At 40.4% G+C, this 72,089-nt stretch overlaps 2 protein-coding genes across 2 annotated transcripts; both read left to right on the top strand.

The window, feature by feature from the left end:
• Positions 1-20,546: 20,546 nt before the first annotated feature.
• Positions 20,547-24,615, top strand: LOC149797952 (uncharacterized). The gene has a single exon (XM_089960507.1). The coding sequence runs from the start codon at positions 20,680-20,682 to the stop codon at positions 21,676-21,678; it is 999 nt and encodes a 332-aa protein (XP_089816633.1). The 5' UTR covers positions 20,547-20,679; the 3' UTR covers positions 21,679-24,615.
• Positions 24,616-28,500: 3,885 nt separating this feature from the next.
• Positions 28,501-33,331, top strand: LOC149797951 (uncharacterized). Its single transcript, XM_089963021.1, has 2 exons — positions 28,501-28,838; positions 31,093-33,331. The coding sequence occupies exons 1-2, from the start codon at positions 28,653-28,655 to the stop codon at positions 32,194-32,196; spliced, it is 1,290 nt and encodes a 429-aa protein (XP_089819147.1). The 5' UTR covers positions 28,501-28,652; the 3' UTR covers positions 32,197-33,331.
• The last annotated feature ends 38,758 nt before the right edge of the window (positions 33,332-72,089 follow it).

Genomic DNA, 72,089 nt, shown 5'->3' with positions numbered 1-72,089 from the left:
CTTCGTCGATCATAAGTCTTTTAGGCTGGCCTAAAATTCCACCTAAATATCAAGGGCTGCCAGAACCAAAACGATATGATTTTTTCCACTAACGAAACTTTTTATACTAAAGTATCCAGAATTTCGAAGAAATTATCCGTGGAAAGTATCCTCTTATTTCGATTATGAAAAAGAGTTTCCTGTCATAATATAATTATATACCCAGGATGATAAAATGAATCCGATCGTCGACGAATAATTTATCAAATAATTTTCCGATCCCATTAATTTGGCAGAGTCTTGTTTTACCGTACTTGCAGCCACAACCTTAACGCGTTGTGTAGTTCTTATGTATTATTCGTGCTCGTCTGGTTTTAATGTATTTCCATGAATTGTCCTCCCGGGGAATGCACCAACATACTCCATAATCGAGATAGACTTAGATAGTGTCATAGAGTGTGGCACATTTTCTATCCAAGTTACACTCTGCTTATATTTTAGAGAGTTGTTGTGCTTGCTATATGCCCGATGCACACCTAACGTGTCCGAAGCATTTGGTTGTGGTTTAAGTGGACGGTAGACGCGCACACCGTTTAATTGTTTTTTCAGGCAATATTGTCCGTCTCTCTTTATAACACTGACCAGTTTCTCGTTTAGTGTAACAAAGTAATTTGTGGGAGAACTACCTTTCACCCACGTGCCAGTCATTCCAAAACTCTCTCCTCTTACCTCGTTTAGTGTAACAAAGCAATTTGTGGGAGAACTACCTTTCACCCACTTGCCAGTCATTCCAAAACTCTCTCCTCTGAGTCTTACCAGTCTTCGTTCTCTTCTCGTTTAGTGTAGTGTCATCTATAAAGAACACGTTTTCCTTTATGCCAGGTGGTACACGTGGTAATGCACTGTGATATTAATTTAGTTTTAAAATTCTCAATGTTTATGTTATGTCCATAAACTTCTCATTCTTCACAAACCCACGGTGAGGCCCAGCAACAGTAACCTTACCAAAATTCGCAACTATTGATGTTGATTCATTGCTAGTTACAGAAACATTGTCCCAACTGAACTTGTTTGTCTTTATTGATTATAGTGCGAGGTCACTGATATCATCGTTGTCAGCTAGGCTGGTTCGAACAAATTACGTATGTGGAAACATTATTCTTGATTGACAGGTGCGAATGTGGCATTTAATGAAAGCACACTTTACTAGTTTTAGGTGGTTATGCAGTTGAAATGTTTCAGCCATTAGTCCTGCAATAGAAATCAGTTGACTATTTTTTTAAACAAAATTTTGAAAAAACGAACACTTAAACGGGTCTCTTAAATGAAGACAGAAATAAAATGATAAATATATTAAGTTCCATAGTTATGCAACTCTGTGTTATTATTTGATAACATAGATTATACCGATCACAAGTGCCAACATATATATTTTGTTTTGTCATACATATTGTATTCCCCAGCAGATCATACGTGTGTATATAGAGCAAAAGGATTGGACATAAGTTTTTCAACTTAAAGTTTTACTGCATTATGAATATAACCAACACACATGTCTGAGGTCTCAAAAAAGTCAAGATAGTTGACATACATACATAGAATTAAATGAGAGGATGAAATAATGATAAAGTCAGAGGGATAGAGATTCATGTGGTCTGGAATGTAAAATTGTAAATAACAATGGTGATGGAACAAAAAGTAAATACGTTTCTGAATCTTTCTCTGTTATTAATAAATGTCTGCATATAAATCCTATAAAACTAGTTTCATTAATTTAATCCATTCCAGTAATTTCTCTTACATTACAGTATTTTCGTCTCCATTACTGTCCGTTATTGACCATTACAGTGTTTATGGAAAACACATCAGAGGGGGTGACACAAAAAATACTGTCTATTAAAAATTTGGAATTTTTGTGCAGGAAGGAAGTCCATGAGGGTGACACCACGAGTTACCGTACTGGGTGACACCAGCCCTAGTGACACAACTGGGTATGAGTGTTTTTTTTTTCTTCTTCTTTCTTTCTTTTTTCGGTAAGGGTGTGGAGGTGGGCTAAAAACAAACTGGAGCGTGTGCGAATACTAACCACCATTATATACATCCATGTTAAGGCTACAATAAACAAGGAAATACATTAGTAAAGATAATTACCGCCAGTCGAGTGGTTCGTTTCATTTGATTTCTATATTGTATAGTACTAATATTAGTACCCTTACTCGTACCACGTGAACAGGGTACTAACATGAGCATATACGTGTTAATGGAGCAAGCCGGGTGTGAATCTTTTAGCCTAATAATAACACTAAACATATTCTTTGCATATAATCCAATAAACTGAGTAGTCCTCTGATTTAATACCGGAAGTATCGAAAATCATTATAGAAATAGTTGTAAAATCTCGTTTACCTTTTTTAGCCTATATTTTCGTTTAGATCGTCCGCCATATTATTTCAAATAATGATTACTTCCGTTCTCAGCCTCGTTTGTTTGTGTGCCATATAAGGACATTGACGCCTTATTTGGAAATGTAAACAAATAGTAGTAAAAATTTGACGCCGTTTGGGTCAGAAATTCTGCGCATTAAAAGTAAATACGGTTTATCGGCAGCTTTGAAATTAACCAAGAAGCGATTATTCGCACTTGATTGATAATAATATAGCGTAGAATATCCAAAAATATGGTCTGGCAAGCCTTACGTAGAAAAGGGGTCACGGCGAGAGTCTCGCGTTATCTGTCATGGCGGACAGTATAAGGTTAGAGTAATCATGCCAATTTATTTTATCGTGTAAGGGTTTAATAAATTCAAAATAAGCCAAACTTCTTTCACAACATGATTATGCTTATGTAGTTGATTTCTACACTTTTTCTGATGATGATATTTTTTGCTCCATTACATGATATGGGATCAGTTCGTAGCCTCAACCACAACAAAATCAAGTTGAGGCTACGGCATCGTAGCTATATATTGTACTGAAAACAGTCTAACGTTGATTTGGCCTAATGGGCGAAATTCGACGACGGTCAATATGGTACTGGGGGAAAACAATAAAATGAGAAATGTGTGATACAAAGGTTTTGTCAAATTTAGGATGCACGCCAGGATCAATACTGAGAAATAACTCACGGAACGTGATGTGTGTGATTTTGATTTTAAACGTAGCTTTAACAATTTTTCAGTTATATCGCTACGATGTCTGCAATGTGGCAGTTTATAGTGATGTCTAGCACTGGGGCATCATGCCGCAGAGCAGCAGAGGGGCTGTACAGACCGAAACTTTTTGCACAATAAACCCCTCCAGGAAACTATTCCTCGATAGAGGGCTTATTTCGACGAAATAAACCCTTCTATTCAGAATACAGGACAAAAAAAAATGTCCCCCGAAAACTCGAAGAGTTTCCAGGGACAAACTCGTTGAGTTTGCACTGACAACTTGGGTTACTTCAATAAATCTGAAACAGTTTCCGTGGCGGGGTCGTTATTGAAAAATCCATGGGTCGGGTCCATCCCCTCTGCTGCTCTGGGAAATGAGTTTCCAAGGAAAAACATTTTTATGTTAGCGGAATTAAATCATTGACAAATAAATAATGGCAAATATTGGAGAAGCACATACGACTAGATTAGCTCGAGAACGTCTCGAAGCAATTCAGAAATTTCTTCCTGTCCGTGATAGTGTCAGACAAAAATTACAACTAAGACAGCAAGCACGGGAAGGCTTTGCAGAGACTACGGAGGAATTATTTAAACCCGTGACCAAAGCTACTGAAAAATCCGCAGCTGTTACCAAAGAGGCTTTAATAGAGCAAAGGAAAATTTTACAGGATATTTCAGCTGGACTTAAACCCCCGCCTCCACCCGATGAAGTTGTTGTGTCAGTACCTGCTGGTAAGCGAGTAACAGGGAGAATTACTGACCCCGCCAAAAGATTTACGCCGGATTATATTGAACTTCTTAAAAATGTACCAGAAGAGAAATTACCTGAGACAATACTGTTAGGATTGATTAGAAGAGATGTGTCTTTAAACCCAGAACACGGTTCTATGACAGATGATAATTTTATCAAATATTCGTATCGTATACGTGAAAATAAAAAACAAATCAGCAGGGACGATACAAAATACGATAGACTTGTAGATGCTATACGTAAACTTGAAATTCCACCATCGCAACCTCAAGAAGAAAAATCACCGTTGCAACACACAGAACGACAACAATATCCTTCACGGCGAAGAGCAATAGATCCTGACCTAACTCCGTTAAGTGAATACGAGGCTGCATCTGAAGGAAGTCCGCGGGGCCAAAAATTCAAACAAACTAGGTCGCCGATAATTAGCTTAACAACATCTTCTGAAAGTTTGCCTCAAGACATTTTATCCCCAAGAATTGTACCATCAACAGGGGAGGGTTTAGGATCCGGTTTTATTGCCTGCCCTAATAATATCATCGATGATGTATCACGGTTGGAAGTTCTCATCGGAGGAAGACGTGCCGGAAACAATTCTCCGGAAATTATAAATGAAGCCGCAGATATCTGTCAGAGACTATTTCAGCGTGGCATCATGGATATCAGCATCTACCGGGGGCTCATTGATGAACTCGCAGACGGTTACCACAGCGACTAATAATTAAATTTGCTAGCAAATTCAGTTAGATAAACAATAATTAAATAAAATGATACTACACGATTCTTTTCGCAGACCAAGAAGTGTCAGAGTAGTAAACTCACGATTACCAGTATACGAGGTTGTTTACGGAGATGGAGTCGGTGATGTTGTTAGGGATTTAGTCACAAGAATCGCTCCGAAAGCTGGACCGTTAGCAAAACAATTCGCGATGAAAGCCGCTGATGTTGTCAAGGATAAAGCCATTGGCACTGTTGGTAGTCTTGCCGGGAAAGCATTTCAATCAATCAAGGATCGACTAGCACAGCTGATACGAAAAAAAAACCCAGTCGAGAGGTTGGTGCCAGTAAAACTACCATCCACTGAAGCTATGCCGGCAAATGTTAGTAGCGTAGTAAATAAGGCCGTAAATCAGAAATTAGCTGAGATCGCAACAGCAGGAATTACCTCCAAAGCGTTGCAAGATAGTGTAACTGCTAATTTGATAGCTGGTAGTGGTTTCCGGTGACGATAACATTTTAATTAGATCATCACAAATAATAATAATGTTTGCACGAAAATCCAATGACGCGTTTGATATGTCCAAACCAGTACTTAAAGATGATTCTGTACGTGATTTTCAATATTATTCTTATGAAGCACGTGATCCTAACCAACGCGGAAGAATTGAACTACAGGTCCAGGATACAAGTAGATACTTCTTGCCCGCTGAGGCCTTCATCGAAGTTGAAGGTAGGCTTTTAAAGAATGATAACACTAACTACGGAATCGGCGACCGAGTTGGATTTGTTAACAACGGCATCATGGCGTTATTTAAATCCGCTATTTACATGATAGATGGAAAAGAAATTGAAACAATTCATGATAACGTCGACGTTGCCACAACAATTCTCGGGTTGGCGAGATACTCGGATGATTACACCAGATCAGCCGGACCATCAATGATGTTTGCAAAGGATATAACCGACAGCCCCGAGAACAGGAATGTAACAATGAATAATGCCGGTGACGCAGTTGCATCGATGAACGAAAATTTTAATTTGGGTTTTGCAACACGTAGATCGATGTTAAGTGGAGATGAAGAGTTCTCAGGTGTGATTCCATTGTCTCACATCTCTGGATTCTGCAGAGATGTCCACAAGGTCATATTCGGTGCCAAACACACAGTTGTACTTGTGCGAAAACCTGATGATAATGACGCTATCTGGCGAGATGCTGCTGTTGCCCCTGGTCAGGTAATACTAACTAAACTGTGGTTGTGGATGCCAGTGTTGTCTCCGTCAATCACCGAAGAACAACGACTGTTGTCTTTCATGGACACGGGCGGTAAATCACTGCTATCCTGGAAAACAACAACCACAGACGTTATTCAGGGTGATAATGGTGGGTTGTTTACATGGCATATATCATCGCAACAAGGAGTATCAGCACCACGACATATTTTCATTGCATTTCAATACCGTGCTAGAACAGATAGCCAGGAAAGAAATCCAATGGTATTTGATACACTTGGAGTTTCTGAAGTTTCGTTGAGAATAAATGGGCATCAGGAGCCATCTGAGGATATATTAATAGATTTCGAACATCATCGTGTCGCACGCGCGTATCATCGTCTGATGTCATTTATGGGGCGCGACCTTAATGTAGACACTGGCCTGCAAATATCACAGCGAGACTTTATGAGTTTATATCCGATTTATTACTTTTCGCTGGAACATCTTGATCTGGTTAAACAATCTGTTGTCGACCTACATTTCCGAGCTCGTGTAGGTGTTCCTGCTGGTGGTTACAGAGCGATTGCTGTCATACTCTCCGATAAAGCAATGCTGCTTGAAGGTGTTGGCGGACGAATGAGGGTCATCGACGCTCCAATCGAGAATATGTAACGCAATTAAAATCAAACTTAGGATATAATGTCATACAGTCATGTTAATGTCACCTTGACTTCCGGTCAAACGAAGAAATTGCAATCAAAGAACGCAAGCACGTGCGGGACATCAATAACACTAAAACGAGATCAGATTACTGGTGGTCCAAACAAATTGTCGTTGACTAATACTCAGCTTAAACATTTTAATAAGGCACTAACAGCAAAAACCGGTGTCCGACTTGATTTCTCTGCTGCAGCTATCAAGGACATGACTAAAACCGGTGGAATATTTCCTCTTCTCGCAGCAATACCGGCGTTGATTGCCGCGGCAGCACCAGCCGTAGCAAAAGCCGCAGCACTCGGTGCAGTTGGAACTGCAGCTGGAATGGCACTAAAAAAGGCAACGGGAAAAGGATACAAGAAAAAAAAGGGACGCGGTCTAAGACTACCAGGAACTCCACCATCATGGTATCCAAAAAAATTCTAACGCCGTTGAGCAATTTTGATTTACTCGATGCTGTTAAAAAATTGCGTGTAAAACATTTCAGAGGCGTATTTATGCGAGATCAATTACCGCAACGACCGAATAATCCAGAAACTGGCATTATCAATCTCGACAACAAAGATGGTCCAGGAACTCACTGGGTTGCTTACGCGATCGATCCACGTGGAATTATCTATTTTGATTCGTACGGTTTAGCACCGCCAGTTGAGTTTCTCAAGTATGTCAGCAGATTTTCTAATGTTCCAGTGTGGCAGTCGACGTTACCAACACAAACATTAATTGATCCGCCCATTTGTGGGAGGGAGGTTTTAAATGTTCTTGATGCAATCTCAAGAAATCCAGCAACTCCTCCTCATAAAGTAGTGTATGAATATACCGCATCGAGAAATGCTAGCATTTGAAAAACAGCAATAAGAATAATGGTGGATATTTACGGAAGACCTTTCACACGAGGAGGTAAACCAAGCACAGATGCTGACCTCTCAAAATATGCGACCAAAGATGAAGTCGATAATCTTTTGAATATAGCTGGAGTTGACCCAGATGAAGTTGCTATTTTCCAAGACAGGCAAGGAAAACTAAGAACGAGCAACATTAAGTGGAATGATATAATTCGCAGAGTTCTTGGAGCTACCAAGGATAACTTCGTTGCATTTAGTGATGGCGGCCGGATCAAGGACTCGAATATATCAATCGCAAGCATCAAAGACAGTATTGATAAAGGTGTTGATAAATGTGTGAAAAAAGCCGGTGACACGATGACAGGCGAACTCAGCATGAGCGGCAACAAAATAACCGCGTTAGCGAATCCCGAATCCGACCAGGATGCGTCAAACAAACAATACGTGGACATCGTCAACGGTAAACTAAATACGCTGCGTGCAGAGCATGATGTTCACGTGGGCGCGTTTACAAGATTTCGAAGAAACTTCGTAAAAACTGATGAGGTCGTGGATAAGTTCTTTGGGACTCCTCCAGTCGTCGATGTAAAACTCGCTGATGTAAAGACCGACATTAACACGATCAAACAAACACAGCAGGATATCGTATCGGGTATTCCTGATATCGTTAACAAAACCAGTTTGATTAAAGTTCCCACTGGAGTTACTCCGGGGCATATCACCAACATCGTATTCACGGTATCATCGGGATTCGCAACATGGTCACGACAAAATAACACTATCAAATATACAGCAACAGCCACCGGTGTTTACAGGTTGTCTGTGTTTTCAGCCGCTAAATTTGAAATCTTCACAACATATCCTTGGAGACATTCCACCGATAAGTATTCCGGGGTTTGCACTGTAATACTAAACAGCGGAACCGAGGAAACATTTATGCTTGAAGCCGAGGACGATAGTTTAACAGCAACATCTTACTGGTTTTGTTTGGAATTCGTCGCTGCAACGCCTCAATTGGTTACCGCGTAATTGAATAATGTCAACGACGCCAGATGCTCAACAATATCGATACAATCAAGTCCGTGAGTGGCAATCTGAGTTAAAAACTGTCATCGAAGTAACTAGTCAAAAAGTAAAAAAATACAAGCGCCGCATAACAGTGCTGGATATTATGGTTTATTCAGTATCTGCCGTTGTTGCATCTGCCGGAGCAATACTATCAGCGGTCACTCCGGTAACTGCAGCAGTCGCCGCCACGATCTGTGTTTCCGCGGCCACAACAACAGCTGGAGTTTTCGGCATCATAGCAAAAAAAATATCATCATGTGCTAACACAAAATTACACGATTACACGACAAAATTAAATACAGCCACGACCGCATATCAGAAATTATCATCGCTGATATCATCATCGTTAGACGTGCAAAGTAGCGACGCTACGATATCAGATTCTGAATTCAAACTAATGTCAGATGCGTACAATGACTATTTGAAAACTAAACAAATAAATAATGTCAATAGAACTGCTTCAACAAATAGTCACAAACACAACACCGGTAAGGACCACAATGATCTCAGTGTCCTCGACGACACCAGAATTCGGTATTAATTTTCGAACTCCAATTCCAGTGAGTGAAATCGCGTTAGCAAAGCTCAGTGTGTATCACAGCTGGCCCAATGTTAGGTCGGCATCATTTGGTGGTCTGCAGCCAAATAATTCATTCGTGTTCGGGAAAAGCAAAGCCGACTCCGGCGAACAGGGTGAACTTGACTGGAATACAATTACACTTCCCACTGGGAGTTATCAGATCGAAGAAATCAATAATGAGATACAACGCCAAATAAAACGAATCACCGGCAAGGAAGCCAAAATATCTATAACAGCTCATGAACCAACGCTGTCTGCGGTCATTGAAATCTCAACGCCAGGATACGCCGTGGATATTTATAACAGCTCAATCCGAACATTATTAGGATGGCCAAAGGCCCCCGAGGTTAAACCTCGTCCACCAAAACCTGAAAAATCGGATTTTATGACCTATAAAGAAGCACTACACGACCTCGAGTACAATTATTATTTACTCCTTGCAGATCAATTACTAGCAAGAAAAAGTACTTTAATGCCCGATACTTGGAGTATAGAAGCTCCACGTGTTAAGGGGGGGCAGGAGCTCCGTGTTTACCGTCTAGATGATATAGAATCTGAATTATTTATTCCGATCAATCTAGTACATAAACAACAGCTACAACTCCTGCGAGTATATTTCCAAGATTATATTTCTGATTTAACAAGTCCGCGTGATAATATTATCACAACCATAGAAAAACTAAACAAACTCGCATCGGCCATGGAAACTATAAATCTAAGAATAATTCAGGCTTTACTGGATCTTAAAGACTATATCGATGATAATTATAGACAGATAGCCAGAGCAGATTTTGCAATTAAATATGGTATTCAAGTGAATGATATTTCAGATTTTAAATTTCCTGGATATAACGTGCCCGAGCTGAGAAAATCAGTCTCTGATCTCATCGATCAATCTTTCGAAGATATTCTTGCCGCGTACGAACGAATAAAACCACAACCTGTTATTCTCAAGCACGACAACAGTACAGCATCCGATGGCAGACACATCTCACCCGGGATCGTAAATATCACAGATGTTATTGCGGTCAATCTTGTATGTGACGTCATCGATGGCAGTTACAGCGCATCAGATACTACGACGGCACAACAGGGGTTTATCCTGTATACGTTCACACCAAGAGACCCCCCTGGTTTTCTGATTGTGCAAGAACCAATCAATCCGGTCTATCTACGGTGTCATAACCCGTGGTTGTCAACGATAAATTTCAAACTCACCGACCAGAGGGGGAATTTGTTGGACCTGCGTGACGAGACTGTTAGTATAAACTTACTGGTGAAGTCCTAAGTCAAGGGATCCATAATATTTATAATAGTTTTTTTTTCTGCACTGATCCATTTTCGTCATTTTATCGTGCAAATACCCTATCAAAACCAGCATAAGTTATCGTTGAAAGTGCTAGCACGCATTTAAAAAAAAACGGTTGTGTATAATGTATCAACCCGAGTACATTCATGCACGAGTTCATATTCATGATAAGCAAATTCTTTACGAGGCAATAAAAACCGCATTTCAAATACAGACATTCCCAGAACAGTATTTCCCCGTTAAAATAGTTATTGACGTGTATGGTGACGAAGACTTCTTGTTAACTCCGTCACAATTAACAGAGCTACAGCAAAATCATATGATCATAGTTTGGTGTCAACGAGAACAGATTATGAACTATTCTCATTCCTGTATTGATGTTGAAACGCTTAAGCAAATCCTGAAAATCTGAAAGCGCCCTTCACTTGAGAAACTCTTTGAGTTTCCAAGGGCAAAAAAAATAATACACTTTTTTTTTTACCCGTGGAAATGTGCTTTACACTCCAAGCGGGGGGGGGGGGGGGGGCGCTAGCGTTCTCAGGTTCTACTTTCACTTTGTGCTGTGAGTCACACGCTATGCGGTTTATACTTCCTTGTCGGCCTCGTAGTCAGAAACACTAGTATTTTTGTCAGAAATGCAAGGCATTTCCGTGTCTAGATTCTTTATATAACCTTTTAACCGTCTCACCCTGGTGCTAATTAATTTTCGAGTCTCATACTCTTGTGACAATCCAAGACGAATCTTCTCAACTGCACGGCACAGTGGAATAAATTCAGATACCTGATTTTCAGTTATCCCGGCAAGTGATCTGTAAATGCGATCTTGCAAACCCTTAATGAACCTATATCTGGCAGGGAGATTGTTCTTCCCCAAGCGTGATAGCTCATTCAAGGATTCAAAATCTGACATAATTGTTTCAGTGTCTAGTAAAATATTAAAACCTCGCTGTTGTAATTCTTTAATTTCAACAAGTATGGTATTTATATTTTCGTGATTCATATTATTATATATTTTTATATTTTTAATAGAAACACTTTGCATGAGAAACGCTAGCTTTCCAAAACAAAACGAGACAGTCGGAAACATTTATCCCCTGCAAGGGCCTAGATCGTCAAATAACGTTCTAGAACCCCACGAGGACTGCTTCCGACATGACAATACAACATGTAACACGAAACACTTTATCCCCTGCAAGAGCCTCTAGATCGTCAAATAACGTTCTATAGGCTCAAGAAGACGTGTTTAGTGAATTGACAAGGACAAACATATAACACGTAACTTATCCTAAGGACGGACCCCTCTGACTGCCAAGTGACTCAGAGGCACATTTATTTACAAGACGAGACAGCCCTGGCTTCTAGGATCGAGTTCTCTAGCAGGCCCGGCAAACATTTATTTGACAACACAAACAACCTTTACCTCTGATTCGAGTATCACAGCAAGCAAAGGTACAATGAACATGTAATCTTATCCTAAGAGACGGTACAGAACAGACAACCTTTACCTCTGATTCGAGTATCACAGCAAGCAAAGGCACAATGAACATGTAATCTTATCCTAAGAGACGGTACAGAACAGACAACCTTTAACCTCTGATTCGAGTATGACAGCAAGTAAAGGCACAATGAACATGTAATCTTATCCTAACTTATCCTAAGACCTTATCCTATGACGACACAAACATACACAGGTGGGTCATTTTCTACGGTCAGCAGCAGAGCAAAACCATCCATTGAATCGACCATTGGATGGTGCACAAAAGACACCCGCCATTGGCGGATTAAATTTATGGTTTTGCTTGCGCGTGCTGACTTTCGATCGACCCAAAGGTCTTAGGGAGCGATTTCGTATATAACCCAACTGTTACTTGCGAGTTGGAAATTCGCTCTAGCAGTGGGCGGGACTTGTTTAAAATATTTTAATTGTATGTTTTCTTAAGCGCGGTCATATAACAAGCACAGAAGAGCAAAACAGTCGGATATATTCAGTAAAACGAGGATATTGTTTGTAAAAAAATATATATTCTACGGTAAATAAATGATTACATGTTATGAACTCGATAAAATATTTTATCAAGGTGGCTTTCTTAGGGGGAGCAAATCCTCTGACCAGCAACGACAACTCTGCAAAGCGTTACACACTCTCGGAGGAGTTATCGTCGTTTGTGTCAACGATAAGAGTTATATAACAGAATGAAATCTTCTGTTTGAGCTTCTTTGAAAATGCTGTTTTGTAGATCCCATCTGCGACATGCTGTACAGAAGGTGGACAAATACCGAAATACCTACCGGCGGCGTTTATTGACTGGAATACAATTTCTTCACCTGTAATTGCGTTTATAGATTTAATAGCTCTTCTTGCAACTGTTTTACAACGCCCTGTGTTACCCAGTAGGCAGTTCTTGCTCTGAGTGACCACGCGAAGATTGTTTATAGAGTTATCAAGTATGTTACCGTTAATGTGATCAATGACAAAACCCTTAGGGATCACTCCAAAGAAACATTCGTAAATAAAACGATGACATAAATACCTCTTTCCGCACGTGGCAGTAAATCTTGAATAACCACCATTATCAACTCCACCAACTGGTCGTCTTCGCGTGCAGTGTCGTACTATGCCATCTCGGTTTGCCTCATAATTTGGAATAGTTGGATGTCGGACGAATTCTTGATTCATTATACTATAAGCAAATCATTGTCTAATTCATAATTTGTCTGAAAACTTATTTATGTAATCACGCTCGCATTTGAGAGCGTTATCACAGTCTGGATTTTTTTTATCATAATACCGTTTTAGTTCTCGATAGCGTTTTCCACCACACGCTGAACATAATTGCGTTTTTCCTCGTACTCCAATGCCGCATCTGATACACGGTATCGGTCCTAGACTCCCACCGCGGACCTGTTGAGCATGTTGTCCACAGTATTCGCCTCTGCAGGGTTTGCTACACGGCGCTGATGAATTTAGTTTGATCCACTTGCATGAGAAACTCTTTGAGTTTCCGTTCATTATATATAATATTTTTGTCTATTTAAATATTTGTCTTAATTATAATAATGGGTTTTGAAAGACTATCCAGAATAAAACCCATATCAGGTTCTAGATTCGATCTTGACCGGTTAACCGCTGATCCACGACGAAGAGAGTTAGCAGAGGTAATTGGTGTTATCAAGAATGCCAAAGAAGAGTTTCGTCGTGATGGTGCCGCACACACGTGGTCTTCGTATAAAATTATCCTCGGAAACGCGAGCATTATCATTGATGCTACCATGAACGATACAATCGCGCGTAACATAATTGGGTATCTCGACGATAGAAGATATTTCATACAGATAAAATTTATTGTTAGAGTCGACGACGGAAAGTGGATTATCAGAGACAAACTAGACCCTGTTCTTGATGCCAGAGGCGTTCGTGGAAAAACCGTTCTGTTAAGTAAAGACTCAAAACCGGGAGTACTTGTTGGGATTGATATACCATATTATGCCAGAGCGTATCCTGTGACCGCAGTTGTTTATGGAATTTATCCGATGAAGAAACCACGCGTTGATAAACTCAAACCGATGAAGGTGTCGGTGTTGACAGAGTCAAGGATGAATTGTGTAGCTGAGCGAGTAATGGAACATTTTAAAAATGCAATGCGAGGAAACGGCCTAACACCGCTAAGACAAACTAAAATAACAGCGTGGGCGACACGAGTAGCGGATAAAGGAGCGTCAATAAATGATGTTGCTGAGCTAGAGCGATTACTAAAATTTCCTATAACGGTTTCATCGTTAACCGGTGAGGTATTGTATGAGTGTAAATACAATTCCCGTGGAACACCAATAACTATTATCGATCATAACAGTCACGCCTGGACTGACTCGGTTAGGATATTCCCGCGAGACCGTGTTGTGAAGTATTATCCGGAATTGCAAAGCAATTCTGGGAGCATGTTTGATTTTATTTATCAGATAAGTAAAACCGATCCGGTGTCTGTGTGGTTATTCAGAAGTAGTGAAGATGGAGAATATGATCAGTTTGTGAGACCCAACGGGGAAATATACAGAACAATGGCGTTACAGCAGGAAATGAAAAAACTCGCAGAAAAATATCATGCTGGCAACACTGATACGTTACTGACACACTGTTTTACTGTCCCGGGTGTTGTCGCGCATGTAGCCCGGGAACGAAATTCATGGAGACCAACTCCGAAAAGTTTTCTTGCTGATATCCAGCAGAGCTGTGTCGAATACGGACACGGCGGTTTGTGGAATACTCAGTATGATCACCGCGGTATGATATCCGTGGACATGACGGCGTGTTATCCAGGAAGTTTCCTTGGGCGTGGAGAATGCAGCGAATATTTTAAACGGTTTGGCCACGCTGGCAATACCATGACAAGAGTAGCTGTCAACGGTGTTTTACCCGATTTTGACTTGACCGGATTTGCTTGTGTGTCGTCGTTTAAATTCGCTAAGGATTTACATCCTGTGTGTTATGTTTGGTTTGGCAGACATTTCGTTGAGAAGCGATGGGCACCGATAGTGTTATTGCGATACATGCTTGACAGTCGAATACTGTTGTCGCTGACGGTCAGCGAAGCGATTATATGTTATTGTCGTCAAACCGAAGTTTGGTTGCCAACTCCAACGCCGGTTACGTTAGAAGAAGTCATCGAAGATTGGTCACGAGAATATCCAGAAACTTCTATCGACGCTATCATCAAGAAAGCTCCTGAAGTACTTAAAAGCAAACTCAGAAATGATGAAAGCACAGCAAAAGATCTAGGACGAAGAATAATAGGGAAATTCACTCAAGGTGGAGCGTATGATCATAAACAACATCACAGTCGATTAATCATGGACAAGACTGAATTGGATCTTGTTGTCGCTGATGCAGCCACGAACAACATGTTCTGTAACCGCGAAGATGTGTTTCTGTCAAACGGGGAAAAACTAGGGACTGTTTTTAGTTATATCGACGGAGAATCATCTCAGTACACACATTTGAGATCTTCGATGCTAGCTTATGTATCCATAAATTTGTTGTCGATGATTAATAGATTCCCTGTTGTCGCAGTGAGAGTTGCAACGGATTCATTTTATATTAATAAAAAATACTCAGCGCTGTTGGATAATGTTATATCGGATGATCCATCGTGGGGCTCGTGGAGAATAAAGAATGAAATGTTACAAGGATATTGTGAATCAGCTGACGTTGAAATCGTGGATGAGTATCGCAGCGCAGAAATGTCTTCGACGGTTTCGTTGTCTCCGCCGGTGCACGATCCTGTTACAAGACACAAAACAGTTTATCTAAACGGCCCTGGTGGTTCTGGTAAGACAACTCGGGCGATTGAATTATTTCGCGGTTCTGACTTGGTCGTGCTGACTCCCACACACAGACTTGCCAGGGAGATGAGACAACGGGATGTTAACGCGTGCACGTATCACAGTTTTTTCAAATACAGCGGCGGCACGTGGACACCTGAACGAATGGGAACGAAATATATTCCCGAGAAAATAATCTGGGATGAGATAGACACTGTGCCGTTAGATATATTAAAACAGTTTCTGGATTGGTTGCTAAAGAAAAATACCGCAGTGGTGATGTGCGGCGATCATGGTCAACCACCGCCATTTACAGGTGAATCTCCACACGAGTGGCTGCAAACTTTTGTAGATTATTATGAGGAAATAACTAACGATCACAGAGCACTCGATGAAACGCTGAAAGAGTTTAAGACACTGATCAGGCTACAAACCAATAAAGTCCAGTGTGAAATAATGCGTGAAATAATTCCAGAGACTTCGCTGAGCGACTTTTGGGAAACGTGGAAACCAGGTGATTTAATTGTGGCAAGTAGAAAGATAGTCAGGGACACACTTCAGCAGCGGTTATTTCAGTTACATCAGAAGAAATTTCCCATGTTGCCAGTGCCGTTGTGTTATAGACCAGCTGATACGCGATTGCAGAATATTGATGTTGATATTCCAGGGCGCCTGACTGCGTCGGGTCCGGAGAAACAGAATTTAGTATTAAATGATATTGTCACAGTTGATGTTGATGCTGTTGAACAGGCACTGAAAATGAGCAAATCCCCGTGGACGCTAGGATACGCTATGACCATCCACAGTTCGCAGGGACTAACTATTTCAGATACAACAGTTTGGATTGTTGATGATCGCATCGAGTGGTCAAATTTAGTTTATTTAGCCGTGTCAAGAGTAAGAAGGATAGGTCAGTTACGAAGAATTGTATTAGATGATGTTGTCAACGACAGCTCAATCGCTGATGACACAATAAGAAAGAAATTAGCCGGTTACAAACAGAGCGACAAAAAAAATGGTAGAGAGTTTGATCCCAAACAAAGTTTGGATGTTGAATTTGTAATACAATTACAACAACAGCAGAATAATCACTGTGCGAGTTGTAATTGTTTATTGCTGTGGCAGTATTCGAAAAACGACCCAAGGCAATTCACCGTAGATAGAATAGATAGCAGTCGCGGTCATACACGTGAAAATGTGATGTTGACCTGTCTTGAGTGTAACCGACGCAGAGGTGTTGCTGCAGTTATTTAAATGATTGAATCACTTCAGTGCGGATCACTTTAGTGATCGGGGTGGTAATTGTGTATCCTCGGGAATCACCTGAAGTTGCTCGCGTTTAAATCCGCGTTGAGGAGCAGTCGAATCTAATCTGTAGATTGCGTTTCTCCCAGTTGATCTGGTTATGCTGGATATCTTATGTGTAGTAACACTCCATGTGGGATCGGTTGCTCTTTTTTTTCCTCCTTCTAGTTCGCCTGGTTCGTATAAATACCTAACGGTGACATTACCCAGCAGTGGGGACGCTAGCGTCCCTGGCTGCGTTGAAACATTTTGTTGCTGTTGTCCGCGTTCACTGACGCGGGGTATATATTTTTTTGTGATTGCATTTACAGGTCTCATGTTTGTTGTTCTGGTAATTTCATTATTCAGTGCGGCTATCACGTTTGGCAGTCTTGCAACCCATTCACGAGATCTCGTATCGTAAATGAATTCCCTCGCGTACTGGTATCCGAATAATCTCTCAGCGAGTGTTCTATTAAATCGCTCAACAATTGCCTGATCCCGATGAATTTCAGTATGTCCTCGTCGTATGGTAACGTTATGCTGCTTTGTCAGTGATGACACCGCGCCCTGAAATTCCTTGCCAGGATCAACTTGTAATAATCGTGGCCAGTTTAGAGGTCCTCGTTGATAAATTCGTTTAAACGCAGAGGCGACTTCGGACGCTGTTTTAGTCGCTAACGGTTCTGCTTCTTTGTATCTACTGGCAACATCAACTACTGTTAGCGCGTATTTGTATATTTTTCTACGGACAGTATCATGAGGCAGGAATAGTATGTCAGCCTGATGAACTTCATTGGGCACACTAACATCAAAATGTGCAAAGTTGATTTGTCGAGGTGGTGGTAAGTAGATTTGCCATATTGCTTGTTTTGATAGCCAATTTTTGGCAACCTCGCGTGTTACTGATGCCGCGTTGGCGAGTTTATTAATTGCTGAGTTACCTCTCCAATATCCGATTGGGGAATAATAAATCGCTTGCATTTTTATTTAATTATCCAGCGCCTAATACTAATTTAGATTTCATCGCTGATCTTACTAACCAATTAGCGAGTGACTCCTTAAATGATTTATTTTTTATGGCGCTTAGTGCATGAATTAATTTCACATCCGCGATATGCCTGTCTTGTAGATCTTTACTTCGATAAGCAACATCATGTATGTGACACGCTGCGTCGATAGCGTTTATCGGATACTCTCCCGGTTTTGGTTTAGATTGTTCATCAAGTCTGATATCTAGTCGGGTCCCTGGACCGCAGTAATTGTATCCTGGGAGATGTTTTTCTCCGGGATACTTTGCCCAGGGAGTTCCGGGGAGCTTTCCAAGTTTGGCTGCAATGTCACCTCCGCTAAATTCTCGCTTTTTTTTTGAAATCTAAATTTTTTTTGTGCCACATCGCGTACACTTACCAGAAAGTGCTTGTCTGTTATTTTTTGTTGTAATGGTTGTTAGATCATTCGTAGGGGTTCGTGCCTTACACTTCACACAATATAGATCCATAATTATTATTCTTTATATACAAATGGAAATTACAGATTTTTCTGCGACAAAAAAGAAAGAGCCAGTTAAGCATAATTCAGTGCTACCAAACTCTATCCGCGCGATTATAATTGGGCCATCCGGTTCAGGTAAAACACAGCTGTTGCTGAACTTGATAATGAAGTGGATGAAATGGGATAAACTGTATTTGATAGCTCCATCTGTAGATGATCAACGATGCTATAACGTTATAAAAGATTTTAATGAGAGTGCAAGCGCGCTGAGTAAAGACGGTGAGGATGTTGTTGAATTTATCACTGATATCGAAGAAGCCCCCAGCGTCGAGGATCTTGATGAATCAATTAACAACCTAGTAGTGTATGATGATGTTATGTTGGACAAGCAAAAAAATCCCGCAAGAATATTTTCCCGGGGACGTCACAAAAACACTGATGTGATTTATGTTACTCAGCGTTATACACAAATTCCTAAAGTAATCAGGGATAATTGTAATCTTCTTGCGATATTCAATGGAGTTGATACACATACACTGAGAAATATTCATCAAACCTGGTGTGGTGGCGATATGGATTTAAATAAATTTAAAAATTTCTTCAGTCATGCTCAAAGAAAACCTCACGGATTTGTGACAATAAATTTACACGATCCCAGAACAAGATACCGTATTGGACTTGATACACTATTTGCAACATAAAAATGTTTTTCCTTGGAAACTCATTTCCCAGAGCAGCAGAGGGGATGGACCCGACCCATGGATTTTTCAATAACGACCCCGCCACGGAAACTGTTTCAGATTTATTGAAGTAACCCAAGTTGTCAGTGCAAACTCAACGAGTTTGTCCCTGGAAACTCTTCGAGTTTTCGGGGGACATTTTTTTTTGTCCTGTATTCTGAATAGAAGGGTTTATTTCGTCGAAATAAGCCCTCTATCGAGGAATAGTTTCCTGGAGGGGTTTATTGTGCAAAAAGTTTCGGTCTGTACAGCCCCTCTGCTGCTCGCAGACATGTAGCATGATGTCCCACCCAGTCACATTATCCTGACACCGGGCTGACCAGTCCTAACACTAACGTCTTAATGCTGAGCGCCAAGCGAGGCAGCTGTTATTACCATTTTTGTAAGTCTTTGGTATGGCTCGGCCGGGGATCGAACCCACGACCTTCCGCATCCGAGGCGGACGCTCTAACCACTAGGCCACCGGAGCGGTCACGGAACGTGAAATTCATGATAGAATATTTAGAAGTGGAGCCAGTCTGAAAATTGAATAGAGATTATATACTACAGTAAGGAGACAAACTATGCAAATGTAAAGTTTGTGATAAATTGTTCTTAAAGGCGTTTGGAATGTGCGCTAGAGGACGCATGCTGAGAAAAACCTAGTCCTACAATGTAAGACATAGCACATGTTTTTGTTTTACTGCTATGTCTTACTATCCAAATAACTTCCTTCTATAGCGTGTTCCGATGTCTTTGACATCGGAATGAGTAAGGAAAGTTTCAGGAACATCTCACACAATTGGCAGCCGATATCGACACTCTTCCACTAATTTATGTGTAATTAATATACTTACTATGCTGTCTTTATCCTGGCTTAATGAAAATATGATACTAGCAATGGACGCATTTTCACGTTCCATTGATATACATTTTAATTTGTTAAAATGCGACGGTAGTCGAGGTATGTCGAAGTAAGTTCAAGTAGGTTCATGTTGAGGATATATTTCTTGAACTAAACGAACCGTTGCGTACAGTTGCAATAGGCATAATATATTTTTTACTCGTTTTGTTAAAGAATACTATTTCGACTTAACCCGAATTCGGCTTTCCCGGCTTTCCTCCCTTTCCAGGCAACTGAAAGGTAAGCCAACGAAACTTGAAAACAGGTCCATTTCTTTTGTGAAAATTTTAATTTATTCGAGAAAAGACATCAGAGTAATTAAAGTCTGACTAAAACATTATGGCTTTACTTTGTAGAAACGTGTCGTTATTTTAGTTGTCAGTTGTGTGAAATATTCCTGAAAATTGGACTTTCGTAGCGATGTTAGTCGACATCAAAACATGCTACACAGTGCCGCTTGTTAGGCTGTGAGCCCACAACATAAATATCGCGTCGAGGTCTTACATGTAGAACTAAGAAAAATCATTCATGTTGAAATGTCATTTAATGTTTAATCGAAGTGAAGATCAGAAGTACCGCACGAGAATACGTAACTGACAAACGCCATTAATATATGAAGTTAGTGACAAAATGTTTAGTCGAAGTAAAAACCAAAAACTGCACATGGAGGTCCATGTATGTGATAAACCATTCAAATGTGAAGTTTGTGATGAAATGTTCAGTCAGAGTGGTCACTTAAAGGTACACATGAGGATACATACTGGAGAAAAACCATATAAATGTGAAATATGCAATGGAATGTTTAGTCAGAGTGGACATCTGACGGTGCATAGGAGGGTACATACTGGAGAAAAACCATTTAGATGTACAGTATGCGATGCAGTCTTTTGTCAAAGTGGACAGCTGAAGGTACACATGAGGATACATACTGGAGAAAAACCATTTAAGTGTAAAGTATGTGATGAAAGGTTTTGTCAAAATGGACAACTGAAGGTGCACACGAGGGTACATACTGGAGAAAAACCATTTATGTGTAAAGTGTGTGATGAAATGTTTAAGCATAGTGGAAGCCTTAGGGGACACATGAGAATACATACTGGAGAAAAACCATATAAGTGTGAAGTTTGTAATGAACTCTTTAATAGGAGCGGAAATCTGAAGGGGCACATGAGAATACATACTGGAGAAACACCATTCAGATGTGATGTATGTGATGAAATGTTTAAATATAGGGCAAATTTAAAGGTACACATGAGAGTACATACTGGAGAAAAACCATTTAAGTGTGAAGTATGTAATGAAATGTTCAGTCAGAGTGGACATCTGAAGGTGCACATGAGGATACATACTGGAGACAAACCGTTTAAGTGCGAAGTCTGTGGTGAAAGGTTTAGTCACAGTGGAAGTCTGATGGTACACATGAGGATACATACTGGAGAGAAACCATTTAAGTGTAAAGTATGTGGTGAGCTCTTCAGCCACAAAGGAAATCTAACAGTTCACACGAGGATACATACTGGCGAAACGCCATTTAAGTGTGAAGTCTGTAATAAAACATTTAAACAGAGGGGAAATCTTAAGGTGCATATCAAGAAAATACATGCCAGAGAATTTTTTTTAAAAATGTGAAGTATGTAATAGCATGTTTAAAAACAGGACAAAGTTAAAGGTCCATTTAAGGTCACATACTAGAGAAATGACAACATGAGAGATGTAATTTTAAGTTCACATACTAGAGAAATGACAACATGAGAGATGTTATTTTAAGAACATCTCGATACACTTGAGAGAAAACAGATACATAATAGATTATATATGTAAGAGTGATGTATAAAACAATATTGGCAAACTGTTTTTCATATTTTTTCATCAAGGGTCATATTGAAGGTGTAACAAAATGAGCAGTAGTTCCATGGCCTTTTTCTGGCAGGGGGAGGAGAGGCTGCAATGCAGTGAACTGATGTTTTTGTGTGTGGGGTGGTACTTTTTCAAATCACTCCAGGGCTGCCTACTACTTTCAGGGTTTTCTTGGACACTGAAATCGGTGTAGAGTGAAGTACACATACTTTTCATTTTTGGATGCATTAAAATTTCAACAACATGGTTCTGAATACAGAAGTGTTCATGTTTGCAAATTCTTTATTTGAACTCTTTCTACAAAATGAATATCAGATGTATGTGCGTTATCAGAGTTGAAGTGATTTTACTGGAATTAGGTGTTACCACATTAGTTAATACATCTTAGGCCAATAAATCAGCACCTCACCTGTGATGATATTGATTGACAGTTTATGGGCTGATATTGCCTATTCATTCAAACATGCCAAAATCTGCAGCCAATGTTGGCTGCACACATTGGTTTACATTTTATGTGCTTACTGGTATTTCATGTGGCTGCAGAGCTACTGTTGGCAGAAGGGTTCTCTTGGTGACTTGTATTATATTTCTGTAGCACATCTTATATTTGGTAACTTGTTAAACCACGTGAAATGGCACAAAACTTTTGTCATGTGGCCATTTTGAATTTTGTGCTAGATATAGCTATTACCAACAACAGGTATGTGTTGAAAGTGTATGCAGAAAGATTTGCATGCAGCAAATTTGCAACATCAGACCCATTTATCATCCATCAGCATCAACACAGATTTAGGGGTTTGATTTATTGGACTAAATACATTTTAGCAGACAAAGAGATAAAGACACCTGTTCATTGATCATTGGTGCCTAATGAGCATTTCGATCAAAAGACTAATTACACATGCTTGTGCTTTTACACTTCTCCTTGATAAAGATTATTCAGCAGTTTTAATCCATCATATTAAAATCCCTTACACAATGCTTTGAACACTTGCTTGTTATGTTATATAGTATTTAGATAAATAGTGTCATGATTTGGGGATTTATTTTGTGCATCAGATGAATACAAAGTCTTACGTTAATCATCCCCATACCATCATTTTTCAAGTGATTATCATGTACTATTCGGATAGCAACTTTATGTAAATTCTTTGGTGCCATGCTCAAGGCTGTAGATTAACGAGATTCTTGCAAGACAAGCAGACAGAAATAAGTAGATGCTTGATTAATACAGAAAATGCAAAGCCAAAGAGACTGCGAGATGCATGGAATAGGTCATTTCCTTGTAGTGAAACACAAATAACAATGGGACATTATTAGCTTTATGCAAAATAGTGTTCTGACAGAAGAAGGAATAATACAGTTGCAATTTGTAAAATACTTGTAAAATTCAACATAACTGTTGTAAGACTTTTTGCTGTGTATGTTTAAAAGAAGAAAAAGTAATGAAATTGGTGAGGGTGGTGGAAGAAGGTCCAGAACATGTAGAAAATTTTGTTTAAGAAAAAGTGAATGTAGTATGCTGAAAAAAGTAGTTGCTGAAAAATGAAGAAAACAGAAGTGTGTGGAATATAGTCATTTTTTCTTCCAGTATAATGATAATTTATTGATTTTGAAATTGAATTAAGCTCATAATAGAAATTAATATAAGATAATTTTTATGGTGTAAGATCACAATTGTGGTTATCTAAGGCCTTATTATTTAACTTGTTTATTACAGTTCTAAATATTTCAAAATGAATTCATATTTTAAATCTAATGACATATATATTGGTGACACAACAACACACTCATGATGTTCTGCATTATTCAAGACTGAACAAAAGTATCATTATTTGGACTGCAAGTTTTGTTGCTGGTACAGTAACCTTTTTAATGGAAGCAGGAAGTAGTCCTGACTTCAACTTTTAAAATCCTGTTGAGAACCCTGACTTGAATCTGGTCTTGCTTTTCACATATCATTTTAAGGGGATTAAAAAAAGCTTTGTTGTACATTTCAGAATTATGCATGTGTATTTTGCTCAAATTATGTAATTTTTGGAATTTTGATAATGATTTTCTGGATGTGCATAGGGATTGGTAACACATCAGCACAATACTGGCTATACAGTACTGAGTATGCCTAGGTATCCAAAAAGAGAAAAGTGTCACAAAATGAAGGTAAAGCCACAAAAAATATACCACATTTCTCCATTACTCCATTAGAATTGGAATTTTTAAAAATGCATATTAGCATGTTTGAACCCACAGAAAACACAAATTGGACATGTACAATTTTCAAAAACTCTGCATGTCACGTATTTACTTTCTCAAAGAATGGAGACTCCATTTTTGAAGGAAAAAGCTTTAAGAAATTAATAATGGTTTTTTAAAAAAAAATTTCAGTTGAAGAAAATTTATGCAAACAAACTTATCACTACTAACACAAACAATATGCCCATCATGTTTAAGAAAGAGATACAATATAATGTTAAAATATTTTCATGGTATACTTATCTACCAGTTTATATAATATTTAAAGCTTTATAGCAAAGTATGGTATTAATATAAATTGTCTTACCTTCAGGTTGTAACACAAACTGTTCTTTCATTATGTTGAAATTTCAATCTGTATTCTGATAATGCTGGGAGAAATTGTCCAGTAACCAATGTTGCTATAAAAATATTTCATATATACTTGTATACACACGTACATACACACACACAGACACACACACATATCTATCTATCTATCTATCTATATATATATATATATATATATATATATATATATATATATATATATATATATATATATATATATATATATATATATATATATATATATATATATATATATAGATAGATAGATCAATAGGTAAACTCTATAACAATGACAAAGTATTGCATATGCTAATGTAAGATGAAAAGAGACATGCCTAATTTTAAATGCCATTATGGTTGTAAGACTTTTTTTTATTTTTGATTATTTTACATTAAAATTATATACTACAGTCAAAACAGATAGGATAGAAATTTTTCAAGCTTACTTGGGAAAAGTGGGAACCATTACTACTTTTAAAACACATTCACTTTATTCAGTTTCTCTGGTGTGATGTCACTAAAAAAACAAGGCAGGGTTAGCTGACATTGTAAGGACTTAGTATAAGATAAACCTAAAAATAACAATCTCTCTTTCTGATCTTTCTATTTTTAACATCAATGAACTACGTGCCTTAGGTATTAATATTGTAAATGTGATAGTTAGAATGGTACCTGTACATGTTGAGGGTGGCTTGTGGGGATCAATTCAAACTTTGGTGGAAAACTCCTCAACGTAAGCTCATTCATTATTTAACAACATAATTGGACTATAAAAGAATGCTGGCATGCGTCTGTATTTGTGAAACATACTTTATGCTGGTTCCATTCTTAACATTTCATTATGTAAATGATGACAATTAATGCTAATCCTCATTATGAAACTGGTATTCCCGATTTTTTCATCCATGACTCAAACATTTTTCCTGGCCTGGAGCCCTGGACTTTGGAAATCCAAATGAGACCCATGCATACTGGACACTGAAATGTGAAGCACATGATACAATTTGTTTAGCTACAGTTACATTTTAAAGAAGTATATAACTATACATAATTGTTTTGAACAAAGCACAATAAAAACATGGATGGTATAGTTACATCTGCAAAAGATATTTGCTTAAAGTTGTGTTTTTTTCTCCAGGAGAATGAGTAGCCTGTGATTTGTGTAGGTAATAAATAAAACATCACATTATTTTGGTGGGGGAGGGTTTTGGGATCTCATCAGGAAAGTGCTCAAAGAGATGATATTCAAAGGATTATATTTGTTGAAAATATGTATTCTGGATCACGGGAAGAAAAACATAAAATAATAATATTATTAGTCCAGGAAAAAGGAACATGTTACTTGCAAGTTCCTCATCTCTTAGGATAGCTTCTCTGTTAAAAACTTGTGCCATTAGCTCCTCAATTCTTGATTGGCCACCACCCATATTCTAATTGTGTTGCTCATCGTTGTTTTTAAAATACAAGCTAGAACAATGGCCATGTTGATATCATTTTCCATGAGCAACTAAATGTGACATGTTTCTCATCAACTTCCTGAAAGTCACAGAAAATGATTCATATACAGCTTTAAGTTGGGGCACCATTTTTAGGTCCTGCACTTTTTAGTTTGTCTTCATATTTATATCTTTAAGTTTTGGGCACAAAGCAAAGCACATGACACAAGAATAGAAACAATACTATTTCACTTATTATATCTATTAGTGCTCGCATGTCCTTAATGAATAATAATGAACCGTTGGGTGTTTGTGTCTTTTTTGTGTGCTTCATTGTAATGTATCAGTGGCTAAATGCACATACTGGTACATAAATGAATGTTTAAAAGGTGAAATAGGGATAGAAACATTTAACTTAACCATTAATAAACAGTGATCATATGTTGGATCTATTAGTTCACAGAGCTGCTGGTTATTAAATTCAATGAAATAGGCCATGCGCCTATGTATGATTATGTGTCCACTGTACTGAAATTGAAACTACTGTAATTGCAAAATGTATTATCTAGAGTAACAGTACTTTCCTTTACCCCCATTTACGCATCGGAGACCCCTACATTTTTAATTTTACCACTAGTTTTGACACCTTGGCGTTTTGGATCTTTTTACCCTATTTGACCCCCAGTTTTGATACCAAGAGGATTTGTCATTCTCATTCTTTCACCATTGCGGATAAAATGAGTAAGTACTATGAATATTTAGTTTATATTGAGTGCTAAACATTGGTCCATCGTTGAAAGTTATAAACAACATGTTTACATAGCTGACTTTAGTCCATGATTGTTAGCAAGAATTTATGAAGCAAGAGTTTAAGGTCAGAATTGTTTACATTAGACTAGGTTATTTCTTTGGAAATCTTCACATTCTGTTATGATGTAGGTCAAGTGGAAATGTGTGTATTTAGGGATTTGATGAACAAATAATTAATTTCTGTTTTATATCAGTCTGTGGGAATCCATGAAATATAATTTGAGAGGAATTTTTTATTTCACATATTCATTGGTATTACTATAGTGCTCATTGACGTTTTGGACTAATACACTATTTTGGATTGTTAATTCATTCAAGGACATTCAGGATTGCACCATTCTGGTATATGAGAGGATTCAGGATTTGGATTTTTTTTTTTGAAAAACAGTCTATATTTTTAGATCTGTGATAGGACATTTATGATTATTTGGGAATTACTTTACAGTATGAGTGTCTCTTGAATTTCCTTTTTGTATTTATTGATTTTACTTAAAAGTTTGTTTTGGTAATTTCTTTTACATATTTTACGACCTAGAGTCATAACAGTAAGCTGCTGTTTTAAGAAAGTTAAAATTGAGATTGCTGATAGAAATACGTATTTTTAAATATAGAAACATTGCTTGAATTAAAATGGAATTCAAATTTAAGTGAGCAAAGTAATTGGTCCAGATCTGGATAAAAGATGGCTTTAAATTCAATTGAATATGAAAAACTTGTAGTAAGCAAAGTCACATAAGTATATGTGTTAAAGATAGAAAGAAAAATAGTAGATCGCCCGTTTGCCCCATGGTACACGTTTCTCTCTAAGTTGAATTATCATCTTGATATACAAAAATGTCTTCTTTTTTTTTACACTTGCGTTATTAATTAAAATGGTTGTTTAAACTATTTTTCACACATGAATCACTTGGTACTTGGGACAAATATTTAACATGGATAATACTGTGAAAAGTTTCTCCTTTTTGTGCACCATGCGTTTTGTATGGAAACTCTTTCAAAATACACATAGTTTAAATAAACTTCCTTCCAGTGGACAGTTCATTCAAACATGGCAGCTCGAATTTACTGCAGTGTATTTATTTCCATGACTTAGCTTGTTGGCCGCCTTGTACCACATACAGGGGGATGTTTCTTGCTAATTCTACATTCCACAATCTACGTGAGAAGATTTCAACAAACTCACTATGATCGAGCAGGGCCAACCCGACTATATAGGCGAACGAGGTGGTTGTCATGGAGTAACAGTTATCGCAATAATTTAAGTGCATGACAATGTTTAGTGAAGAAAGGTATTTAGTTGTAGTAGACATAAAGTTGTATGATTTCATCATTTAGTGCATCAGTAGTGTACATTCATAAATTAAAACAAAAATAGAAGAAAAAAGAAAAAAAGCCAGAATCATGATTTGAAAATACCTATAAAACATTGTACTTGTGATTTTACAAGAATATATATATCTATATCTATCTATCTATCTATCTATCTATATATATATATATATATATATATATATATATATATAGACACACACACACACTGTGATTACGACGCTTTTATGGGGATAAGAGATAGATACCACACTAATCTGTAAAAAATATGTTCTTGGTTGTACAGTGTTTTATACAGTTTGAAGGTGCACTTTAATTTATAGAGTTTTATTGATTATTTTAAGGTATTATGCATTAACTGTCAACGGTTCACTTCAGCACAATACGAATATGAATTGAATTGGATTTCTCATCTCAGAGTTACTGCTCTTTGATCTATACAAAGCACTCATGTGATTTTGAACTTGACACAGTTTGTCAAAAACGCTATTTCAGCTGTCACGTGAAGTTGGTAACAGACGACCCGCCTTCCGTGTAACGCATAGTTAACAAACTTCATATTCATTATATCTACGTTGAAAAGTACATATGGCTTCCGAAAATTTTGCGGAACAGGTCAAGGATAATTTTCTTTCATGTACCATTTGCTATCAACCATACAACCGACCGAAAGCGCTGCCTTGTTTACATACATTTTGTGAAGTCTGTTTGAGTGATTACATCCACAGCCGTTTCAAGGGCAGCCATGTTTTTGCGTGCCCACTGTGCAGAGAGGTAAAATTGTTTATGATTTACAATGGATATCATGCTAGGATTTTGTTTTATGCCGTTCCATTCTATCCCATCCATCCACCTCTTTGTCATATGGGGCCGTCCATTTAGTACGTAAGCAAAAATCTGGCAAAGCAAGACCCCCTCCCTCTGTACACATGCGTATTTTTGTACACTTACCTGCGTACGTACACTTGACGCCCAACCCCCATTGTATAGAACGGCCTATTTAATTCGCGTAGAAACGAACAAGGATTAATAATATTAACGTGTTTATCAAAGCATAGTCCACCGACGTTGAATGCCTGGCTGCATCGAAGAAATAAGCTGTGTAACTTTAAAAAGTATGTCAAGTGTCCGCTAAAATTCAAACGCCAACATAACCCAGTCGAACACGTTATTTATTAGCCAAATTATTATCGAGGTTTCACCCCACCCCACCCCACCCCCGGTTTCCTGTACATACGTACATTTTCAGTAGCCCCCCCCCCCCCATGCAAGCGTATGCATTTGGGTTAACCCCCCTCCCCCTCCATGCGTAGGTACTAAAATGGAGGCCCCCCCCCCCCCCCGGAAAACTTGCTTTGTGAAACGTTCCGGCCGTTTCGCTCTCATTTTTATCTTAAGGAGGATATGGGTTGTTGGAGACCAGTCTCTCTCTCTCTCTCTCTCTCTCTCTCTCTCTCTCTCTCGTCTGTAAAGAAATAAATACAAGATATAATTTATGAATACATTTCCAACTGACCAATTTAAAATCAGTTTGGCGAAATACAAGTGACGATTTTTGGTTCTTCATTGTAAGGTCTACACCATGGTAGTTGTTCTTATGGTAACTATATGTAAGGGATGTGTTATGTTTGGTTCCTTCTTCTAAAGACACAATATCATGTGGTGATTAAGGTCTGTTTATGCTAAAATTTTAAAAATAATCTTTACAGGGATTCCTTTTACTACCTTTCGTCATGGTCTGGAGGATGGGGTTTGTGGCAGACTGTTTTGTTTCTAGAGAGGTGGATGGGCGTAGGGACCAAAATGCTAAATGATACATTTTGAAATAAATCAACATATTAAAAGTGTATTAGTAATTTTATGGTGGCGAAACGTCTAAGTTGTGTTAGTTGAAAATGTGCACTTTTTACCTTCGTTGGCCTTTCATATGTAACTAAAATTCCCGAAAATAAGCTGTGCAATAAATCCGAATGTTATCAGAACAAAAGCATGTAAAGCTACCCGTTCCAGGGCGCCAGTTCATCCGTGTGAATCTGTCTGGTCATGTTTTTTTCTCCTTCATCGTTTCATGTGGATAAATGTACTGTAGAATATGATTGGAGTGTCGGTACACATGAGAAATGGTTTTGGATTTCAAATGATCACATGTGCTGGTATTCAGAGTTGATTGGATGCGTGTAGAGAATAAAAGTGAAAAAGTTATTGATGCTGCATTCTTTTTAGATTGATAATACTTTTAATTTGTTTTACAAATTATCCAAAAAGGTTTATTTTAATCTTTTTCAAATATAGATTTTTTCTTCAGTTGTAAACCCGTTAATTCCTTTGTCAGTACACTGTTAAATTCCGTATTTACCACGATTGATTCATTTGACATCTGTCCCGCCCTATATATTTCATGTGTATCAATAAATAAATATGGAAGATAAACCATTTTTCATTGTTAAGGTTGTATGCACTATAGTAAAGACATTTACCTTCAATTCATTCCTTACATTTATACTCTACGTTTACTGAAAATGCTGTCCTTTACATACATGCATACATACATACATACATACATACATACATATGGTACTAGCAGCTGCTTTGCTTGGCGCTCAGCATATACACAGGGTTAAAAGAAACACCTTGAAAGAGTAGGACAGTGTCAGCTAAAAAAAAATAGTGTAGGTAAAATTAGGAACATTTGAGAAATTTGTAGTCAATAAGCTTTTAAGTGGACAACCAGTCATTATTAAAATACCATGTGTATAATGGCTATATCTCTAACATATTAAACTATCATTTTGGTTCTCAGTTGAAGCGTGTGTTTTAAAATTCACCCAGAAAGATGCCGTAAGCACCGATAACCAGATCTGTAATGTTGCTGATATTTGTCGTTCAAAATTAATGTTTGTTTAGAAGTCAGATCTACCCATATAACCAGATCTGCTGTCGCATAATGTTGCGGCAGATCATGACTTTTCTTTTGCATTTTGAACCGAGGTATGAAAGAGTATACATGGTGATTTCCTCTAAATTCCAGAATATAAATCTACCAGCCAATGGAGTAGCAGGTTTCATCGACAACTACATGGTTGCGAAACTTTCAGACACGGTGTCATCTGCGCATTTTCAGGGTCATGCAGATGCACATTCATCAGTAAACGCATCCAATGAGAGGACACGCTTACTTCAGGATGACAATGCACGGGATTTGCCGGAGGTAAAGAAATATGCACGACTTTTCCAGCGGTTTGGTTCTTTTGGCATGGAACCGCACCAATTTGTTCATATATCAGGACTTTCAAAATCCATCTATTCCGATGAAATTATTGTTGCTGATTGTAGTTTGAACAAAATTTCAGTATTCTCCTTAAACGGTCAGTTCCGTACAAGTTTCATCTGTGACTGTTCAGTACGGGACGTAGATGTGACACCCGAGGGAAATATTTTGACGACCGTAAGTCGGGCAGGATCCGCTCTCTTAAGGGAATACTCTATGGATGGATGTCTTGTAGCATCTCATGGTTCTTTCTACAAGTATGAACACCCATTCGGGATTGCCATAACTAGGACAGGTAGATCCATTGTAACCAGTCTGCAAAAGAATTGTGTGCACGTGTTGACCGACAAGAAAAAGCATTCGATCACTTTTGGTTCGCATGGATGTGGACCGAACCATTTCAGCTCTCCTTACTACGTTACCACGAACATGAGAGAAGATATTATAGTTTCTGACACTGGAAACAATAGGATTAAAGTCCACAGAAGTGATGGAACATTTGTACAGTCTTTTGGCAACCAGGGATCGTCAGATAGCAAATTATTCTATCCCATGGGTGTCTGCACAGACAAAAATTGCAATATTTACGTAGCGGACGCAAATAACTACAGGGTTCAAATGTTTTCTCCTGAGGGAAGCTATATAGCTAGTCCAGTCATAAACACATATAAATATGGCATGGATGTTAAACCGATTCAGGTATCATTTATTCATGACGATATTCTTATTGTTGCTTTTCGAGGAACAAGATTTTCTGAAATTCATGCCTATATATGGGACTGTAACCAATTTAAGCCAAAGGAAGACAATTCATGTTTGAATTGTCTCCCTTGTTGTTCGTCCACTGCATATGATGATATTTAAAGGAAGACATGATCTACCTTAAGAGATTATTCTTGATGGAGGGGGCGGGGGAGAATTATATTAAGCAGCGAATCACATGGTTAAAAACTTGTTTAAAAGTCTTTTTGATTCCAAGTATCCCAATATTTGCTTACAGTAAAATGTTACAAAATGTGCATTCTCACAAAAGCATGTTTCTATATTTGTGTGTATATCTAGGATGTATTGTCAAAAATTTTAAGTTAAAGGATAGTAGGGCATTTGTGTAGTATCTTATGAAAACGCTAAAGATATATTTAAAACAGTGTAAAGCAACTGATTTTTTTGTTTGGAAGACAAAGATTTTCAGATTTTTGGGACCCTAAAGAATTTAAGTCAAAGATAGAGAAAGCCTCTATAAACTGATTTTCTTTTTCTACATCTGCTGACATCGATGATATTTCAACGAAGATACGGTCTATTTTACCCGAATGGAGGTATTTTTGGTGGAAATTGAAAGAAAGGATTTATAAAGATTTTTTTAGCTATCAGTAGGTACAAATTGCTTTTTGAAAATTCCATTTTTAGATATCCATCACATTGCACGTGATTTATCCCTTTCAAGTCAAAATAATTTTCACTATTGTTGTAAATATGAGGGGAAAGCAACTTCTATTAACTATTCTAGCCACATGAGATCTTTGGAAATATTTATTTCAGTTCAGTTATCAATTCGTGACAAATGATGATATGGAAACAAATTGCTCTTTAATACTTGGATGATATTATATATATATGTAAAATGATATACTTATAGAAATGTGATTCCTGTTATAAAGGCATTATGTTTCTTTTGTTCTATCAGATTTTTAAAATCTTGTTTTTAGGAAGTGTGTGTGTGTGAGAGAGAGAAAGAGAATTTTCATATCGAAATGCCAGAATCTTTCTTTGCACTATGGTTGAGAACATAAAATGTAAGAAGACTCGTTCTGATGTTCACTTTAATTTTTTTAAAAAAAATTGATAATGCTTAAACTATCTGCTGTGATCATTGGGAAGTAAAAAGTTTATATATTTTTTAAAAGTTGGTTACCCTATGTGTTTTAGAGATATTAAACATGCATGTAATTCTTTGCAAAATTTTAAATTTTTCATATTAAAGGAAAAATAAAATTAAGAGGTTTTGTTTCTTGTTTTGAGTCTGAATGTTAACCTTTCATACTCGTCTCTCTATCCATCAGATATAAAGATATAAATGTAATATTACTTTTTAAAATTTCATTTACTTATATTTATCAATTAATATTCACTTCATTTCTTATATATATATATATATATATATATATATATACATCCTGTAACATGATCTAATCGATTTAATGTACGTTTATTATAATTTTTTAATTTTGGAAATTATCATTTATCCAGGTTGGATGATAAGGTGCATATCACCTGCCTAGGTTTTTATATACCCAACGCAACAGAAAAGGTATGTATAACCCAGGCAGTTTTTATGTACCATGTGACGTGCTTATCAACCTTTGTGATAAACTTGTCATGCTGGATAGCATTGTTTCGTATCCCAGTGTACTGGTAATCGATCGATTCTGTAATGAATCATGTCATATGATCGACATTTTTTTAAAATATAAAACATTTGCTTTTTAATGTTTCCTTTAGAATGGTTTTCAGTTGAATTTTAACGATGGAAGAAATTGGAGTACAAAGTGTGCAATAAATTACAAAATAAAAATATGAGGCATGAATCGGTCGTTGAATTCATGCCTACATCTATTACCACATTATATACAATAACCTTGGGAGTAACGAATGCAACGGTAATACGATGTTACCTTTCAAATTCACAGCACGTTTATCATACGGTATAAATGTCTCGCATGTGCCATTAGATTTAGGATTTACGTTGTTACATGAACATGCTATTGACCATTCAGATTGGACGGATTTTATTCTGTAGACATAGTCTGGCCGTGACGCCAAATTGGGAAACCATCATATCATATAGAACAAGAATATTGTGAACGAATGAAACATTATACGCCCGTCCGATGTATAATAGTCTTCTTTGTAGCCTCCGGTAGGCAATGGTTGACTCTGACATTATGACCAACAGGTCTCACTGACCCAGACCTTGGAATAAGGTATGCAGTCTACAACTAAACTTACTGTGCAAAAAACTGATATATCTTTATTAGACTTACCATGACGGTTACATTATGTTCTTTAGACCACATAATCTTTAGGTTTAATTATTACATTTTATGCAAGCCATTCACTAACGTTGATAAGAAATTTGCTCTCTAGAACAAAATTTATTCTACAAAAAACCGTTTTGTCTTTAAGCCACAATGACCTCGACCTCTGACCCCCAAATCATCAGTCCTCTTCCGTACATTTAGCTCAAGCACTCCACAAAATTTGTTACGTAGTCTAAATCTAACATTATACAATAATAATAATTGGTCTTTCAATCACAGTGACCTTGACATTTGACCCCAAATCAATTTTTATTCTCCAACACCTGGTGACCCAGTAATAAACTTTGATTCTAAGTAACAGGTCACTCTGGATTGCTGTGAGAAACGTTCACTCGCAGGTCGACCCAGTAAGAAAAGAAAACCAGGGATCGAGAGTAGAATTTAACGAGTTAATCATTGTGTGTCAGCTACGCATGCAATTCATTAACTGTGTTTCGTCTTTTTTAAAAAAAAAATTGTTTGGGAGGGGATATGCTCTGAGTTCGAATCCCTTTACAGACCTAATTATATATATATATATATATATATATATATATATATATATATATATATATAGAGAGAGAGAGAGAGAGAGAGAGAGAGAGAGAGAGAGAGAGAGAGAGAGAGAGAGAGAGAGAGTTTTGTTGTTATTGTAGCATTTAACGTCATTTTTCAGCACAAAAAAGGCTACACATGGCGGCCAGTATGGAGGAAGAACCCGGAAAGAACCACCGATCCACACGAGAAGCTACTGTCAAGCTTTCTCACATACCCACATTGGCAGAATCCGAGACTCGAGCCCACGCATTTCGTTTCTAACGTTAATACCTGAAATATTTCATCGTGTGGAACTACAAACATTTTAACGAGTGACGAAGCTACGAGTTAAAATATATTGGTTTTGTTACCACAAGATAAAATGTATCCGGTATTAACGTAGGCAAAGAAAATTTTCTTTTTATTATATATCAAACTTGCTCCAAAATCGAAGTGTACAAGATTAAAATCACTTCGGCACAACACGCCAGCTCACTTCTCCTTTTCGTAAATTTACTTCACCGTCATAGCATGGTCATATAAATATACGCGACTTAAGAAAGCGATAGGATTGTGTTGACCTAATCTGCCGAAATAATTTACATTTTTATCGCTTTGTATACTATTCAACCCGATATGAAATCAACTGAAGTCCGAATTAGCAATGAATTCCAATGTTGCCCGTTGTTATCATGGAAGAGGAAATAACTCCAGAGATACGCGAGCGGCGTCTGGTCAAATTACTTATCAAAGATCAATTTCCATGTCTGAAGTGTAAGTCAGTTTCTGATTATTTTGTTCTCGCTCAAACGATACTAGCATTTGTTATTGCATGTTCAACATTTGTAGACACGCACAATCAAGCATCGCATTGCATGATGGGAAATCTGATATTTCCACACGTGAAACTCTAAGGATATATTTTGCACGTGTGGCATAAAAGAAATGCGCAACCCCATGATGATTATTGTTGTATAAGGTTGCATAAGGCAACTATGCAGTTAGCGGTGCTGAATCGATCAATATTTCTAAGGCTATATAAAACTAGCACTGTGATTACACTATCCACAGCTGGTGCAGATTGTAAGAAAACGGTCGATTTCGCGTGCGTTTTTAATTCAGAGAGAGAGAGAGAGAGAGAGAGAGAGAGAGAGAGAGATGAGCTATTTTGATTTAATCTGCTCCAGGTCAGAACAGCTTTTGCCAATATTGCAAAGTGCTGGAAATATCCAGTTGGCTTACAGTTAGTGTCTTTGCTTACCATTACATAAGGCAGGCGTAAAGAGCAATGGCTTATTTTTTAAAAATATATAAGTAGTATATGGGGCCACCCTAGCGACAATGGGAATTAGCATTACAGAACCCCTTGGGCCACTCTAGCGACAAGGGAAATTTAACATGGAGAAAAATCCTGGGTCACTCTAGCGACAAGGGGAATTGAACATGGGAATGTTACCTGGGGATCAGTGGGAATTAAACATTGGTAACGTCATAGGTTTATAGGGTCAAAACCTTTTATAGGGTGAAATGTATTTGTAGGGACAAAGGGTTGATAGGGACAAACATAGACATACAGAAACAAACAAATACACATTCAAACACACAGAAAAGAGGACAGAAATATTCTAAAGAAAGACTCACAGATAGAATAGAGACTCGATAAAGAAAAGTCTGTTGTATGGGTTCAAAACATTTATTCAAGTACATATATACATGGGCTCTCTGGCCTGTGCTTTGGTCTAAGCACTATCCATTAAATACATAAACATTTGAACATAAAAGAAACATATTTACGAGTTGTTTAGTTATTGACTCTAGTAAACTAATGTTTAAAATTAACGTTCACTCCTTTCTAAAATCACTTCATATGCAACGAATTTACATTAAATGTTCGTTTATAAGAAAAAGTTAAAACAAAACAAGTAACAAACAATCAAATAAGAGAAAGTTCGTGTTTGTCTCTCTATCCGTTACACACGTTGTTTAAAATCTGGTCAGCTACCACTTGTGTCCCAGCATAGATGTTTCCGATCTCGTATTCCCTGTCAGTCGTAAATCTGCTGTTACGTCCATCGTGCTAGGTACACTTATCGGTAAGCAGATCAAGAGCAGTGATCGTCTTCTTCCCATGGAGGTACAACATATGCCATATGAATAGTCACTTTTCCATCGGTGATGTCAAATTTTTCTCTCACCGACCGCACGTCTTCAATAGCCCTCAAAAGTTTGGAAGAAGTTATTTCTGCAGGTGTGCTAAATCCGAGACATACAGGCGAGTTCAAACTGTCGTGATACATAGATAGGCTCAAACGACCTTCATCTTTGACTTGGCAATGACATTTGAGTTCCTCTAACAGTGAGTCAAGTAGATCCGTAATGAAACCTGATACTTCCTCGGCTGGAACGTCAGACGCGAAGTCTTTAAATTTCACCGTGTAGGTGTAAGTTGTCGTTCTAAATTTTCTCGAGGTCGCTGTCTGGGTCATTTGGATGCTAAAATACTCCTTTAGGTCTATTGAATCCTTTTCCTTCTTGAACGCACTTTGCTGTGACGGTATGGTGGTGAAAGAGGTCAATGATGTTTGTTCCTTCTCTTTTTTCTTCTGCGTAGAGTTATTCATCTTTCTCGTCGCTTGTCCTTGCAATGAAGTGTCGTTCTTGGAAGTCGTCCCTTTTTATACTGGGTGATATCAGCATGTCCATAAGGTAAAGTTTTGTGGTCTGGAAGTTTCACTGGTTGCACGTAGTTTGTCATGGCATTAGTACATAACAACTAAGATGTGGTATTGCATTGGTGATGTGATCGTGAGGCATATAATCACACCCGAGTTTCTCGTTGGACTTGAGTCTTACGCTCTATACTTGCTGTTTGAAAGGATTCATTTTTATCGATTGGTCTTGGTAGTGACAATGAACTATTGGTCTTGGACGTTGTCCCTTTTTATATGCTGACCAATATCGATGTGACCGTACGGCAACGTAAAGTGATTGGGAAGTCTCACTCGCTTCTGGTACACGATTTGATAGATTTTTTCCAGGGGTCGACTGACGATGTGGTGAGTGGGTAAACATACAATCTTGTTCGGTTGGTGAGTGGTCACTTTAAAGTTTCCATCCTCTCCCGATTGCAAGGCTTCTTTCAATACCCCAAAGTTGACCACTCGACTGGTACGATAATTCAGAGTCAGTCCTTTCACTTTGCACTCCGTGTGCACTTCTCCTTGTTTGTCCCGGTATTGGTAGCCGTAATTTTTAGGACCGCCACTCGCGAAACTTAGAATCTTGTCGTCGGGGTGTTCGTCTGTCCAGGCTCCTAAACGGTTTTCTTCGATGTTAGGGTGTTGCTGACGCGGTCGATCGATGTAGATGCAACTGTCCGTGTCAAAGTACAGGACGCGTTCCCCTAACAGTTCTAAAGCTTCGTACAATTTTAAGCGAGCATGAGCTGTCACGTAAGCCGCAATGATGACATTTCCAAAAGGGTCGTCTTGTACAAAGTCCAGATCTTCTTCGTAATTGACTAAGATCAAATTCTCTCGAACGACGTCCACGTGTTTCATGTATTTGGTTTTGTCGTGAATCATCTGGAAGTAGCGGGAAGGTTCTGTCAAATATTCCGTCTTGGGTAAACACGGTCGTTGTGCCATTTTACCCCACAAGCAATTTAACATCACTTTGGCAAACGATCGCCTGCCTTCGTTTTTCTCGATGTGGTCTAAAGAGATGCCTTCTTGTTCATAGTATTTCTCTTTGAATTGTATTTGGTCTTCGGGAGTGTGACACCAGGAAGGATAGCCGCTGGCTTCTTGTTTCAGTTTCAAAAAGGCATCCACGTAGTCAGCGAAAATGCCTTTCTGACTGGGATCACCCTTGTGGTATTGTTGTGTCTTGGGAAAGTGGCAAATTTCGTACACTTCTAACAGTTGGTATCCCATGTCCAGAGCTTTGAACAATTCTACGCTGACCCAGGTTCCCGTCAAGGCACGTTCTTCCTGGGTGTGCTGACAAGGTTGGTCTTGGTTGCACGTTTCGGCACAAGTACGGCACAATGGAAACATCAGTTTGCCTTGACAATGGTGAGGTAAGACGGGATGGTATAGGTTCGTGGGAGGCAAAACTTTACACTTGATCAAGCCTTCGTATTGTCGAATGTTTTTCAGGTCGATGTGTTCCATTAACAATTGCGGGTGCCCTACAGGAAAGCGACAATATTTGCACACGTAGGGATACAGCGAACACACGTCCAAGTATTTGATTTCTTCTCCTTTCTCTTCGTCGGCTTGGTACAGCAAACAGGTGGCATTGGTCCTTCCTCCGTACAAACTATCCCTCGGGTTCAGCGGGTCCATGAACTGGTAACTTTCCACGAGGCGATTAAACTCGGGATCGGTTTTCATACGGTGATCGTACTCGTGTTCCCACATTTCCACCACTTGGTATCCTTCCTGTTCCAACTTTAGGCGCCGCTGACAAGTGTCCTGGTACAAGTCTTCCATGGTTCGTTGTAAAAACTGATTTTTAGTGCTACGATCAGGGTAACAGACGGGACATCCGTAAAATAAGCAACCGTTAAACTCGTACACGATCTTTGGGTTTTCTAAGTCCCAGCCATCTACCGAATACGTTCCGATGGTCTTTTCACCCCCTCCGTTGCGGGCATGCTGAATCCATTTGTTTTCCTTGTCGCACAAGTAATGTAACCAACGTAGGGCTTTGACCGAGTATTGACGTTTGACAAAGTTGGTCGTTTGAGGGCTGATGACAGCCACGGTGTTTTCAGGCATGAATCGTTGTCGATACACCAAGGAACACGCTTTGGCAATGGTGCAAGCTTCTTTCAAAGGCTCGACCCCTCCGTGTTCCATGAACAGTTCTCGAAATTTTCCACAGCAACGCCGTAAAATGTCCACGTCGGAACGACAGTACTTTAGCATTTCTTCCTGAAAGTCGAAAGGGTCCGAGGCGTGAGCCTGATACCAAGCGTAGAAAGCTTCTCGTTGTTCGGTACGCATGTTGTCGGGGTCGTAATAGTGAGCCTCAGGTAAATGGGGTAGAACGGCGTGTTGATTGGCTTCCATATTGAAAAAGTGTGGAAAGTACCCTTTAGCCATTTCTGTCATTCCAAACGTTTTAGGCATTCGACTCAAAGGCATGGCCAAATAGCTCATCGAATCTTTAAACTGTACTTGTCCCACTTGCATGAAAATGATTTTGACTCCGTTCAAAGTCACTTTAGGACGTTCGGTGCCATGTTCCGTATAGTATCTGAGAAGAAACTGTCCGTCGTATCCGGAGAAATTGTGAGCCATCACCGTGGCATGACGATGACAATCTCCGTAACGTTCGATGTCCTCTTGGCTCCACGTCTTGTCGATGGGGTCTAAGACCTATCGAGCGAAATCGGCTAGCGTGTTCGGTCCCCGAAAGATTTTTTTCACGTCCTCCAGGAATCTTGCTGCAGTGAGGGCAATGACTGAAGATAGGTTCTTGAATGCACTTCTCGCACGCTCGATGAGCCACGCAGAAATTAGGAATGTGAATGCCAGTCTCTTGCATGCATTCGAAATCGAAAAAGATGAAATTGCTTTTCTTCTTGTGACCATCCTCTTTCCCTGGTTGGGGTTGGTATTTTTGCACGTAGCATTGGTGTTTCAAGTCCACGATGTGATGACAAATGTGACATTTTTTTTTCCTGAACATACGTGTGCCTTGGTACTATTGGTACGTATGCCTTGTCTACACGTAGGGCACAATCTCAGGAGTTGACAAGCACATTTCTGCTGTGAACCTTGCGTCTTCAGATGTTGTTGGTAACAGGCAGGGCTGACAAACGTGCGCAGACAAGCAGGACAATGCAATGGTTTTTGCCCTTCGCTCAGACAGGGTGGAGAGGCTAAACATCCTGGGCATTTCGATCCACAATGTTTGTGTTGCTCTCGATTATTATAACCACGGTCACATTTCTCACAGTAATATCTATATCCCAGGAATCCGGGGATGGCGGTAATGGTATCGAAATGTTCATCGTGATAATAGACATGAATGTATTTTCCGTCCTTAAAGTCTTGGCCTCGAAACAACAGAGGTCCGCGCACTTCTTGAGGGTGCACTTTCAAGGTGTATCGTGGAGCTAGGGCATCTTGCAATTTTTGCATCTTATGAATGCCACAGGGTGTGTCTTTGAACAGTCCGGCTTGTTGTAACAGGAGTTCTGCTTCATTTCGTTGTTTGGCTCGATCGGATCGTTGAATAGTTTTCCAGGTTCTTTTCCATTCTACCGTGTCGTTCTTGTTGGCATAGGTTCGTCCCACCACGATGGCACGGGCTAAACACATCTGGTCTTGAGGGTTGTTAATTCGGACGAGACTTGTTTTGGTGTTGCGAAGGTCGTCCACCAATAAGACCTTTTTGCGTCCAGTCCCTTGAGGAGGAGAGACGTGGGCCATTTTCAGTGTGGCTTTACCATCGGTGATGTCAAACTGATCATTAGATTGTTGTACGTGTTGAATCTTGTCCATGACTTTGGAAGGGGTTAGTTCTGCGGGTCTGCTAAACTCGATCCAAACAGGGGATTTCAAGCTGTCGTGATCTATGGATAGTGTCAAGAAATCGTCTTCTTTGGGTTGACATTGTCGCTTTAGTGTGGTGAGCAAAGAATCCCACATCTCGGTGATAAACCCTTCTGCTTTCTCCAATGGTACGTCGGACTTGAAATCTTTAAACTTCACCGTGTAGGTGTAAGTCGTGGTTCTAAATTTTCTAGAGGGTCGCTTTTCCGTCTCTCGAATGTGATAGTACTTTTCAGGGTTAACTGGTGGACTTTGGTTTGGAGTGGGCTCTCTATGTCTGGTCACAGACGTGGAAGGTGATGGTTCAGGTTTGCTCATGTCTTCGTTTTGAGCGAACACTTCTTTTCGTGTGTGAGGCGATACGTCACTTCGCTACCTCTTACGTTCTTCTTCTCTCTCACTGAAATCGTGCGATCGTTTCATCTCGATTGCTGATTCAGAAATGATTTAACCAAGTTCATTCTCTCCATATATACCCTCTCTGCCTCTTGTTGTCACAATGACTTGGTATATTTCACAAGGGCAAGTGAAAGCCAAGCATATAGGAGCCCAACGACAGCGGTGCGTCTTAAACACCTCATGCATCTTGATGACCCTTCGATTCAAACCCTACCACGAAAGAAAAAAGTTGCAAGAAAAAAACCCAGACAGTTGGTGTCTTCAAGAGAGCTAGAGACGCCGGCACTGTGTCGCTGGGACACGTACGTACTCCAGAAAACTACGCCACTCGACAACGTTGTCTCCTTCTCTCAGTCACTTCTACTTTGTCGCTGAATACATTCTACCAACCCTGTTTTAACACACGTTTCTTCATCTGATATTTTTAAAAAATATACTAAACGCATTTTTAAAAGAACTACCCTTTTTCGACAGCAGTGGCGGCGTCTCCTCCTGCTGTTACCACTGTTGCTGCACAAAGATGATCTTTCCTTAAGATCAAAATATGAGACAGAAAAGTTATGAAGTTGAGCGGAGGTGTCTAAACAACAACTACGTTCCATTTCTGTTTGTGATAATAACTTGTGATACTTCACATTTTCTAAAGTGGAAATCTTTACAAACCGTACAAAAGTTATATGACTTTGGCTTCTGACAGTTGTACAGACTCTTCACTTTATAAGTGTCACGAGAAAATAGTGTATCCAAGTTTTACCATTTTCCAAAACACCCACACACTTGCAACGTGACCAGAATCTGTACTTCTTTATTTGTGGATATCCAACAGACCCGTCCCAGCATATATAGCTGGTTAAGAACTGTAGGAATATCACCTCATTGTTTTCAGAAATATCAAAGCTTTTATGTGTATCTTCCCTGTTCCACCCTTTATTAGTGCTTAGGTATATTCCCTAAAAACACAAACAATTTGGAACAAAATTAAATTTTGAATTAAGGTTTCTCTCTGTTTATACATTTTTTTTTCAAGTTGTTGGTACATGGCATATGACATCCAAATACTTTCTCAAACTGAGAGGCATTTCTACACATGTCATTGCCTTTGTTAAATTCGGTTTTGTTGGTTAGTCATCGTTAATCTTTAATTCTATTTTTATGATGTATTTCTTTTTTGCTAGAAGATTTAATTTATTTATGTTGTTTAGTCTGTTGCTGCAAAAAAGAAAATGCATGTATCTATAGCAAAGTGTTTAAGTTTGTTCAGTTTTTTATTTCAAGCTCTACAAAAGGTACCAAGTTTGTCTTGCAAGGGGATTGAAACTTTAAGTTACGCGAACGTGAAGGAAAACATACCTTTGTTACTACAATTTGCTGTCTTTGTGTTCGTTCTAATCATGCTTGCCTTATATCTTTTTGTTTTAGGATCATATTTCTTCTGATGTAAATACATACATCAATGGATAGACAGCTTGGGTTATCATCCTTGAGGTTCACTGTACTTTTAGTTTCTTTACTTCATACAAACCCCAAAATCACTAGCTTGAAGGGAAAAAAATAACAAAAAACTGACACCTGGTACTGTAACACATCTGTCTCTGTTGATGTGAGTGTGCTTGACAAAATGTTTGAGTAAGATTAAAAATGTTTGTCAGTTTCAAAACTCGAACCAGTACTGTGGCCGTTTAATATTTTCATGTGGCAAGAAGAAATGGTACAATACGCAACAAAGGGATTGTACATTTACACTCCAATCTGTCTGCACTGCAATGGTAACAACGCTCTTGCGTTGACATTATTTTGCCACACTACTAAGAAAAAACAATTCATCACTCATCATAAACGATTTCATTGGCTATACATATTTTCTTACCGCTTTCGCTTCGAATTGACTTCAGTACCTTTTCGCACAGTGACAAGATCGGACGTGTTTTTTTTTTTTTTTTTTTTATTCTGCGGCTGGTCGCTACACTACTTGCTCTGAATTTACAACCAAACATTGTGTTACGCATTGTAAGTGACTTCATTGGCCAACCGATATTTTACACTTCTGTCTCTATTCATGTGAGTGTGCTTGTCAAAATGTTTGAGTAAGATTAAAAATGTTTGTCAGTTTCAAAACGCGAACCAGTACTGTGGCCGTTTAGTATTTGATCTGGGAAGAAGAAATGGTACAATACGCAACAAAGGGTTTGTACGTTTACACTCTCGAATCTGTCTGCACTGCAATGGTAACAACGCTCTTGCGTTGGCATTATTTTGCCACACTACCTAAGAAAAAAACAATGCATCACTCATCATAAACGATTTCATTGCCTATACTTATTTTCTTACCGCTTTCGCTTCGAATTGACTTCAGTACCTTTTCGCACAGTGACAAGATCGGACGTGGTTTTTTTTTTTTTTGGTTTTTTTTTATTTTGCGCTTGGTCGCTACTCTACTTGCCCTGAATTTAAAACCAATGTGTTGCACATTGTAAGTGACTTCATTGGTCAGTCGATATTTTCCACCGCCTTAGCTTCAAATTGGTTTCACTTGTTATTCGCACCGCGAGATGATCAGACGCGTTTTTCTGTACCTGACCATTAGTCACTTCACAAACAATAAAATTAACACACAAATGATCACGCCATGGGCGACTCATGGAAATTATGTTAGTCATGTTACGAAATATATCACGACTTTCACGACTTGTTTGGATGTACTTTTCTGTGGTCACTCTTTAATCACATGCGTCTTCAGTTCACTCTTGGGATATTTTTTAAAGGGTGTATTTTTTTCTATGGATGTGACTGTTATGTTCTATATGTTCTTTTATGTTTTCAGTGATTTTACTTTATATCTGTATTTTAATTTAGATGTATAGACTATGTAGTCTGAAATAAAGAATTTTTATCTTATCTTATGTAAGTGGAATGAGTGTTTCTTTGAAACTTTCATAAGGAAAATATACCGTAAAAAAAACAAACGTACGTGTCGTGATATTTTTAAAGTAGGAATACATGCTTTCTCTCTCTCTCTCTCTCTCTCTGGTTTTGATTTATACCCTAATGAAATATGTTTCCGTTTGAAGATACCTCTCCAAAATTGTGATCAGTAGTTACCATAATTACGCGAACTGTTTCGTTTGTTATTTTATTTTTTTCAAAAGTTTACACTCTAAAAAATTGTAGAACGATTTTTTTTCTTCCATCAGTAAATCTTTGGATAAAATAAAAGCTTGAGTTTGCACAATTCTGGTATCTTAACTTTATCCTATTTTGCAACTGCAACATGTCACGGAATATTTTTTCTTCTAACATTAGATTTACAGTTTTTCAGAAAAAAAAGAGAATCACACGGCTTTTTCAAGAATGAAGCAAGCGACATTGCACTGTATAACCTTGCCTATGGTTAACTCTGAATTCTAAAGTCAAAACATGGGTTCAGGAAAAAATGTAACAATGTTCTTCCTATCCTCTTTATTAAAGAGTGACCACAGAAAAGTACATCCAAACAAGTCGTGAAAGTCGTGATATATTTCGTAACATGACTAACATAATTTCCATGAGTCGCCCATGGCGTGATCATTTGTGTGTTAGTTTTATTGTTTGTGAAGTGACTAATGGTCAGGTACAGAAAAACGCGTCTGATCATCTCGCGGTGCGAATAACAAGCGAAACCAATTTGAAGCTAAGGCGGTGGAAAATATCGACTGACCAATGAAGTCACTTACAATGTGCAACACATTGGTTTTAAATTCAGGGCAAGTAGAGTAGCGACCAGCCGCAAAATAAAAAAAAACCAAAAAAAAAAAAAACCACGTCCGATCTTGTCACTGTGCGAAAAGGTACTGAAGTCAATTCGAAGCGAAAGCGGTAAGAAAATAAGTATAGGCAATGAAATCGTTTATGATGAGTGATGCATTGTTTTTTTCTTAGGTAGTGTGGCAAAATAATGCCAACGCAAGAGCGTTGTTACCATTGCAGTGCAGACAGATTCGAGAGTGTAAACGTACAAACCCTTTGTTGCGTATTGTACCATTTCTTCTTGCCAGATCAAATACTAAACGGCCACAGTACTGGTTCGCGTTTTGAAACTGACAAACATTTTTAATCTTACTCAAATATTTTGACAAGCACACTCACATGAATAGAGACAGAAGTGTAAAATATCGGTTGGCCAATGAAGTCACTTACAATGCGTAACACAATGTTTGGTTGTAAATTCAGAGCAAGTAGTGTAGCGACCAGCCGCAGAATAAAAAAAAAAAAAAAAAAAAAAACACGTCCGATCTTGTCACTGTGCGAAAAGGTACTGAAGTCAATTCGAAGCGAAAGCGGTAAGAAAATATGTATAGCCAATGAAATCGTTTATGATGAGTGATGAATTGTTTTTTCTTAGTAGTGTGGCAAAATAATGTCAACGCAAGAGCGTTGTTACCATTGCAGTGCAGACAGATTGGAGTGTAAATGTACAATCCCTTTGTTGCGTATTGTACCATTTCTTCTTGCCACATGAAAATATTAAACGGCCACAGTACTGGTTCGAGTTTTGAAACTGACAAACATTTTTAATCTTACTCAAACATTTTGCCAAGCACACTCACATCAACAGAGACAGATGTGTTACAGTACCAGGTGTCAGTTTTTTGTTATTTTTTTCCCTTCAAGCTAGTGATTTTGGGGTTTGTATGAAGTAAAGAAACTAAAAGTACAGTGAACCTCAAGGATGATAACCCAAGCTGTCTATCCATTGATGTATGTATTTACATCAGAAGAAATATGATCCTAAAACAAAAAGATATAAGGCAAGCATGATTAGAACGAACACAAAGACAGCAAATTGTAGTAACAAAGGTATGTTTTCCTTCACGTTCGCGTAACTTAAAGTTTCAATCCCCTTGCAAGACAAACTTGGTACCTTTTGTAGAGCTTGAAATAAAAAACTGAACAAACTTAAACACTTTGCTATAGATACATGCATTTTCTTTTTTGCAGCAACAGATTAAACAACATAAATAAATTAAATCTTCTAGCAAAAAGAAATACATCATAAAAATAGAATTAAAGATTAACGATGACTAACCAACAAAACCGAATTTAACAAAGGCAATGACATGTGTAGAAATGCCTCTCAGTTTGAGAAAGTATTTGGATGTCATATGCCATGTACCAACAACTTGAAAAAAAAACGTATAAACAGAGAGAAACCTTAATTCAAAATTTAATTTTGTTCCAAATTGTTTGTGTTTTTAGGGAATATACCTAAGCACTAATAAAGGGTGGAACAGGGAAGATACACATAAAAGCTTTGATATTTCTGAAAACAATGAGGTGATATTCCTACAGTTCTTAACCAGCTATATATACTGGGACGGGTCTGTTGGATATCCACAAATAAAGAAGTACAGATTCTGGTCACGTTGCAAGTGTGTGGGTGTTTTGGAAAATGGTAAAACTTGGATACACTATTTTCTCGTGACACTTATAAAGTGAAGAGTCTGTACAACTGTCAGAAGCCAAAGTCATATAACTTTTGTACGGTTTGTAAAGATTTCCACTTTAGAAAATGTGAAGTATCACAAGTTATTATCACAGACAGAAATGGAACGTAGGGACTTGACAGTTGTTGTTTAGACACCTCCGCTCAACTTCATAACTTACTTGCTCTGTCTCATATTTTGATCTTAAGGAAAGATCATCTTTGTGCAGCAACAGTGGTAACAGCAGGAGGAGACGCCGTCACTGCTGTCGAAAAAGGGTAGTTCTTTTAAAAATGCGTTTAGTATATTTTTTAAAAATATCAGATGAAGAAACGTGTGTTAAAACAGGGTTGGTAGAATGTATTCAGCGACAAAGTAGAAGTGACTGAGAGAAGGAGACAACGTTGTCGAGTGGCGTAGTTTTCTGGAGTACGTACGTGTCCCAGCGACACAGTGCCGGCGTCTCTAGCTCTCTTGAAGACACCAACTGTCTGGGTTTTTTTCTTGCAACTTTTTTCTTTCGTGGTAGGGTTTGAATCGAAGGGTCATCAAGATGCATGAGGTGTTTAAGACGCACCGCTGTCGTTGGGCTCCTATATGCTTGGCTTTCACTTGCCCTTGTGAAATATACCAAGTCATTGTGACAACAAGAGGCAGAGAGGGTATATATGGAGAGAATGAACTTGGTTAAATCATTTCTGAATCAGCAATCGAGATGAAACGATCGCACGATTTCAGTGAGAGAGAAGAAGAACGTAAGAGGTAGCGAAGTGACGTATCGCCTCACACACGAAAAGAAGTGTTCGCTCAAAACGAAGACATGAGCAAACCTGAACCATCACCTTCCACGTCTGCGACCAGACATAGAGAGCCCACTCCAAACCAAAGTCCACCAGTTAACCCTGAAAAGTACTATCACATTCGAGAGACGGAAAAGCGACCCTCTAGAAAATTTAGAACCACGACTTACACCTACACGGTGAAGTTTAAAGATTTCAAGTCCGACGTACCATTGGAGAAAGCAGAAGGGTTTATCACCGAGATGTGAGTAGTGAAGGGGGGCACTATACCGACAATGGGAATTAGCATTACAGACCCCCCCCCCCGGGCAAATATACCGACAATGGAAATTTAACATGGCGAAAAATCGTGGGTAAGAATACCGACAAGGGGAATTAACATGGCGATAAATTGTGGGCCACTTTACCGACAAGGGGAATTTAACATGGAACTAAAGTGCGGGTCTGTTTAACGACAAGGGGAATTTAACATGGGAATAAATCGTGGGTCACTTTACGTACAAGGGAATTGAATATGGGATTTTTTTTTTTTTTTTAAAAAAAAGGGGTAGGCAATTGAAAGGCTATCTCTTTTCGAGAAATATGGCTGGTCCTGAAAAGGGCCTTTGGGTTTATTCTGCTTCTTCTTCTATTTCCTCCATTTCCTCATCTATCTCCTAATCTTTCCCCAAATTCCTTTGTTCTTCCTTTTTTCTTTTTCAGGTAACCAGTCTGGGTGACCCATAGCCCTGAACTTCTCTTGTATCTTGATCCAATTGTTGTTGAGTTTGTCAAAGGCCTCTTTCTCCTTTAAGTTTTCCTTATCCTTTCGTTCTTTATTCCACTTGTCTTTGATCTTTTCACTTCTTCCTCCATTACTTTTCTCATAAGTTGTTCCGATTTCTTAAGCTGGTCTAGGCCTTTTTTGACAAAGGACCACTCTGTCCATTCCATTACCTCTTCCAAAAAACACCTGACTTCTAGCACATTATCCATGGCTTCTTTCAAGTGACCAATCTTTACATATTCTGGATCTATAAAGCCTCTTAGTCTTTTTACTTCTTCTTCTATCATCTCTGCCACCAGATCCATGGCTGATTTTAGGTTTGTCACTTGCCTTCTTACAAAATCCCTGGTTACTTCATACTTCCATTCACGTTCAATCCTTTCCACTGCATAAGCTCCATCCACCATCCAATACCAAATGTCTTTCAACTGGTTAAACAATTCTGTTACAGCTACCATTTTCTTTCCGTTATTCCGTAGAATGGTGCGAACGACGAACGTGGTGGGTTCTTATACTGAAAGCGCGGACGTGAAGGAAAACATCCCCTAAAACATAAAATTGATCTTACCTAGATCATGACCCAACAACGCGCGGACGTGAAGGAAAACATCCCCCTACTTTCTCATTTCATATAATACAACCCTAACTATACTCTTCACATACGCTAAGAAACCCATAATCTACTATTCACACAAACATACCTGAGCTCTTACAAACACAAACACACAAACACACAAACTCACAAACACATACCCTCACATTTTTTAAAAAGAGTTAGTGTTTATATTCACACTACTCTACCTACACACATTGGCAAATTAATAGTTATTTCTTTTCTAGAGTATTGGGTAGCCCTTAAAAGGGCTGTTTTTTTTTTCAACTCCAGATGCACCTATCTAATGGTTGCACCTTCCAGGCCTGGCGCCACACACGCATCTTTGACTCCAGTCTCTTTTTACTTTTTGACTTGAGAGTGCAGAGGCGGGATGATTCGCTTCAGCACCCCAATCCTCTGTCTCGGGAATATTGTATGACATCCTCTCTCCTATTTTCTTTTCCTCTTCTTCCCTCTCTCTTCTCTCCTCCTCTTCCTTCTTTATTCTTGCTTCTTCTACGATAGCCTCCGCTGATAGTTCGTTTACTATGCGCCTGGCATATTCCAGGTGCATCTGGAGTTCTAACAGTTTCACAATTCTGGTGTTCATTCTTCTGGCGGTGTTGATCAATCAACAAGGGTAGCTAGACTGCCGAGCGAGTTTCAATTTATACTGAAAGCGCGGACGTGATGGAAAACATCCCCTAATAACATAAAATTGATCTTACCTAGATCATGACCAAAAAAGAAACAACGCGCGGACCTAAAAGAAACACTCACTCACTTTTTTATGCTACCCATCACTATTTTAAAATTTTTATAAATCACTTCAATAGACTATCCACATACGCAAAACCAATCCAATCTAACCCCAAATATACACCTCAAACACCAAAAAATACATTATTTTAATCTACTATCCATACCAACTTACTTGAGCACTTACAAACACAAACACAAACACACAATCACATACCCTCACATTTTTTTAAAAAAGAGTTAGTGTTTATATTCACACTACTCTACCTACACATTGGCAAATCGATCGTTATTTCTTTTCTAGAGTATTGGGTAGCCCTGAAAAGGGCTGTTTTTTTTTTGTTTGCTATGGCATTCTTTTTTTAGTTTCTAAGAATGCGATGTCCTCTGAGGATAGACTTTCTGGCGATAGGTCTGCTTCTTCGGAAAGAGAAGAAGAACTCTTTGGTGTCGATACGACAATCGACAAAGCCTCTGTCAGCTTCAGGTTGCTGCTGCTGTTGTTGTTGCTGCTGTTGCTGCTGTCTCTGAAGTCTGTACTTCTCTGTCCATTCTTCTTTTTCCCTGTTCATTTCTTCTCTGAAGAGCTCTTCTATCAGGTCTTCAGTGATTTTTAACATTCTCACATTCTCTATTTCTTCTGGCTTCGGTATCAGACTGTGTCTGACCCTATGCAAATTCACGTAGGCTTCGTTGAGCTTAGCTAGTTTGGAGCACATCTTCGTAGGAGGATGAGTCGACAATGGATGGTTAGACTGGAAACAACCCGGTTCTTAAAGTCAAAGCGCGGACGTGAAGGAAAACATCCCCACACGGCTTTCGAGCCGCAACGTTCAGTGAGTGTCATGAGAGGGATAGTAAGAAATGAAAGAGCATCAATCCAACATTCTTATAGCTAAACAAAAGACAAAGGCATTTTTTTATAACACAACATTTTTTATTCAATAATCACTTAACACTAAACAACAACTCTAACATTTTTTAACAATAATCCAACAATATAACATCAAACAATTTTTTCAAATCACAAACATTTTTCTCAATTGACAATTTACTTTAAACAGGGCTGACAACGTTGTGATTTCCACTGTTGGAAATCATTAGGCCATTGATGGACACTACGTTTCCTAGCTTGAGACAAAAGATAAGCATAATGGTCACAGAACCATCGATCTACTTTCACATCGTTTCTAGAAGAAGAACGAAGATCAAAATGAGTCACTAAATGTTCTAAGGAATAGCCCAGGCTGCGATGATGCAGAAAATACACACAGTACTGTCCACACACCAAGGAATCTGTGCCTTGTAATTTCACATTATTGAATCGGGTGGTTTGAGCATTTCTTCTCATAAAGTCGATGATATCGTCTTCCAAAGGGGGCAATCCGTACGAATCGAAATATTCCACACATCCTTCTTGAGGAAAGTAAACGGCTACCCAGTGGGTTCCTGGGAGATGACTGTCGTCCGTGTTGATCACGTAAGCTTGATGGTCTTTAGGTTTGCGATGAGGAAGTTCATCTTTAGCACAGACGACAGGATTCCAAGAAGCCGTATACGAACTGTGGTTCAAAAGGTAATAAAGTTCCCAGGTATCCATTTGTGTGGTTCTTTTTTTCTTCACAGGTAATAATAAGTCGTCAATTCGATCCTGACTTTTTGCTTGAAAATGTCTGACGAATAAACGGTTATTCGTTCTGTTTCCTCACTCTGATTCAGGAGAGCTTCGATACGATGGATCTCTTGAGTGGTTAATGGTGGACAAGAATGTTCACGCAAGTCTTTATACCACTGATGCAACACGTCTTTGTTCGAGATGAGACTCCAAGCTTCGTCCAGATACTCGTCCAATTTTTCTTCTTGACTCAACATCAGGCATTTATCGTGTTGAATTTGACTGGGATGATCGTTTTGACATCCATAGCAATTTTTCTTGATCAATTCCGTCATTTTGTCGACCAAGTGTTTGGCAAAACAGCAGACTAAATGGGCTTCTTGTTCTGGCCATCTCGATTTCATCATGATCACTTCTTCTTTTTCCACGGTCTCCTCACATTTCATCTCCAAAGTCTCTCCACTAGGTAAAGAGGGATAACAGTCTTCCATGGCTTCTAATAATCTAGGATGACTTCTCTCAAACTGTTGATTTCTATCGTATTATCGAATTCTGCATACAGGATGACGTTCACTGTATCGTCCAGTGGCTTTGCAAACTGAAGTTCCACACGAATCTGGCCTGATTTTATAGGGTGGAAATGTCCCTCGTCGCTGCCCTGGTCTGGAGTGAAATCGAAAGCCCACAAAGCATAGCCTCCTTCATAATCCTCGTACGTAATGCCGTGACTGGTGTTGGTTCCTAACTGGCCGGTGGCTTCGTACAGGGACAAGTACGATCTCAAGTAATTCTTCTTGGCAAAGTCAGGTTCGAAAGGTCGGGTACACAAGGTCTTGCCATCGCGACTGACTTCGATTTTCTTCACGTTGAAGTGTTGAAAGTTGAAAGGATTTTTAGCGAAGTGTCCGTTGAAGGTTGAATTCTCGACCATGCCAAGGATTAAACGTTTGGGTAGCTGTCCTTGAAACAGATGATCTTCGATCATGGAATGATGGTTAGCGGGTATGGTGAACATTTTCACTTCCACACGTCGTATGGGATACTTGGCGGTCGTTCTGCTCAACGTTTGACTGATGTCGTTACCTACTTTGGGTAACACTTCCACGCGTCGTACGTAGAGTTTGGCCTCTTCGATTTTGCTTTTAGGAGCCTTAGCAGCCTCAGCCAACAAATGGAAAGCGGTACTGCTGCGATTCAGTCTCAAGCGGACATTGACCCCGTTCAGCAAATATTTCTCTTGCAACCACATGTCCAAATGCAAACGATCCATCAGTTCTAAACTCCTCTTGTCTAAGATTTTGAGTTCTCTTTGCTCAAAGTCGGAATTGCTTCCATCCACTGCGTCGAACTTGCCCGCTTCGTCAGGTTCCCACAGCACGCAGGCATTGAGATGAGTATCCTTGGCATCTATTCCGTACGTCAAGAGATTTTCCAGGTAGGCACGGTAAGGGTAAGTATCCATGCTGCTGCTGACTAGTTTGTTATTCAAGTACAAGTCCACTGAGCTGAACAAGGAATGCATGAAATTGTTGACGGGAGCTATATTCTCAGTGTCCTCTACTCCACCATCATCCTTATCTAGAACTTTGACTTTTAAGTACAAGTAACTGCTATTCAGATCGATGTAATCTTCGGGCTGTCCTTTGATTTCAAACTCGATGGGAGCGGAATCGGTCAATGAGGAGACGGGGTGAAATTCCACCCACTGGGATTCTTGCATCGTCATCATGGTGGGGGGCATGGCAAACAGATCCAGTTCCGTTTTGGAACAAGCGCAAGACTCTCGGTGCATCATTTTGTTCTGTTCTTTCTCAATAATCGAAAAGTCTAAGTCTCGAACGGTTCTTCTTTTCTTGGCCTTTCTCGCTTGAAGTCTGGTGAAAGGGTGTTTTCTTCGTCGTCTCTTTCTGCCTTGTCCTTGTTGAATGCCTGACTCGGTAGCGTGCAGGGCATTTATAGGTGTGTCTCGTCGACCTAAAATGTCTTTACCCGTTTGCAGCAAGACATTTTTGCCTGCCCTCATGAAGGCTTCTTTAGGGTTTTGTTTGTCAATGATGACATTTTGGAGAAATTCTTTGCCTTGCGTCAGTGCCGCATCTTTCAAGGCGTGCAATCCGCGTGTCACCATCGGTTTCAACACAGGGGCCACCGAACGAAAGGCCGATTTTAACATATCTCCTAAACCGTGTCCTCGCTGTCGTGCAACCCCTCGGTACACTGGATACATGACTTACGAATCGTGAGAGAACCGTTTTCGAAAATGGAGTTTCACCGTGACTTTTCCTTTGGTGAATGCAATATTTTGTCCCAAATCTCCTTTTATAGTAATGTTGACCGTGTCGTGTCCAAATACGACTTGCTGACAGGCAAATAGTGAGGATGGACAAATTCGCGGTGAACGTGGTAAGTGTTTCCACCTTCCTCGTCAGCGTTCGCGGCAGAATCCACTTTGAAAGGAATGACACGCAGTAACGGTACGGAGGTGTGTCCCACCACGTTGGACTCCACCACATCGGAGTACACAAACATCAAATTCAGTCCTTGATTCAGTTTTACTGGGGTACGAAATAACTTGCTAAAAGACTCGTTGTCGTAAACGATGGGTAATTCGTTGTTCTTGAGTATGATCGTTCTCATGTTCATGTCTCCGCCCAACATGTCATACAATTCAGGACAAAATAAAATGGACATGATTTTACTCCGCTCAAATTTCATCGAGAAGCGACGAGCTACTTTGTGGTACTCCATGGTGACACTTCTGTTGTTGACATGCTCCAAAGCTTTCCCAAACACGCCATTAAACTTGGCAGCTATGGTGTTGACCAAATGTTGACCACTGAAATAATAGCCTGGGAGAATGGACAAGTGGTAGGTCCACTTTTGAGTTTTCTCATTATAGGTTTTAATGTCAGATATGGTGGCTCTCTTATTCAATTCCTGTTGCAATTGCTCGTCATGAACTTCCACATGAAAAGAATTTTGATTGGGAAGGACATTGAGGACTTGGGTCGGGTGAATCATTTTTACTAAAGCCACTTCCCAATGGGCTTCGTGATCTAAGGGGATGGCCTGAGGTAATTTGGCCGTGTAACAGCACAACGTGTTGTTGGGAAACACCTCCATGGAACTGTCACTGGGTAAGGTTAAGTAAAATTGGTTTTGGTGACTCATAATTCCAGAGTTCTGTGGCTGTTCGAGGGGATATTACTGGACGTCAGAGGCGTGTCTCCGCCCAAAATGGGGTTCTGATTGTGGTTGTTGTTGGAGTGGTGACTGACACTGGCACTGGACACAAGGTTCCCGTTCGAGGAGAATTTCAGGGAGGGATTGGCAAGCAGGTAACCGATGCAACTGCTCAATAAAATGGTCCACAATTGTTTGTCTCCTTGTTGCAAACTCAAATTGGCGATGGCTGCCCCGATGACACAATACACCACGAAGATTTGGCAGAAAAAGACGATTTGCGTTTTAGGCACACGTTCTCCACACCACACCCACAAGGGTTGTTTTTGTAAATCTTGCACAGAAGAACTAGGTGAAGGAGGAGTGGTCGACGTAGCTGCGTCTGCTGTGTGAAAGGGCATGATGGTCACTTCTTTTTATAGTCGATGACTTGCGAAGCGTCGATCCAAGAATCGAAACTGGGTGGATATCCTTTCCAACGTACTTTGACTTCTTTGACACGTCGTTTGCCCACTTTACGGGTTCTGCGTTCGAGAATGCTTTCGATGTCGTACACGTCGTCTTCTTTTTTGGTGACACGTTGTAGCTCGGGCAAATAAAACGTTCCTTTGAGCACTTCTCCGTTCATGTCTTCCAATTTATAGACCGCAGGATGACGGCCATGCACTCGTCCAGTGACGCGAAACAATTCGGTCGTCCAGTTAGGTAAGTAACCTTTGTCGAAAGTGCGTTTGGTTTTGCCAATGCGCACCCAATCTCCTACGGCCAAATCTCCACTTTTCTTGGGGACAGCCCTCGTCGGCGACGTACCAAACAGACGCTCAAACACCAACACTTCGTTTTCGGGAGTCACGTCTTGCGGAGCACGTCCGATGCTTCGATGGTAAGATTGGTTGTACGCTTGTACCAGGTGCGGTAAGATGTCGATGTACTTCAGAGTGTGGTGATGCGTAAAATATTTCCACATGCGTTCTTTCAAAGTGCGTTGAAAACGTTCCACGATGCTGGCTTTGGTTTCGGGATTCTCGGTGGTAAAAAAATGAATGTCACGTTTCTTTAATTCTTTTTGGAAAGCTTGGTTCAGAAATTCGGTGCCTTTGTCCGTTTGCCATCGAAGAGGGTGACGACCGCTTTGTTTCAACACTCGTTGCAGGGCTCGCACTAACTCGCTGATCGATTTGGAAGTCAAGGGCACGACCCAGGCAAATTTGGAAAAGACGTCGATGACACAAAACAAATATTTGTAGCCACGATTGTAGCTGGCCAAATGAGAGACATCGGCTAAATCGGCTTGCCATTGATGATCGATGCCTTCCACTCGGGTGCGACTTCTGGCAAACTTGCGTCGAATGGGTTTGTGTAAAGTGTAGGTAGCTTGTTCTTGTAACCATCGTTGCACTTGAGGTAAACGGAGACTTTTCAGTCGAGTTTTAGCAGCACGATACAATTTTTGAACTCCTGCGTAACCTGCAGGATGCGAGGGATCGTAGTAAATGCTGGCTAAGACTTTTTCCATTTTGTTGGTTTGTTAATAAGTCACCCACTCTTCGGTGATGCTACTTTGGGTGGGTCGAAAGGGTGGTTTGGAAACGGATTTACGTGTCCGATGGGCTACGGGAGTAGAAGTCGAAGGTAGTGGTGGAGGTGGCAATGGAATGGCTTTAGTTTTCTTTTCTTTTTTCACTTCTGGTTTCCCTTCTTTCTTTTTCACTTCTGTCGAAGGAGGAGTGGACATCATCTTTTTAACCCAAGCTTTCATTTCTTCTCGTTGGGGTGTGGGGGACGGGGTCAACAAGGATGCTGCAATCTTACTCGAAATGGGAGCTGCTGACGGTGTTTGAAACACTTCTCGCATCTCTTCTTCCTCAGGCCTTAGTGGGGTAGCATCTCTGGTGACCCCAGGGGATGGTAGTAGTGGTGGTGGTAATGATGATGATGGTGCTGGACTTTTCACCAAGGTCTTAAAATCTTTTAGAGATGGTAAAGCTGTTTCGTCTAAAGCTTTCTGGTGAAAGAGTTGCAGTCTTTGCAAGAGTTGACCGTACTTTTGCGATTTTTCTGTTTCGGACAAATCTTGGCGATCCATCAAGGATTGCAATTCGTGTTGTAACTGGGACATCTCGCTCAAATTGGGATTGGGAGGTAAATGCGGGGTGCGTTGTTCTTGCCACCGATGGTATTCCATCCATCGTTTGTAAGGCACTAAATCTAGTTTTCGTCCTTCCATGGGGTTGTCAGCGGTCGATTCTGAGATCTTGGGACTTCCGAGGGCCTTTTTATCCTGCTCCCACCAGTCCTCCCAACATGGTTCCCAAGACTCCTTTCAGTATGGGGCCTAACAAGAGAGGCAAAATGCCTCCACGTTGGACCAACATCTTCTTTTTTTGACGAATCGGAATTTTCTTTTGAACCATTTTCCGAAGAACGTGACGATGTTTGCCTAAGCATTGTTTCTGGTGTTTGGACAAAGGGATCGTGCCTTTCAAGACGTTCAAACAACATTCGCACACGGTATCGATGACCTCTTTGGAGGCCGTTTGAATGTGTTTTTTTCGTAGGGGTGGAGAAGCTTTGGACAGGACAGATAACATGTCCCCATGTTTGGCTAAACGTGGTGGTAGTCCTTTCCTTTTCTTTCCTTGGGGTTTTCTGGAGGGTGACATCTTTGCTTGTGGGTTCCGGGACATTCACCAAACAGACACTAACATCGATGACTTAACGCACACCCTTTTACCTTTTTTGGGACTATCGCTTTGTCATAAAGGTGACAATGTTTTTCCCAAAATCGCCAAGGAATCCTCCCCTTTGTTGACGCCTCTTTTTCTTGGAACGACTGTGTCTTTTCTTAGGGTAACGTCGATGCTTGGCTAAGCGCTTTGTCGGATGACGCGTCTGCCTTTGTCTCTTTCTTTTTTGGCTTCTTGGAGGTGACATCTTTTACAAGTTCACTGATACCCCGACTTGGTCACAGGCCTTTTTTATACTGGAACGCGTCGCCACTTATTGTTTTTACGGCGTATCAGTTTGAGGACAGGCATGACACGTCGTGCAGGGGTACGCAACGGACTAAATCGAGCCAGTTCTTGCTTGGACAAATCCAGTAAACTTTGTAACATGCCCGATCTTTCATGGACTTTGATTTTGGGAGAAGGTACTTTGTGAGCAGCAGCCACTGCCGCTAAATGGGAGGGCCCTGCCACTGGGGAAGTTCTTTTGGGGGTCATCAACGGAGAAGTTCTTGGTGTGATCAACGTCTCCAAGTACTCTTCAGTTCCTGGTGTCATCAACGGAGAAGTGGACAAACGTGAGGATGCCGGAGACGCAGTCACTGCCGTGGCAGGTCGTGGTTTGCGAGTGTAAGGTTGTGTCCTGGCCGAAGTGCCTCTCTTGCGACTAGTTTTCTTTTGTGGACTTTTCCTTTTCTTGGGGCTTCTTTTCTTTTTCCGGGGTGGTGTCTGGTAAGAGGAGGGTCCCGCCACTGGAGAAGTTCTTCTCTTTGGGGACCTGGTCTTTTTCTTTTTCTTCTTGGGACTTCGTTGGACTTTTGTCTTGGGGACAACTTTGGGGGCATTAGGATCCCATCTTAAGAGTGAGCGAATGATGACCCCTCCTAGAGTACCGCTCCCTCCAGGTTTCAAAATGATTTGTTTTTTGGTTTGAGTGTCGATGCGGGGATCGGCCAGTTGGACCAAAGCGACTTTGTTTCGATCGAAAAAGCGTTTGGTTTGATGAGGAATCTGAATGATTCCTTGGAGTAATTGACGTGCCGTCACCGTGAACCATCGTAAGACTTCTTTGAGACTAGCTTCTAAGACACGAGCTCGTGTTTGTGGATCTTTTTCTCGACTGATGCCATACAAGGCACGAATCAATTTGACGGGAAGATGCGACTGAAGGGACGTCATGTTCGCACTGAGAGTGAGACAGACGAAAAAGGGTCTGAGGTTTTTATAGATTTTTTTATGGGGAGTGAAATGAAGTCGAGGACGGAGACGTGTACAGGACAGGCCCTCCGTCTTGGCACCAGTGGTGAAACAAGTGGGTACGAAATCGCAAATCCTCGGGAGTCGTAGGTTTCAAATCGACGAGTAAATAGGCGTGTGGCGTTTGAGTGGCATCGTCGTACGCCTGAGTCAGCGAAGGCGTGCCTAACTGTTTGGCTAAAACTTGCACTTGCGATTTATCTCGAGGGCTTTTAAACAAGACCACGTAATGCGCATTGAGACTGATGGTGCGATGGGCTTTACTTTGTTGAAACAAATTTTGGGTGATGTAAACGACACTGGCATTACGGTGATGCCCTTTGCGCGTGAACCACAGTTTAATTTCTTCTTCGTCTTCTCCTAACATGTCGTCGAAAATGACCAAATGGGTTTGACGGGAGTCAGAGACGATGCCGTCGTCTTCTTTAGGAATGCCTTCCACAAACACGATGGAATCGCCTTGACTTTCTCGCAAGAGGCTGTACGCCGATTGCCACTCTTTGTAACACCACACGATCCGCTGAGGTGGCCGATCGATCAAATGATGTTTATGTTCGATCAAACGTTTGACGAATTCGGTTTTGCCTGAACCGCTAGGTCCAGCAATGAGCATGTTAAAGGGATGGCGAAGATACAAAGCCTCCCAACTGGCACGATCTAAGTGTTCGTCGATGACTTTGACAGTAGAGGAAGAGGGAGTAGAGACAGCAGAGGTAGTCATGGTGTGAGAAATGTCACTTGTGACACTAAAACAAACAAGACAAGAGTTTATATACTTTTTCAGAACACGTTTATTGAATGTTTTTTTTCAAACATGAATACGAAAGACAAAAATACATAAAAGCCAAAGGCTTAAGTACAACAATAAAAGGCACATGATAACTATGAACGTGGAATAAACACAAGTGTCTGTACAACAATCACATGTTTTGGGTAATGTTCTAACCAGTTCTATAGTAGGGGGTAAGGTCACACAAGTGTGCTCCCGAAAGGGTCTTTCAGGTCTGTCCACGACAGTCCTGTCCTGGGTGACGGGTTCTTCTGGCACTGTCACTAACACGGGTAGAAAAGTAACTTTTTTCCTTGAACAACTCTCGTGCATACTGGGCCACTTCTTGGGTCCAAGCCTCAAAACCCCATTCTTTCCAGGCACGGACATCTGTCCAATGGGGATGTAAGTCACAAGCTACACACACATCGTCATACACGTCTTGGGTAGCTAAAAGTTGACGAATCTTTTTTTCCTGTTGAGGTCGAGAAGTATCCAGATGAAAACGCAAGGCTTTGAGCAAAAGGAGTTTTTCGTGACCATTTAAGGCCATGGAGGTGGTAAGTACTGATCGTAAAGAGTCCACAAAGAATCGGCTGGTAAACGAAATCCCAGAAAACACGTCACTAAGACACACACCACTTGTCGTCCCAAATTGAATGGATACAGTTCTTGTAATAATTGATGGTAATGATCCACGGTTTGAATATGGCCATTGAGTTCCTTCCACGGAATCTGTTGGATTACATACGACATAAGTCGTGGCATAACAGCCTGTTTTTATAGTCTCTTTGTTTCGAAAAGAATACACGTACTTTCTAGCCAGTGATGTTCGTTTTCCAGTTGGGAATGTAAATCTTGCATACTGTAACCAAAACGTCAGGGTTCGTTTAGAAGTTTCCTCTTCCGCTAAGTAGATTCCACGTAACAAATGTTGGTAATCCTTTAACTTGTCTTCCTCAATGGGTTGTACTAGGTGAATCTCGAAGTAACCAAAATGATCAACACGTGGATCATCGGGGGCCTGGAAGTATTGAACAAGGTCTGACCACTGAAACAATTTCTGACGAATCAGTTCTCTTATACCATTCAGGTACCAGTGCTTAAAGATCTGGTGACGTAACGGATGCAATTGTTCTTTACGTTTGACTTGTATTTTCACCAGCTCTCGGTAAATCCTTTCTCTCAACTCCTCAGGCAAGCCCAAAATGTTCTCTTGTAAAGTATCCATAAGTATATACACTGTTTTTGGAATCGTTGGGTGGTGGCCAATAGCCTCGTTTAACTTTGTGCCTAATGTAATATCCACTCATAATCAGTCTTCTTGTACTTTGGAACATAGCATAATTTAAAACCGGACGAATCACTTTGAGTTTTCGTTTCACTTGTATTTTGATCAGTTCTCGGTAAATGCGTTCTCTCAACTCCACAGGCAAAGCACGAATGTTCTCTAGCAAAGTATCCATGAATAGGTCATACTAAATCCTCTTTGGTCTGACACAAGAAATGTACTCTTTGCACAAACATGGTTTCACTTCAGTGTCGAATTTAAATCGTTGAGTCACTAATCTACACATTACAATTCGTTCAGAAGTTTCCTCTTTCACTAAGTTGACATTGTGTTCAAGATGTTGGTAATTCGTTAACTCCTCCTCTGGAATTCGATGCAGTACGTTTACAATGATGTAACTACAATCGTCCATACCAAACCAATCCTTTTTAAAACTAGAGGATCGTTGATCAATGTCTGTCCGATGGAACACTTTCAATTGAATCAATCCTTGTATAGCCTTCAGGTACCAGTGGTTCAAACACCGGTGACGTAACGGATGCAATTGTTCTTTACGTTTCACTTGTATTTTGACCAGCTCTCGGTAAATGCGTTCTCTCAACTCCACAGGCAAAGCACGAATGTTCTCTTGTAAAGTATCCATGAACAGATTATTATGGTAAGAAGTTACTTCAATGTCTCGGTCCCACTAAGGGTAAGTAATGACAATTCGGTGACCATCGAGCATGTTCTACGTAGGCCGAATCTTGCGGTTCCCAGTGGTGAAGTGACACACCGCAACTGAAGCACTTGACTTTATTTCCTTCGCCCAACTAGAAAAATCCGGCTCTGGCTAATTCTTCGGGGGTCGGTCCTCCCAGATACTTAGGCCATTTTCCTTTGAACGATTGAAGACGATTTTCAAAGTCGCAGTATTCCGACAAACGCACAGGAAACGAATATTCGTCTTTCACAGGTTCGTTTCGATGAGGGTTGAGTGACATGGGTAGGAGTTTGCTCAGGGCTGGATGACATCCGTAGGGGGGTAGACGTGAAGGTGAACATTCCCCTTTAAAACGAAACCCAGTAAAATGTCCAAGAGGACGAGCGGCATCGCTTTCGCATCCCTCAGGTTTGACACGCACAGCATCCCTTTCCATGATAGGGGCAGTGAGAACAAAGTTCCCATGATGCTTTACGGCATCGCTCAGGTCACAAGGTACAGCATCGTATCCATCGCAAGGCTCACAATCGCACTCGTCTGCAAACTCCGTTACGCAATTACAATGGTAACCACATGGACAATCGCAGTTTCCTTCCGGACATTTTCCGTCGCAATGCATGGGTCTTATCCATCCAATATTAGTCACACTAGAGGAAGATACAACTTTTTTACAATCCCCAAACTGGAACGATGCCTCTTTCAAAGTATTCATCTTGTTCGCTCGGTCTTGGTAGTCACAATGAACTATCGATCTTGCCTAGGGTTCCTTTTTTATATACAGACCAATACCGACGTGTCCATACGGTAAGGTGAAATGATTGGGAAGTCGCACTCGCTTCTGGTATACGATTTGATAGACTTTTTCCAAGGGTCGACTGACGATGTGGTGAGTGGGTAAACGTACAATCTTGTTCGGTTGATAGGTGGTCACTTTAAAGTTTCCATCCTCTCCCGATTGCAAGGCTTCTTTCAATACCCCAAAGTTGACCACTCGACTGGTACGATAATTCAGAGTCAGTCCTTTCACTTTGCACGTCGTGTGCACTTCTCCTTGTTTGTCCCGGTATTCGTAGCCGTAATTTTTGGGACCGCCACTGACGAAACTTAGAATCTTGTCGTCGGGATGCTCGTCTGTCCAGGCTCCTAAACGGTCTCCTTCGATGTCAGGGTGATGTTGAATCGGGTGATGGATGTAAATGCAACTGTCCGTGTCAAAGTACAGGACACGTTCCCCTAACAGTTCTAAAGCTTCGTACAATTTTAAGCGAGCATGAGCTGTCACGTAAGCCGCAATGATGACATTTCCAAAAGGGTCGTCTTGTACAAAGTCCAGATCTTCTTCGTAATTGACCAAGATCAAATTCTCTCGAACGACGTCCACGTGTTTCATGTATTTGGTTTTGTCGTGAATCATCTGGAAGTAGCGGGAAGGTTCTGTCAAATATTCCGTCTTGGGTAAACACGGTCGTTGTGCCATTTTACCCCACAAGCAATTTAACATCACTTTGGCAAACGATCGCCTGCCTTCGTTTTTTTCGATGTGGTCTAAAGAGATGCCTTCTTGTTCGTAGTATTTCTCTTTGAATTGTATTTGGTCTTCGAGAGTGTGACACCAGGAAGGATAGCCGCTGGCTTCTTGCTTCAGTTTCAAAAAGGCATCCACGTAGTCAGCGAAAATGCCTTTCTGACTGGGATCACCCTTGTGGTATTGTTGTGTCTTGGGAAAGTGGCAAATTTCGTACACTTCTAACAGTTGGTATCCCATGTCCAGAGCTTTGAACAATTCTACGCTGACCCAGGTTCCCGTCAAGGCACGTTCTTCTTGGGTGTGCTGACAAGGTTGGTCTTGGTTGCACGTTTCGGCACAAGTACGGCACAAGGGAAACATCAGTTTGCCTTGACAATGGTGAGGTAAGACGGGATGGTATAGGTTCGTGGGAGGCAAAACTTTGCACTTGATCAAGCCTTCGTATTGTCGAATGTTTTTCAGGTCGATGTGTTCCGTCAGCAATTGCGGGTGCCCTACAGGAAAGCGACAATATTTGCACACGTAGGGATACAGCGAACACACGTCCAAGTATTTGATTTCTTCTCCTTTCTCTTCGTCGGCTTGGTACAGCAAACAGGTGGCATTGGTCCTTCCTCCGTACAAACTATCCCTCGGGTTCAGCGGGTCCATGAACTGGTAACTTTCCACGAGGCGTTTAAACTCGGGATCGGTTTTCATACGGTGATCGTACTCGTGTTCCCACATTTCCACCACTTGGTATCCTTCCTGTTCCAACTTTAGGCGCCGCTGACAAGTGTCCTGGTACAAGTCTTCCATGGTTCGTTGCAAAAACTGATTTTTAGTGCCACGGTCAGGGTAACAGACGGGACATCCGTGAAATAAGCAACCGTTAAACTCGTACACGATCTTTGGGTTTTCTAAGTCCCAGCCATCGACCGAATACGTTCCGATGGTCTTTTCGCCTCCTCCGTTGCGAGCATGCTGAATCCACTTGTCTTCCTTGTCGCACAAGTAATGTAACCAGCGTAGGGCTTTGACCGAGTATTGACGTTTGACAAAGTTGGTCGTTTGAGGGCTGATGACAGCCACGGTGTTTTCAGGCATGAATCGTTGTCGATACACTAAGGAACACGCTTTGGCAATGGTGCAAGCTTCTTTCAAAGGATCGACCCCTCCGTGTTCCATGAACAGTTCTCGAAATTTTCCACAGCAACGCCGTAAAATGTCCACGTCGGAACGACAATGCTTTAACATTTCTTCCTGAAAGTCGAAAGGGTCCGAGGCGTGAGCTTGGTACCAAGCGTAGAAAGCTTCTCGTTGTTCGGTACGCATGTTGTCGGGGTCGTAATAGTGAGCCTCAGGTAAATGGGGTAGAACGGCATGTTCATTGGCTTCCGTATTGAAAAAGTGTTGAAAGTACCCTTTAGCCATTTCTGTCATTCCAAACGTTTTAGGCATTCGACTCAAAGGCATGGCCAAGTAACTCATCGAATCTTTAAACTGCACTTGTCCCACTTGCATGAAAATGATTTTGGCTCCGTTCAAAGTCACTTTAGGACGTTCGGTGCCTTGTTCCGTATAGTACCTCAAAAGAAACTGTCCATCGTATCCGGAGAAATTGTGAGCCATCACTGTGGCATGACGATGACAATCTCCGTAACGTTCGATGTCCTCTTGGCTCCACGTCTTGTCGATGGGGTCTAAGACCCATTGGGCAAAATCGGCTAACGTGTTGGGTCCCCGAAAGATTTTTTCACGCCCTCCGGGAATCTTGCTGCAGTGAGGGCAATGACTGAAGATAGGTTCTTGAATGCACTTCTCGCACGCTCGATGAGCCACGCAGAAATTAGGAATGTGAATGCCAGTCTCTTGCATGCATTCGAAATCGAAAAAGATGAAATTGCCTTTCTTCTTGTGACCGTCCTCTTTCTCTGGTGGGGGTTGGTATTTTTGCACGTAACATTTGTGTTTCAAGTCCACGACGTGGTGACAAATGTGACATTTTTTCTTTCCTGAACATACGTGTGCCTTGGTATTATTGGTACGTATGACTTGTCCACACGTAGGGCACAATCTCAGGAGTTGACAAGCACATTTCTTCTGTGAACCTTGCGTTTTCAGATGTTGTTGGTAACAAGTAGGGCTAACAAACGTGCGCAGACAAGTTGAACAAGGCACTGGTTCTTCGCTCAGACAGGGTAAAGAGGCCAAACATCCTGAGCATTTCAATCCACAATGCTTGTGTTGCTCTCGATTATTATAACCATGGTCACATTTCTCACAGTAATAACTGTATCCCAGGAATCCGGTGATACTGGTAATGGTATCGAAATGGTCATCGTGATAATAAACATGAATGTATTTTCCGTCCTTAAAATGTTGGCCTCGAACAACAGAGGTCCGCGCATTTCCTGAGGGTGCACTTTCAAGGTGTATCGTGGAGCTAGGGCATCTTGCAATTTTTGCATCTCAGGAATGCCACAGGGTGTGTCTTTGGACAGGCCAGCTTGTTGCAACAGGAGTTCTGCTTCGTTTCGTTGTTTGGCTCGATCAGATCGTTGAATAGTTTTCCAGGTTCTTTTCCATTCTACCGTGTCGTTCTTGTTGGCATAGCTTCGTCCCACCACGATGGCACGGGCTAAACACATCTGGTCATGAGGGTTGTGAATTCGGACGAGACTCCTTTTGGTGCTGCGAAGGTCGTCCACCAATAACATCTTTTTGCGTCCAGTCCCTTGAGGAGGAGAGACGTGGGTCATGTCCAGTGTGGCTTTACCATCGGTGATGTCAAACTGATCATTAGATTGTTGTACGTGTTGAATCTTGTCCATGACTTTGGAAGCAGTCAATTCTGCAGGGGTGCTAGACTCGATCCAAACAAGGGATTTCAAACCGTCGTGTTGTATGGAAAGTCTCAAGCGATCGTCTTCTTTGGGTTGACATTGTCGCTTGAGTGCAGTGAGCAAAGAATCCCACACCTCAGTGATTAACAGTTTTGCTTTCTCTAACGGTACTTCAGCCTTGAAATCTTTAAACTTCACCGTGTATTTGTAAGCCGTGGTTCTAAATTTTCTAGAGGAGCGCTTTTCCGTCTCTCGAATGGAATAGTATTTTTCAGGGTTGACTAAGGGTGGTGAACTTGGTTTAGAGGTTTCAAATTCTGGTTCACTCATGTCCTCTTCAAAATCACTGGCATGAATTTGTGCCAAGATTTCAGCCCTGGTACGAGGCGATAGATCACGTTTCTGCCTCTTACTTTCTTCTTCTTCTTCTTTCTTCTCGAATGAATAGGATCGTTTCATCTTGAATGCAAAACGTCAAATGACTCAAGTTTAAACACCATAGACTAATTTATAGTCATGGCAGACCAGCGTATATAAAAGGGTGTGTGTCTTGTTCTTTCACTATTCATTTCACTCTCAAGCCGAGCACAACGATGGAAGAAACTAACCAGATGGAACGTTTCGTCAGAGCTTTGCGAGGGGTCATTAGAAAATTCTCTTCAGACCAGCCCACGGACTACTCTCCTTCCTTTAGAGATAAAAGTCAGGATACTTGCTATATCTGTCAGAAGAAAGGGCATTGGTCTTCAGAGTGTCCAGACCGTCAAAAAAGAAAAAAAAAACAGGGGCTAAAAAGGACAAAAGTCAAGATACCTGTTATTATTGTAAAGAAAAAGGACATTGGTCTCCAGATTGCCCAAAAAAGAAACAAGAGGAATCAGAAAAAAGAGGAATTCTTCAGAAGAAGAGAGGGATTCTTCAGAGGAAGAAAGGGATTCTTCAGAGGAAGAGAGGGATTCTTCAGAGGAAGAAAGGGAAGAAAGAAGACAATTCTATTTACAAGAGGCAAAGAAACAGGAGAAGAAAAGAAGAAGGGAAGAAAATGAGGAGAAAGAAGAGGAAAAGACGGTGAAGAAATTTAAAAAACAGAGAGACTAAACAAAGAGAAAGAAGAAGTTAATGAACTTTTTAAAGTTTTGTATTGTGAATTGTGAATTGGATTGTAACAATGGATAAAAGAATAAATGAATGATATAAGGTAAGTGTCTTTGAGTTATGATTTTAAAATAAGAAGCTACACTCACGCACTCATACAAAGAAACGTACTATAGGGGTAAAATGGGTGGGTTATTTTTTTTTTTTGAGTTATTGGCAAATTGAAATTGTATTTCTTTTCGAGAAATGTGGGTGGCCCTGAAAAGGGCCTTTTTTCTTTATGGTGTAGGGGTGAGTTTAAGCAATCAATTTTAACTGCCTTATGCCTTTGCCACGGCCAAGGCCTACTTCTGGACTGCGTAACGTTGATGATGATGATTGGGTTGAAATCACTAAGGGTGGTACGGTAGGCTTAGTCACAGGGTTGACGTGTTTAGCTCGGGAAGGTCGTATTCTCTTCGGTCGTAATAAAGAAGTCTGATACATTTGTTTCAAACTTCTTAACTCCGCTAAAATGTCCAACAGTACCGTGACCGTTTGATTTTCACCCTCCTGTTTCTTTGCTGCTACTTCTTCTTGCTGTTGTTGCTGTTGTTTTTTTCTTACCTCTTCTTCTTGCTGCTGTTGCTGTAGGAGAAAAGCCTGTTCCGCTTCCTTTTGTCGTTGTATAAATTTCTCCAATTCTTCTTTCTGTCTCTGTCTAAAATTCTCCACTTGCGGTAATGAAGAAGGTAACGAAGGTTCCGGAACAAATTCTTGCGAGGAGAGAAAATCCACAAAATCCCAATTCACCTCTTCTGAAAGTAAGTCCGGGTTCCCTTGGGCAGTCTCCCCTGTTGGTGCACCCCAATGGATCGTTTTCTGAGTTTCCGTCATGTTGAATCACTGTCGCATAGATTGACTGCACACAAGCGCTAGTGAATCTATATAGACCAACTGACGTCACAGACTGCTCTCTTCGGATTGGATGCGGGCTGACTGAATTTTGTAACGCGTGTTTGGATTGGTGAATGAACTCAATCCGTTTCAATCCTACCTGTACCTATAAATAAGCGCAGTTCACTGCATTGATTCACCTGTTCTCGTCGCTTCAAGATGTGGACCACAGTTGAGTCATCCACCCTTGTGTCTTCCATGATGTTTAGGACGGACATGCTCATGTATGTCCGATCCAAGTGGACCGTTGTCCACAGGACAAACACCAGCCTGTGGATACGTAGGATCTACGTTGAAAGACAAGGATGCCTGAAAAGAGTGCTAATTTACGGACCAACAGTAAGACGCAGCCTAAGGACAAGAAGAAGACCAATGCGGTGCCCTTTATGTTAATGAATACATTAATATAAACCCAAAGGCCCTTTTCAGGGCCAGCCATATTTCTCGAAAAGAGATAGCCTTTCAATTGCCTACCCCCTTTTTTTTTTTAAAAAAAATAAATAAATCCCATATTCAATTCCCTTGTACGCAAAGTGACCCACGATTTATTCCCATGTTAAATTCCACTTGTCGTTAAACAGACCCACACTTTAGTTCCATATTAAATTCCCCTTGTCGGTAAAGTGGCCCACAATTTATCGCCATGTTAATTCCCCTTGTCGGTATTCTTACCCACGATTTTTCGCCATGTTAAATTTCCATTGTCGGTATATTTGCCCAGGGGGGGTCTGTAATGCTAATTCCCATTGTCGGTATAGTGCCCCCCTTCACTACTGATGTGGGATTCTTTGCTCACCACACTAAAGCGACAATGTCAACCCAAAGAAGACGATTTCTTGACACTATCCATAGATCACGACAGCTTGAAATCCCCTGTTTGGATCGAGTTTAGCAGACCCGCAGAACTAACCCCTTCCAAAGTCATGGACAAGATTCAACACGTACAACAATCTAATGATCAGTTTGACATCACCGATGGTAAAGCCACACTGAAAATGGCCCACGTCTCTCCTCCTCAAGGGACTGGACGCAAAAAGGTCTTATTGGTGGACGACCTTCGCAACACCAAAACAAGTCTCGTCCGAATTAACAACCCTCAAGACCAGATGTGTTTAGCCCGTGCCATCGTGGTGGGACGAGCGTATGCCGACAAGAACGACATGGCAGAATGGAAAAGAGCCTGGGAGAACATTCGAAAATCGAACCGAACCAAACAACGAAACGAAGCAGAACTCCTGTTACAACAAGCCGGCCTGTCCAAAGACACACCCTATGGCATTCCTAAAATGCAAAACTTGCAAGATGTCCTAGCTCCACGCTACACCTTGAAAGTGCACCCTCACGAAATGCGTGGGCCTCTGTTGTTTCGAGGCCAAGATTTTAAAGATGGAAAATACATTCACCTTTATCATCACGAAGAACATTTCGATGCCATTACCACCATCACTGCATTCCTAGGATACAGTTATTATTGTGAGAAATGTGACTATGGCTATAACAATCGAGAGCAACACAAGCATTGTGGATTGAAATGCTCAGGATGTTCGGCCTCTCCACCCTGTCTGAGCGAAGGGCAAAAACCAGTGCATTGTCCAGCTTGTCAGCGCACGTTTGTCAGCCCTGCCTGTTACCAACAACATCTGAAGACGCAAGGTTCACAGAAGAAATGTGCTTGTCAACTCCTGAGATTGTTCCCTACGTGTGGACAAGGCATACGTACCAATAGTACCAAGGCACACGTATGTTCAGGAAAGAAAAGGTGTCACGTTTGTCATCACATCGTGGACTTGAAACACCAATGCTACGTGCAAAAATACCAACCCCAACCAGAGAAAGAGGATGGTCACAAGAAGAAAAGCAATTTCATCTTTTTCGATTTCGAATGCATGCAAGAGACTGGCATTCACATTCCTAATTTCTGTGTGGCTCATCGAGCGTGCGAGAAGTGCATTCAAGAACCTATCTTCAGTCATTGCCCTCACTGCAGCAAGATTCCTGGAGGACGTGAAAAAAATCTTTCGGGGACCGAACACGCTAGCCGATTTCGCTCGATAGGTCTTAGACCCCATCGACAAGACGTGGAGCCAAGAGGACATCGAACGTTACGGAGATTGTCATCGTCATGCCACGGTGATGGCTCACAATTTCTCCGGATACGACGGACAGTTTCTTCTCAGATACTATACGGAACATGGCACCGAACGTCCTAAAGTGACTTTGAACGGAGTCAAAATCATTTTCATGCAAGTGGGACAAGTACAGTTTAAAGATTCGATGAGCTATTTGGCCATGCCTTTGAGTCGAATGCCTAAAACGTTTGGAATGTCAGAAATGGCTAAAGGGTACTTTCAACACTTTTTCAATACGGAAGCCAATCAACACGCCGTTCTACCCCATTTACCTGAGGCTCACTATTACGACCCCGACAACATGCGTACCGAACAACGAGAAGCTTTCTACGCTTGGTATCAGGCTCACGCCTCGGACCCTTTCGACTTTCAGGAAGAAATGCTAAAGTATTGTCGTTCCGACGTGGACATTTTACGGCGTTGCTGTGGAAAATTTCGAGAACTGTTCATGGAACACGGAGGGGTCGATCCTTTGAAAGAAGCTTGCACCATTGCCAAAGCGTGTTCCTTAGTGTATCGACAACGATTCATGCCTGAAAACACCGTGGCTGTCATCAGCCCTCAAACGACCAACTTTGTCAAACGTCAATACTCGGTCAAAGCCCTACGTTGGTTACATTACTTGTGCGACAAGGAAAACAAATGGATTCAGCATGCCCGCAACGGAGGGGGTGAAAAGACCATCGGAACGTATTCGGTAGATGGCTGGGACTTAGAAAACCCAAAGATCGTGTACGAGTTTAACGGTTGCTTATTTCACGGATGTCCCGTCTGTTACCCTGATCGTAGCACTAAAAATCAGTTTTTACAACGAACCATGGAAGACTTGTACCAGGACACTTGTCAGCGGCGCCTAAAGTTGGAACAGGAAGGATACCAAGTGGTGGAAATGTGGGAACACGAGTACGATCACCGTATGAAAACCGATCCCGAGTTTAAACGCCTCGTGGAAAGTTACCAGTTCATGGACCCGCTGAACCCGAGGGATAGTTTGTACGGAGGAAGGACCAATGCCACCTGTTTGCTGTACCAAGCCGACGAAGAGAAAGGAGAAGAAATCAAATACTTGGACGTGTGTTCGCTGTATCCCTACGTGTGCAAATATTGTCGCTTTCCTGTAGGGCACCCGCAATTGTTAACGGAACACATCGACCTGAAAAACATTCGACAATACGAAGGCTTGATCAAGTGTAAAGTTTTGCCTCCCACGAACCTATACCATCCCGTCTTACCTCACCATTGTCAAGGCAAACTGATGTTTCCCTTGTGCCGTACTTGTGCCGAAACGTGCAACCAAGACCAACCTTGTCAGCACACCCAAGAAGAACGTGCCTTGACGGGAACCTGGGTCAGCGTAGAATTGTTCAAAGCTCTGGACATGGGATACCAACTGTTAGAAGTGTACGAAATTTGCCACTTTCCCAAGACACAACAATACCACAAGGGTGATCCCAGTCAGAAAGGCATTTTCGCTGACTACGTGGATGCCTTTTTGAAACTGAAACAAGAAGTCAGCGGCTATCCTTCCTGGTGTCACACTCCCGAAGACCAAATAAAATTCAAAGAGAAATACTATGAACAAGAAGGCATCTCTTTAGACCACATCGAGAAAAACGAAGGCAGGCAATCGTTTGCCAAAGTGATGTTAAATTGCTTGTGGGGTAAAATGGCACAACGACCGTGTTTACCCAAGACGGAATATTTGACAGAACCTTCCCGCTACTTCCAGATGATTC

The sequence above is a fragment of the Sinohyriopsis cumingii genome, chromosome 6, assembly GCF_028554795.1.
Source record: "Sinohyriopsis cumingii isolate HCF-2022 chromosome 6, ASM2855479v2, whole genome shotgun sequence".
In the NCBI taxonomy this organism is placed as follows: Eukaryota; Metazoa; Mollusca; class Bivalvia; order Unionida; family Unionidae; genus Sinohyriopsis; species Sinohyriopsis cumingii.
This window is presented reverse-complemented; position numbering and strand designations above follow the sequence as displayed.

Coding starts and splice junctions, on each gene's coding strand:
- LOC149797952 (XM_089960507.1), top strand. CDS start 20,680: ATGTTTAGTCGAAGTAAAAACCAAAAACTGCACATGGAGGTCCATGTA.
- LOC149797951 (XM_089963021.1), top strand. CDS start 28,653: ATGGCTTCCGAAAATTTTGCGGAACAGGTCAAGGATAATTTTCTTTCA. Junction 28,839..31,092: donor CGTGCCCACTGTGCAGAGAG/GTAAAATTGTTT, acceptor TCTAAATTCCAG/AATATAAATCTACCAGCCAA.